This window comes from Diospyros lotus, chromosome 10, assembly GCF_014633365.1.
Source record: "Diospyros lotus cultivar Yz01 chromosome 10, ASM1463336v1, whole genome shotgun sequence".
NCBI lineage: Eukaryota > Viridiplantae > Streptophyta > Magnoliopsida > Ericales > Ebenaceae > Diospyros > Diospyros lotus.
This window is the reverse complement of record NC_068347.1, coordinates 20,439,820-20,511,908: the sequence shown is the minus strand read 5'-3', so window position 1 is coordinate 20,511,908 and position 72,089 is coordinate 20,439,820. Positions and strand designations below refer to the sequence as shown.

The 72,089-nt window shown below is 37.3% G+C and overlaps 1 protein-coding gene across 1 annotated transcript; it reads right to left on the bottom strand.

The window, feature by feature from the left end:
- Positions 1 to 42,839: 42,839 nt before the first annotated feature.
- Positions 42,840 to 66,598, bottom strand: LOC127811627 (universal stress protein PHOS32-like). Its single transcript, XM_052351652.1, has 2 exons — positions 65,730 to 66,598; positions 42,840 to 42,886 (listed from the first exon to the last, which is right to left on the bottom strand). Exons 1-2 carry the CDS (start codon positions 66,436 to 66,438, stop codon positions 42,879 to 42,881), a joined length of 717 nt encoding a protein of 238 aa, XP_052207612.1. The 5' UTR covers positions 66,439 to 66,598; the 3' UTR covers positions 42,840 to 42,878.
- Positions 66,599 to 72,089: the final 5,491 nt, after the last annotated feature.

Here is a 72,089-nt window from a genome sequence, read left to right as displayed (position 1 = left end):
AGAGCACTAAGGTATTTCAATTTCACCTAAATAATCTAATTTAATTTAAATGGTTTACAATTCAAAATTAATTATTTAGGAAAATATAATTAACAATACAAGTCAAATTTTTTACTTTCGTTCCAATTATATTCTTGAGGTGTTTATTATCTAGATCAAGTTATAGATTTTTTCTTTCGGTCTAAATTTATATTAACATATGAATCAAATATTGGTCAAGTATTTGATAGCATTAAGCACAATAATAAACACGTGCATAAATAAAGAAAATCAATCCATGAAAATCAAATTATCATATTTAAGTTACATCAAAACACCCTAGTTATAGACTTTAGTTCATATTACAAATGATAAAATCCATAAAAAAACAAATAAACATAAATATAGAATTTAAAAGAAATGGAAGAAAAGAATAAAAACTCTTTTGATGTGCAGAATTTTCTTCTCTAAAAATGTTGTCACCAATTTTTGAAGAAAATACAAGAAATATGATATTTTTCTCTTGTGTTTAGTTTTGATAATGAAAAACAAATTGATTTATATCCTAAGTCATAAATCAAATTTATGGTTTTCAATAAGAATTAATATTATTTGTTTTCAGTTATTCATCTATTATATGCAAAACTCATTGTCCCACCTTTGGCTCGACAACGAGGTGAACATGAAAGATCTGTTGTCCCACCTTTGGCCCAACAAAAAGTAGAAAACCAAGATCCATTATCCTGCCTTTGGCCCGACAATGAGGTGAATATGAAAGATTCGTTGTCCCACCTTTGGCTCGACAACAAGGTAGAAAATCAAGGCCCCTTGCCCCCCTTGCGAGCTGACAACGAGATGAATATGAAAGATCCGTTGTCCCACCTTTGGCCTGACAATGAGGTGAAAAGTTAAGGTCCTTTGGCTCGGTAATGAGATAGAAAATCAAGGCCCGTTGTCCTGCCTTTGGCCCGGCAATGAGGCAAAAAGTTAAGGTCTGTTATCCTGCTTATGGCTTGACAACAAGGTGAATATGAAAGATCTGTCATGCTACCTATGGCCCACAAATGAGAAGAAGAACGAATTCATTATCCCGCTAATAGTCCGATAGCAATGAGAAGACCATCCTATTACCCCGTCAGAAGCATGATAATAAAAAAAGATAGTTTCGGTGCCCCACGCCTAGCTTGACAATGAATAAAAATCTAACAACCCATTTCAAGTTATTTCCTGCTAATCCTTTATCATGATTCTTGCCACGAAATTTCATATGAAAGAAAAAATATTATAACGTGAACCACAGTGACAAAATTTTAGCTTTTATTCGAAACAAAGAAAGTTACAAACCCAAGTACAACAACAAAAAATAAAGATACGAGTAGTCTAATCCTAAGCGTCAGTGTTCGGGATCTTCTTCTTCTTCAGTAGTAGCATGAGGAGCATGAACGTCATCTCCAGAAACTCCCAGATCCTACAAGGCCTCAATCATGCTATCACCATCAGGCTGAAAATCATATGGCTCCTAGGGACCTATCAAATTCTCCAAGTTATCCTTGAGCTGAGATTCCAGATAAGAATTAGGACTCAATGGAATAAGGTTGTATTGACACTAGTCTGGGGCCTCAAAGTTCTCTGCTTCTTGGGTAAAAACCAATTCTAGAAACATCTCCCCTAGACGCTAAGCTCTCGAACGAGCCAAATAAAATTCGTACCTAGTAAATCCAATAGCATATTGACCTTTCCTATATTGGCAATCCTTAGAAAGGCGATAGGCCTTAACGGCTTCGACACAAGCCGAGGCTTGTTGATCTTTAAGCTCTAGATTCTATTTTCTAATCGCTGCCAATTCCTCTCGACTTCCCTTTCACTCTAAGATTCTTAGAGAATGCTCTTGGAGGTGATTTTCATGGGTAGCTCGTAACTTCTTGTTCTCACGTTCCAATGCAGCTTTCTCCTTGGTAAGTCCTAGACTTCCTCATGAAGGCTAGAGGTGCCGACCTAAGTTTCAGCTAATTGCGCCTGTAGCCCCTCCATATCGTGTTCATAGCATCTCAGTCGTCCTTTTAGCTCTTGGTGCTCACCGTCCCAATTTTCCTTTCTATCCCTCCACCAGGATAGCTCACCTTCCATCCATTCGCTATAAGCTCGACCTTGAGCATTCAAAGCCACGATCCCCTGAACTGCCTAAATGAGAAAGAACACAAATCAGAAATATGGAAAGGACAACCAAGAAAATATGAAACAAAGATTAACTTACATTCACAAGTTATCACTCTAGCTCATCCATTGTTCAGGGAAAATTCAAGCTAAAATGTTGATGTTCATCCCAAGGAAGAATCGTAGAATAGATAAGACGAGCGCCTACCCCTGGATCCATAACTGAATCTGATTCCCAAACCCCTAAGCTCACTTGAAAATCCTAGGGAAAGACCTTCATGCCATTGGCAAGAACAATTGGATCACGCGTGGGATCGTCCATAGGAGGAAAAATAGGAGGGTGTGCCATAGAACACTCTCCTCGTAATCATCGTTTGTCAGTGCGATGGGGGACCACAGGGTGACGACACTCTTCCTTAATTCGCTCCATATCCTGAGAAAAGCGAGATGAAGAACCCAAAGCCCTCCTGGAGCTGGGAGTGGAAGGAGGAAAATCTTGCACAGGGACTTCAACAGCAAGAAAAGGGGTGTCATGTGTTTCATAGGCTGGCTCGACATCCCTACGCCTCTGACGCTTGCAAAAAGAGTCACAACACCTCGATGAAGATCCCCCCCCCCCCCCCCGGTGTCTTTGAGGGCAAAAGGGGCGAGACCTAGAAAATGAGCTAGCTCCCTAAACCAGATGAGAACTTGGTGAAGGATCAAGTTCCTGGGAAGAATGGGAACTCGAGGAAGAGATAGCCATTCGAGAAGGGCGTGAGCCCAAGGATGGACCAGCTCCTCAAGAGGAGCGAGAAAAACCTCTACCCCTAGCGATCAAATTGTCATCCTCATCCTGCTAACGACGAGCAAGTTCCCAGAGTAGAAATTATGGAGTAATAAAGAGCTACCACATACTTAAAAGACAAGGACACATCAAACAAATTCATATTGGCTTGATGGTTTATAACTTAGGTGAAATCCAGGAGAGATGAATGTTTTAGGGTACACACTACTTAACCATAGCTAGTCATTTAAGGGCATTCATGAATGGGGCATAACTGTCCAGACTCTTATTGTCAGATGATTCTAACTATCTAAACAATTACTTTATTGACCTATAAAAGAATAAACAAATAAATAGACTGGGGCACACATAATCATAAACTTGGACTTGTTTTTCTCTTCTTTCCAACTAAAGATTGAACTATTCCAACCTTATCAAATCTTTGATTTAAAGATAGAACTATTCCAATCTTATCAAATCTTTGATTTAAAGATAGAAGAGTCTATTTCCAAGACAACAAGAGGTAACTTTTATTTTTGTTGACAAAAAATATTTTGACTACTAGCGCACCCCGAGATACTTGGTTCCTACCATATATCTCAACTTATTATAGATTTTAGCATCAACATAAATCATTAAACCTAACAATCAAACACAAACCCGAGTCAATAATAAAGGAGTTAAAAAAATATATTCAAAACCAAATATAAAAACAGAAAGAAAAAGAAAATCCAGGCCGGACATGCCCCATCAGGTAAGGCAACCCCACTCCTAACCAAAAATTGAATGCCTCCGACAAGTTCATTAAAATAGAACTATCCAATAACAGTTTGGTGAAAGAGTAGAGTACATTAGTCATTGAAGACGACCACTTTTCTTTTGGTCAATATTCAATAATTCAAGAGAGTAATTTTAGGATCGAGCGTACTTGTTTGGACTGTTCTACCTTAACGCATTTCACAGTTCAGACACAGCAAGAATCTTTTCTGCAGTTCTCACTTTTCAGTTGCTTTCTGCCAAACGCTGCTCAACTATTATATATATTACAGTCCTGAAAATCAATTTTTAAGATTACATTTCAGTAGTTTCAACTTAGCACTTTGCTCTTTTGCTGAATATGTTTAATTAAATTTTGTATTTTAAATAAATTCAATATTCTCGGAGCACAAATTTGGCCCAACCCCCCCGCACAAATATCAATTTTCATATATAGTTCATAGTTCAAAGACTGCATTATACGTACACAAATTGTAGATAGAAGTTTATAACTCAAACTCAAATCCGACAGAAGTAAGTGGGCAATCCAACGTAAAATGATCCGCCCCACAGATTTCACAACGTGTGAACACCATTTCAAGGTACACCATCACTAATCCAATTCACAGCAAGTATGTTCAGGGTGGGGTTGTGAGGGCACGTATGCACTTTTGACTTGGGGTTATAAGTTTTAACACAAACAGTCTAAGCGTCATTGAATTTTTTTGGCGATGGCGATGACAATGACAATGACGACCACCTGTCCTTCCTCTTTCTCCTCCCTGTCCCTCTCTATTTCTCTCTCCCTCCCACCTAGGATGTTGAAAAGCCAAAGCCCAAATTTTGTCTGCTAATGCTACGAGTGGAGCCGAAGTTTGCACGGAAATACGATATTGGGAGCCTATAAAGAGGTTTGATTCCTCACTAACTAAAGAACAGTTCAAAAAAAAAAAAAACGTGACAAAAACTAGAGAAACAAATAATGTTATTTTTCTCAACTCATATCTAGTGCTAAATCAATATTTATACAAGATAGAACAACTTGCACAGTTGTTATAACTTTACAATAACAAATTAACAACAAACTAACAAAATAAAAAAACTAACAGTAAAGAGATTACTTGAGTAATATACTCTCTACTCGACTAACATACTTTCACGCCCCCCCAAGTTGGAGACTGGGGTTCCAACAATCCCACCTTGAAAATGAGGAAATGATGCTTAGAAGAATCCAGTGGTTTTGTGAAAATGTCCGCAAGTTGATTAGTCGAGAAAACATGCTGAATAAAATCACTCTTCAATTGTTCATGAACAAGATGACAATTAATATCCAAGTGCTTGGTACGTTCATGGAAGACTGAATTTGTAGCAATGTGAATAGCAACTTGGCTATCACAATGAAAAGGCATTGGAAGGAAAAGTGAGATCTGAAATGCTCGCAACAAATAAGAAATCCATAGTAATTCACACACCATGACTGCCATACTATGGTATTCTCTTCTGCAAAAGAATGGGAAATTATTTATTGTTTCTTCATTTTCTAGGAGATCAAAGCAGATCCAAAGAAAATACAAAAATTGGTAAGGGATTTTCAAGAAAAGGAACTGTTATTAATGTGCCTTAATGTTAGATTTAGATGATATTGATTGGGATGTAAATCATATGACGTATATTTGTATATTAATAATAATGGCAAGTTTTCATTATTTTTACTCTCAAGTTTTTGTATGAATGATTCCCTAGGTATCTTGTTTGAGATTTCATTCTTAAGGCATTAAAAATATATATGTGATGAGATTCTCTGATAACGGATCTCTTAAATATTCCTAGTTCTTAGATTTTTCATACAGGGACTCTGATTAATCAATTATGCACTAGCACATAAGTTTACTACCTTGATTATTATGAGATACTAATGGATATGGTGTTGAGTCACATACCATAGAGCATGAGATGTTTATAGTAAACTCATGGATGGTTCTTAGAGAACAACGCATCGAACGTGACATTGATGACAAATCACATGGCATGATGGATATTGATCTTGTCATCAATCTGTGATTGTGTAACTAATCATTTGACTTGAAGCGACGCAGTTGTATTGTGTACCAGTGTGAGAGATTTGATGATGCACCAAACCATCCAATTACAAGGTATGTACGTTCATCTTTTGTGGTCTTGTATTACTAGTGCATGGAGGCAAGTGTTTGTGGATAGGATCTGTCACCCTCATTAAGTTGAGGTGAACATCCTATGTGGTCTATTGTTAGTGTGACAAGAAAGTACTTGGCAAAGGCAATATGAATGATCAGAAAAGGAGTTTCTTGATATGTAATTTAGTCACATTAATGAGATTGGACACATAGTTATTGGGTTTGTGAGTTTATCACTCCATGGCCCTCGCTTGATTGGAACGTTAAGTGATGGAAAGATTGTATTACACAATAATCGTTCAACTGTAATAGGTTCACATATGAATAGAGTTCATTGCCTCTTAAATTGCTTTGGGTCATTGCTATGTGCTACTTAGAACTATTAGAACATCTTGAGAAGATGGAAAGATTCTAGGAATGGATCAAATTGTTCAACCTGCATCAAAGGGGTTTGATGTTATTTGTTCGTTACTAGGCGGTGAACCTAGAAAGTCACGCACTAGAAAATGTAGAGTTTGAAACCAGATTTTTGCACTTGTTCTGTTCTTGACACTATTAATTGTTAATGGTGGGTCTTAATATGTCATTAAGTGTTAATGGCGATGTTTGTTAAGTGTTAACAAACTATATGTAGCTAGATGAAGGACCATGAAGCATACATGTCAAAACAGTCAACCTATTTCAGGAGATTATTGACCAATTTTCTATATAGTGAGAAAACAATTGATCATCCATATGAAAATGTCAATTGGTTTTCCAAAGAGTTGGAAAATGGTTGACCGTTTTGTGTCACAAATCGCTTGTGGAAGCTTCAGGAGAAATCATTTCTTCCATGTAAGTAGCTAATACATGGCAGTTTGTAGGGTATGCTTGAGGCCACTCCTTGGTCTTCTATCACTACAAAAAAATGGATTTTTTGCGACAGTTTTCGAAATCGTCGCAAAATATATTTTTTACGGCGGTTTATCCAACATTTTGCGACGGTTTATTTAAAATTATAAAATTAAATTTAGGAGCGATTTTAAACAATCGCCACAAAATTCAGGACAAAAAAAATAAAAAATTAAATTTAGCGACGATTTTGTCAAAACCACCACAAAATTCATTAATAAAAAAATTCAAAAATAAATTTTGTAGCGGTTTTAATCAACCTCTGCAAAACACAGCAATAAAAAAATAAAAAATTAAATTTAGCGGCGATTTTGCCAAACCGCCGCCAAATTCATTAATAAAAAAATTAAATTTAGCGGCGATTTTGTCAAAACTGCCTCAAAATTCATTAATAAAAAAATTCAAAAATAAATTTCACGGCAGTTTTAATCAACCGCTACAAAATTCAGCAATAAAAAAATAAAAAATTAAATTTCAAAAAAAAATTAATAATTTAAAAATTAAATTAAATTAAATTTTACAAAATAATCTAATTTTTTTATTTTTTAATCAATTAATTTATTTATATCAATTAATTTATTTAATTTAATTAATTAGTTTAAAACATTTTATGTTCAATTAATTAATTTAATATGTTAACTCTTTTTTAGGTGTTTTGAGAGTTCAATTAATTAATTTAATTTAATTCAATTCAATAAAAAATAAAATTATTTTTTATTTTATTTAATTTGGGGTTCAGTGTAATTTTCAAAAACTTGAGTTTGTGGGTGCAAAGGAAATTCTTAAAAATAGCGGTTCGGTTGCTTTATAATTAATATGCACGAGTATATTACAAGCTGGCTTCGTGCCTGCACGCGCGTACGGCAGGTCATGGGATCGAAACTTGGGAAAGGCATTTGCTGGAATAAATTCCAGCAGGCACGATGGGCAAGCCTCACGTGCACGAGCTATTTTTGCCCGCGTGCGAGAAACAGCGGCAGTTTCAAAACCACCGAAAAAAATTACCAAAATTGTCGTTAAATTATTTTTTGTAATTCAATTAATTTTAACAGTGGTTTTCAAACCACCACTAAAAATATCACTTAGTGACAGTTATACCAGTAGTTGCTAAAAACTACCGCTAAATGCTGCACGATGGCTGTATTTGCAGCGGTTTTGAAAACTGCCGCTAAATGCAAAAAAAATCGCCGCTAAATGCTAGTTTTTTTTTGTAGTGTATTGGGCCTCCAAATTGGCTGATTAGAGGGAGAGATTTAAAAAAAAAATGGGTTTTGCATCGGTTTGTAGATTATCCTCTTAGTTTCTTCTGCTCGTGCTCTATATCTTTTTCTTCTCTCCTTCTTTTTGCTTCCTATAAGCTTGATTTGACTCAAGCATTAAGCTAGGTCTTGAAAACTTGCTTGGTGTGGGCGATTCAGGGCCTCCACAACTTGAAGATGATTCAGTCTCAATGTTGAAATAGTTTCTACATCGACTTGACATTGGACCTTCAAGTACACATTCATTTAAATACATGTGATATGTTATTGCATTGTTTAAACATCCAAGTTGCATATAGATTGCCTAGAATTCTATTACATATCTTTGATGAGAAAATTTTTAAAATTACAAACACATGCATATGACACTTCCAACAGTGGTATCAAAGCCTCGACTTGGTGTTTAATACATATGCAAGTTTGTTTGTGTCAAGTTTTGCAAGTGTTCAATCTCTCCGTTGTGTGCAAGAAGCAATAATTGTCAACATTTTACAACAATAGTCGATCATTTTTCATGAAAGTTCAAAACCAGTTAACCTGTTTATAAGCAAGTCAATAGTTTTTCTTAAAAGCTTAAAATCGGTCGATAGTTATGATAAACCGGTTCACAGTTCATGTTGTTATGCATTACTAGACACAGAATATACTATTTAATGCTAGATGAGTAATTAGTTTACATTGAACAGTAGTATAAACATATTTGACATGAGATGTAGATGCTCGAAAAATTAATTCTTGACATGAGCATGTTTATTACTCAAACTTGAATGCATAATGGTTTGATATGAGTAAATAGGGCTTCATATTAATTTGATTAATATGTAATTATTCTTTCATTCGGGTCTGTAAATGATGCATATGTCTTAATAGCTTCTTTTTAGTCTTTGTTTTACAAAAGTAAAGTTGTAAATGAAGATGGGCTTCAAAGAGTCAATGTGGAGGAAGACATCAAGAGTTGATGGATTCTATAGATAAAAAGCTGAAAATGTTGAGAGGATTCAAGAAGCATTTGATGTGGTTTATTAATAAAGCGTGGATTAGATCTTGAGGCTTGGGTTTAGTCGTAATTTATTCATTTGTTTTATCTTACATATGATGTATGATTGAATGGATGAATGGAACTACGAGAACTGTATTTAGAAGCTCGAAAATCTTCCCATGTGCAAATTAATATTAGATTTAAACAATGAATCTAATTCATCATAGCCTTCCACTATTGTAGAGGTGCATCAATCTGATTGGGTGCTCTCAATAACTATTAAGGCGCATTTCATGAAAGAATGTTTGTTTCCACCTATTTAAACCATATGATAGAGTGGCGTTAAATGATACACATTTGACCAATAACTATTAGTTGACGTTTGATGTGTTCAAATCATTGCATTTAGCCATGACAATGGGTGGGATCTAATTAGCTTAAGCAACCAATAACTATTAGGTGAGGTTTTTGTTAGCTTAGAGGCTAAGGATCGAGACCCACATCTGATATGGTGGCAAGTTGTTACCTTCTCAATTATGTGGGTGTTTCAATAATTTTTAAGTGAGAGGTGCTCTTATGAAAAAGAATTCGATCATCTGTTATTGAATCCTAACGGGTTCACGTCTTCTGCTTAGGAAGTGCAAAATTTGAAAAATTCAATGGAAATAACCATTTAATTTAAAATCCTTAATTAAATGATATTTTTTTCAAAGATATATTGTAAGCACTCCCGCCTGGATATCCCCAACCACCCGGACTACCCGAACGGGAGCACCTACGGGAGGAGAAAAAGAATGAGACACAAGACAAAAACTACCTTGGCATGCATACGCAAAAATAAGAACAGCGGAAACGAAGCTAAACACATGCATGCACTACGGGTACCCCGTTATTACAGCGGTCACATGATAAATAAATAAATACAGACTCCTGTGCCGACATACACGAGACTCGAGGAAAAACCTAGCACAGTAAGAATAATAGAGTAAATCCTACTCAGACATCAGAGTTGACCGGGACAAACGGGACTGCCTGTACACCATACCAACTCCGCCGCTAGAAGCTGACTCCCTTGCCATGGCCGACGCTGGCACTACCTGGAATGATGGACAGCAAAGTGAGTCAAGAGACTTGGTAAGCATAAAGAAAGAAAGGCTGAAAGATGAACATATCCAGAAAACTCTCCCCAAGATAAACCCCCAGGTACACACAAGCCATGAGACGCTACAACACAATAGGATAGCATAATAAAAGCATATACTGGTCCTTGGGGCCCACACAAGACACCTGGCACCCAAGTCCCATACCAACCTATCGCTGCCTTGAAAGGCAACATGTATCTCCAACAAACCTGCGCACGTTGTTCCGGGTCGGTACTCCCGTCACCCGTCCATGTCAGTACTCTCGACACCCGAGCCAGAGGCTCCCTCGGAACGGTACTCCCGTCCGAGAACTAAATACTACCAGTAACCATGCAATGCATATAAAATGCAATGGCGTAATGAGCATCAACGTGATACAAGGCGCCCATACATCAAGGCATCAGGCCATGCTCCGCCCATATAGTAAACCACACGCGATGCATATGCCCGTGCTAGATGCATCATAACCAAACTAGAATGTCGGTGACTAAGCATAACCAAATCATGATAAACCCAACATGTAGCCCGTACCCATGTGCATATCAAATCATGAACAATAATATAATGAATCTAAACGTGCGATAAATCACATACTGGCAGAGCTAGTCAGTAGTGCCCAGCACCGGTCAGCGGCCAATGACTATGAGTGTCCACCCGACGGTTCACCTCAGGGCCGTACAATAGTCTACCCCAATGTCACCAACAACTGACCCCTGCCCTACTGCTCGATTGCTCTAATCGAACCATAAATAAATTCAAGAAAAACTGTAAATAAACCCGATAAAATCGTAAATAAACCCGCACGTCTAGGAACTTAGTCCCCAAGCTGGTTCAGCATCATTCCCAAAAGGAGTGGGGGTGGTACAAACCCCCATAGGCTCACAACGAATAAAATTCTAGAAGTCTAGGATTTAATTTAAATTAAAACAAATGAATAATAACTCAACAAATAAGGCTAGGTGCTGAATTAAAGTAAGGGAGATGATAAAATACGAGAAACTAAGAAGTCTCTCACAAGAATTAAAGAACACGAGGAGAGGGTTAAGAGCTTGCCTTTACACGGCCGTTTCTTCTCTTCCTTGCACTCTCGCCCAATTCCCATTTCTTTCTAATTTCACTTACACCCTGACATTTCCAAAATTTCACCCATTTAATTTATTTTATTATTTTCCTAAATACTCCCTAATAAACAATTATTTTCCTTAAATTTTCAAATGCTCAAATAAATTACTATTTTCTTTAAACTCACAATTAACCAATAATTTCCATAGATGCAAGAATTAATAATTACCTTATTTACTTATTTTCTCAAAATAACATAAATAAATATTGTCTCTCAATTTCTCAATTACTCGATGATGACGTCAAACACCAAAATTAATAATCATTATTTATTTCTCAAATTTTCGGGATGTTACAATCCTCCCCTCCTTAAAAGAATTTCGTCCTCGAAATTCGCGTTCAGTCCATGTCCTCAAGATACATTTACACCGCTTGTGAATTACCTAACATATTCTCCAGGACCTTCCATATAATCATTTTCCAGTTCCCACAAGTCAAAGTCTACTACACATCCTCCTTGATTTAATATACTAGCACAGCTCCCTAATCTATCACTTCACTTGGAGCACGTTATGACCACTAATACCTTAACCGACTTAACGAACGTCATCCATCATATTACACGCACCGACGTGGTTTGCCTATTACAACATCATAACTCAATCGGTCCCCAAAGCTATCTCGACCACATATCAACCTAAAGGTAAGCTCAAAGTTCAAAGGTATTCAATCCCAATAATAAACCGATTCGCCCCACAAACCTCTATAGGAGTGGGGCCATCCTCTTGCATGTCGAGAAGCTAATACTCGATAACGTGACCTAAACCTGCCACGTACTTACGACGCACAAGAACATGGGAACGATACGACATCCTTAACCAAGAATTCAACAGCAATATCCTTTAGTCTGACTTTTTCAACTGATTCTTAACCAGATACACAGCATTTTCTCAGTAGTACTTACTCCCACAATTTGTCGCGTATGCTTGGGATCTAAAATGTCACCCGATCTCCCCTTCTAGGAATTGACTTACCCAATTGTGGATCCCTACTACGATTCATTCTATAACTACCAACCCTTCACCTTATCCTCCACCTCTGCTCATCAAGCTATGGCGGTGGTTTACAGTTACTCGCTTTGACCTCTTTCTAGTCAGACCGAAAGAAAACGATCATCAGACCAACAACCGTCCCCAATGTCTGCGGACAATTCATCACATATGGCCAGACTGGCCACACAAATAGCAGGCAGATCGATGAAACTGGGACGACCCATAGTGATCCTTTCCCTCACGGTCTACACCTCAGGAGTCCACCCACAACCCCGCCAATAGCTAAACTCGTACAACACCAATGAGACCAAAGCCAAATTTTAACCAAAAATGCTCGGGATGCTCAACCCATATGGTCCATAAGTGTCACCAGTATGTTAGCCACCTCAAACATAATCAGATGGACTATTTTACCCCAAACTTGGTCACAAGGAATACCCTAAGGAACATCCTAAGGAACACCCTTGGTCAAGCTTGATTATTAATGAACCCAAACAATAATCCATTGCTAGTCTCGGTCTCCAGCTTAGAAGGTAACCCTTCCCAGACATACACTTGAGTATACCCTCATGTTCCGACATAAGCTCTACACTCGCTTGAGCCCAACACCTCTAAGTTTCCATTATCAACACAACCATTAATAACTGTCTCGAGTAAACTGCCTACTTCATCCAGTAGGTCTCGATCAATTAATCTACTCATTTTCTTAAAACCCATCCACACGAGTCACCGAGGCGATAACTCCCACTCAAAGTTAGACCAGAAATCTAAATTTTTAACAATTGGAAACCATCATGAACCTAATTCGATTTCATTACTTATACAGTGCCTATTCTACATCCGAAGGAATGTCCAAGTGTCACACGACAGTCATTCTCGAATCACAATTAGGATTTTCAGGTACAAAATTTCCAATTCTAATACCATTATTAACTCGATATCACATTTTATTTACCCAAATCCTCATACGCGTACCAACACACATCTAACATGTAATTCTTCATTACCACCCACAACAGATACCGAGCTCCCAGCAAAGAAATTGACAATTAGGAAGAGAACAGATGACCGTTCGCGATCAGTCAACAACTCTCTCACCCACAGTCAACTACCTGCTGTGACTCGCTACTGCCTCCCTCATTTCCTTCACGATTACCCATAAGCTTAATTACATGCACACCTATCAATAAGAGTGACTTGACAGGTCACAGTAACATCATGCATCACGTCCACTCACACGTGATCATGCACCTTATCTATTCACACCTTACACTTACCGTCATAAAGACTAACACTCTACTGTACCCGAAACCATGCTAGATGAGCATTATGAACCGTAGCTCCACATACACAATTCCTTCAGACAATGATCCCATGTCCTAGTTCACCCTAGGCACGCCTCACGAACAAGCGCCATATATCAGTTCAAAGCTTTATTTCACACTAAAATAACCATATACACATCATGAGGGTTTACACAAAACACTTATTCTTTATGTTACATAGATCCTATATAACAACTATTTACATCCATACTAACAACCAAAAGAAAATGCATACACAAGCCCCCTGATCCGGGTCTGGCATCCTAGAACTTGGTCCACCTAGATCCATATCGGATAACAATATACCCTATAACCTGCATATAAAATCAAATATCAAGCCAAGAAAACATGGATCCATACGGGGGTATCTCAATACAAACCTATACTATACTAAGCATACATCTATCTAGGAACACCTTACCCTCTTCCTAGTCACAACCTAAGAACAAGATTCCTTATAGAAACTTAGATCCAGTTGCTGGAAGGTTATTCGGATTAGGTAGGGGTACACTAGGATCTAGTCCACCGGGTTCCATTGGGAACACTCAAAATCTACATACAACACCAAGTATCAGGCAAATAAATTACGACTAAACCAACCTCTTAGCTAAACACCTAGGGCAAGCACAAGTCCTAAATAAATCTCATTTATACCTCCTCACGGTCCCATCCTAACGTGCACTTATCACCCCTGTACGAACATAAATTGGGACACAGTCTCTCACGCGAATTAGCAAACTCAACTTAACGCAGCCTGACTCTACTTGATCACCTAGACCTTCCTAACTCTACCCGACAATCCTGGTGTACAGGAACTCATCCCACAAATCTGATACCAACATTGTAAGCACCCCCGCCCGGATATCCCCAACTGCCCGGACTACCCGAAAGGGAGCGTCTACGGGAGGAGAAAAAGAATGAGACACAAGACAAAAACTACCCTGGCATGCATACGCAAAAATAAGAACAGCGGAAATGAAGCTAAACACATGCATGCACTACGGGTACCCCGCTATTACAGCGGTCACATGATAAATAAATAAATACAGACTCCTATGTCGACATACACGAGACTCGAGGAAAGACCTAGCACAGTAAAAATAATAGAGTAAATCCTACTCAGACATTAGAGTTGACTGGGACAAATGGGACTGCCTGTACACCATACCGACTCCGCCGCTAGAAGCTGACTCCCTTGCCATGCCAGAGGCTCCCTTGGAACGGTACTTCCGTCCGAGAACTAAATACTACCAGTAACCATGCAATGCATATAAAATGCAATGGCGTAATGAGTATCAACGTGATACAAGGCGCCCATACATCCAGGCATCAGGCCATGCTCCGCCCATATAGTAAACCACACGCGATGCATATGCCCGTGCTGGATGCATCATAACCAAACTAGAATGTCTATGACCAAGCATAACCAAATCATGATAAACCCAACATGCAGCTCGTACCCATGTGCATATCAACTCATGAACAGTAATATAATGAATTTAAACGTGCAATAAATCACATACTGGCAAAGCTAGTCAGCAGTGCCCGGCACTGGTCAGCGGCTAGTGACTAGGAGTGTCCATCTGACGGTCCACCTCAGGGTCGTACAATAGTCTACCCCAATGTCACCAACAACTGACCCCTGCCCTACTGCTCGATAGCTCTAATCGAACCGTAAATAAATTCGAGAAAAACTGTAAATAAACCCGCACGTCTAGGAACCTAGTCCCCAAGCTGGTTCAGCATCATTCCCAAAAGGAGTGGGGGTGGTACAAACCCCCATAGGCTCACAACGAATAAAATTCTAGAAGTCTCGAATTTAATTTAAATTAAAACAAATGAATAATAACTCAACAAATAAGGCTAGGTGTCGAATTAAAGTAAGGGAGATGATAAAATACGAGAAGAGGGTTAAAAGCTTGCCTTTACACGGCCGTTTCTTCTCTTCCTTGCACTCTTGCCCAATTCCCATTTCTTTCTAATTTCACTTACACCCTGACATTTCCAAAATTTCACCCATTTAATTTATTTTATTATTTTCCTAAATACTCCCTAATAAACAATTATTTTCCTTAAATTTTCAAATGCTCAAATAAATTACTATTTTCTTTAAACTCACAATTAACCAATAATTTCCATAGATGCGAGAATTAATAATTACCTTATTTACTTATTTTCTCAAAATAATATAAATAAATATTGTCTCTCAATTTCTCAATTACTCAATGATGACGTCAAACACCAAAATTAATAATCATTATTTATTTCCCAAATTTTCGGGATGTTACATATATCAACTAATAATCTCTTTATTTTCTACAGTATAATTGGTAGGCAATTTGAATCCGCTCACATGTATTTTGGATAGTAATAGGCTTACTGGCCCAAATTTTTCAAACTAGTTCTGAAATTTAAAAATAGTGCTTAGTATGGAAAAGATCGATGATGTCTTATACCTTTGTCTCCCTAAGTCTATATCTGATGATGTGACTAATTAGATGCGGTACACTTGGGAGATTTTAAAGGATCATGACTTACGAGCCCGTAACTATATTCTAGCCTCTATGTCCAATAACTTATAGCGTCAACATGAGAATATGCCTAATGTTGGGAGCATGATTTGGAATCTTAGGGACCTTTATAGCTAGCATAATCGGATAGCTATATGAGATATCGAAGTGGCTATTTCAGGCTAAGATGATGGAAAGGTTCGACGTGGGAGATGATGCTATCAACATGACCAATTGGATTGGTCAACTTGATATGATGAATTTCCCCATGGATCCTTATCTTAGGATTGATCTTAACTTGCAATTGTTGCTAGATTTTTCTACTTGTTTAGAACTTATTTTTATATAAATAAAATTGATTGCTCACTCCTTGAGTTGTTAAACATGTTAACAACAACATAGTCACAAATGTGAGGAAAGGGCAAATAAAGAGTTCTTGTTGTGGCTTTGTCTTCTTCCAAGAAGAAAAATAAATCAAAGAAAACGAAAATAAAGGTTCTTGGGCTACAGAGGGACATTGGTAAGACTAAGTTGAAGGGTAAGAAGGTAGCAGGTAAAGGTAAATGTTACTTTTTGATGTTTTACACTTGTGATTAGTTTTGATGATGAAAAACATCATTTGGTTTTGATCCCCAAGTATCGAGTCAAGTTTATGGTTTTCAACAAAAATCAATTTCAAGTACTTATGTGAAATGAAAACCGAATGATCTATAATTTTTTTTAAGTCTGGAAGATTAGTACATTATAAGGAGACATATATGAAAATGTTTTCATTTTGAAAACTTATTTCCCGGTATTTCAATAGCTAACATTAATTGGTGTTAAAATGATTTTTAACGAATTTTTCAAGAAATAAAAAGTGTATATCTTGGAGGTGATAAAATCGCAAAATCCTAAATTTATACTAAAAACCAAATTCTACTTTTTTATTATTTTGGTTTTTGATTTTTTAGATATTTTTATTGAATCCAAATGGGGAGTACTTTCTTATTTACATTTATGTATTAAAGTAAATAGAAGGTAAAATATAAATAAAATAAAATGAGGACATTTACTTAAATGTAAATATGTTGTGGATTGTATCATCAAAGCAATGAATTTTTATCTTGGAAAACTGTCAATAGTTTGTTTCAAGATGTCGACAGTTTTTATAAAAATATCGACAGTTTAATAGAAACTGTCGATAATTTCAAATATTGCTCTCTGTATCTAAATGTCGACAATTCCTACATCAAAAATGTCGACAGTTCTTCAATATTGTCGACAATTCTTCATCAAATGTTGACAGTTTATGTCACAGACAGCTTCCAACAGCTAGATTCTCCACTTTTCAAGTCTCCAACAATTATATTTTTGAATGGCCTTGAAATGCTCTATAAATAGAGATCAAATGGGTGATTCAAAACAACCAAGAGGATTAATTTCAAGCTTACAAGTGTTCATTCTTTCAAGAGCATAATTGTTTCATTTGTGCTTCATTTTTCTCTCTAAAGGCTTTGATTATCATTTGTATTATTTTGTTCAAGCCTTGTATTTCTATTGAGAGATCTTGTAACTAAGAGTGTCTACTCTTAGATCCTCTCCTTTTGTATTATTCTTGGTTTTCCTAGTTTGTTGTGCTAGAGGACTTGCTTGTTGAAGCAAGGGGTTAAAATACCTAGCTTGGTGCTAGAGGGCTTGCTTGTCTAAGCAAGAGGTTATAATCTCCTAGCTTGTTGCTAGAGGGCCTATCCGGAGAGATAGGAGGTTTTTAGTGGATTGATTGAAAAATCCTTAGTGAGGAGCTAAGGTAGTGGATAAGGCTTGGTTTAAGCCGAACCACTATACATCGGTGTGTCTCTTATTTTCTTGTGCTCTTTGTTTCATTTATTGTTCCAAGCATTTCATTAATCCTCACTTTCACTAAAATCTCATTTTTCATCAAAAGGATTTTCAAGGTTAATCATTTTTTTTAAAAACAACCCAATTAACCCCCCTCTTGGTGTTGGTGCCATTGCTATTCATATCTAACACTTTTGACAAAAGAAGAGGTCAAGGTATTTCTTCTTCCTTATTTGTTATTGAAATCAATCTCACAATTGATCAGTACCCTACTTCATGGATTGTTGATTTTGGTGCTACATCTCATATATATTTATCTTCACAGGATCTCCATCGAAATAAGACACTTGGGAAGTGTGGGGAGTGGTTTTGAGGGTTGGAAATGGAGGAATGCTTACTACAACAACCATAGGAACTACTTTTCTATAGTTTCCCTCAAGTCATGTATTGAATTTAAATGAATGTTTACTTATACCTCATGCTATAAGGAATGTAGTGTCCATTCCTAAGCTTGTATAGGAGAATTATGAATTCTTGTTTGCTAACAATTGTTATTACATTTATTATTGTTATAAATGTGTTAGCAAAGTTGTGATGGTGAACGATCTTTATTTTCTAGAAACACATGAAAGTGGGTAAGTTCAGCAAATAGTTGCTAAGACCATACAAAAAAAGAAATGTTCTAGATAATGAAACTAATCATATGCATTTTTAGCACCTTACACTCGATCATATAAATGAGAATAGAATAGCTAAATTGGCTCAATTTGGCATAATTAAAATTTTCAGTTTTGAACCTAGGCTAACTTGTAAGTCTTGTATTCTTGAGAAAATGACTAAGTCTTCTTTTGTTGGACAAGGGGAAAGGACTACAGAGTTGCTTGGATTAATACATACTGATGTATGTGGGCTAATAAATGTTATAGCTCAAGGTGGTTATGTCTACTTTATGACCTTTACTGATGATTTATCTACGTATGGTTACATGTAATTAATAAAGTATAAGTCTGAAGTCTTTAAAAAGTTCAAATAATTAAAAATTGAATTAGAAAACAAAACAAGAAAAAGTATTAAAAATTTTCGATCAGATCAAGGAGGAGAATACTTTAATATTGAATTTCTCTATTATCTTAAGGAGTGGTATAGCATCACAGTTGGCGCCCCCCTCATACACCACAACTTAATGGTGTGGCAGAATGTAAAAATCATACCCTATTAGACATGGTGCATTCTATGATCAATTACTCAGATTTACCAATTTTGTTGTAGGGATACCCTTCATACTACAACTTATCTTTAAACCAGGTACCAACTAAATCAATTAAGACAACTCCATATGAGATATGCTATGGAAGACGACTGAGTCTTAAGCATGTTAAGATTTGGGGTTACCCGGTGTTTGTCAAGAAACTAAAAATAGAAAAGTTGGAACCCAGATCTAAGAAATGAATATTTGTAGGGTATCCTAAAGATAGTTTAGACTACAATATCTATTTTCCTGATGATCAAAGAATCTTGATCAGCATACATGCCTCTTTTTTGGAAAAACAATTTATCCAAGAAAGGGGTATAAGGAAGAAAATAGAATTGAAAGAAGAGTCTTCCACACCACAAATCCTTAATTAGATGACTAAGCAAGCTATTACCAATCAGGATGTCATTCCATAGGTTCCTTGTAGGTCCAGTAAAGTATCCCATCTTCCATAATGTTGGTATGGACTAACAGTGGAGGCGATACATGAATTGTTCTTGTATAGGGATAGTGATCAATTGGTTGATCTTACTAGCTATGATAAGGCGATATGCGATATCGATTCTTAGAAATGACATAAGGCTATAAAATCAAAAATGGATTCTATGTATTCCAATCATGTCTGAGACTTGGTAGATCTGCCTGAGGGTTGCTCTTATTGGGTGTTGTTGTGGGGTGCCCTAGAAAATTCCAAAAAAAAAAAAATCCTAAGTTCTAAGGAGTATCCCGCTAACTCTAGAGACCTTAGAGAGTCTCCTGGGGCGAGAGTCCCCTGGAGCCTTCGAAGAGTCTCCGAGATGGTCGAGCCTCTTACTTTGCATAGCCCCCAAGACTCCCTCAGAGTCATCTATGCCAAAGTTACTTGGTGGCTCCGAAGACTCTTCGGCTCCACCTGGAGACACTCATCGAGGCACTTTCACCCCCAAGACATCTCCAGGCCCTCTAGCCTTATTTGATGTATCGTCACAAAGAGTCCGAAGACTTTCATCTATGGACCCCAAAAAATTTCTATAAATATATGCCCATTCCATGGAAAAAGGATTTTCGGCAACCTGTCTAGGCTCACACCTTTTCTCTGAGACCTTAGTTATTAGTTGTGAAGACTTAGACTCTAAACTATGTTCTACCCAGCGAGAGGTCACTCCCCCAAAGACCCACAACTAACATATAACTCACATTTCATCTGCATCTTTGCATATTTTCTTCCAAACAACAGTGTCTGACTTAGGCATCGAAGGGCCTGCGCATGGGGCCCCGTGTGCCTTTTGACTGTCTCTTTGATTACAGATCCATTCAAAGCAGTAGCTAAGAAGACTAATCAAGACCCTTCCACAAAGACTCTCCAGGACCATCCTAACCTAAGTCCCCCGAAGACCTTCTAGGGGCAACCGACCCTGAAGGCCCCGGAGACCCATCTGGGTCCTCAAAGCCTCAGCTCTCCTAAACAACAGATCAAGCCCAACCTCTGTTAATCTTCTAAGGGGCACCTTGGAGCTCACTATTCTCTTAGGAAGCTCTGTTTTTCCTATTCCCAAGATAAATAAATTTAATTATTGTAGTTTGGAAATAACAATTTGGCATCATCTATGGAAAAAAAACAAAAAGTCGTTATTCATGACTAAGGTAACGAGATCTACTTGAGCAAGGGGATCTCAACGTGAGGTCGCCACTAGACAGCATTTTTAAACCATCTCTCCAGTACCTATGTCATCCCAAAGAAGACAATGGAGCCGGGTAGCCAGTAATGAACACCTACCGGTGCAAGATTGGTCTATTGAGTAAGTATCTCCAGGCCGACAATTAACCCCCGAACCAACTCAACTAAGGAATACTAAGGGCGACCTAGCACGGGCCGACATACGCAGAACCTCTAGAGACAAAAAATCCTCCATTGTGTCCATTGAAGAATTCCAAAGGTTAGAACAAAGATATGAAGAATTGAGAAAGAGTGATGAGGAGAAGTCCAAAACTCTGGAACATCTATCTGGGTTGCTACGTGTGCCCTTGTTAGTCCTAAGAGAAACTCAAGCCCCTAGAGCACTTGCCTCAAGTTGTAATGACTCTGATGGGTGTCAAATCCAACAAATAATAAATTCTTGCTCTTAAAAATATGAATTGTGATAGTGATGAGCAAGGTCGTATCCACGGGGATTGGTTATATCTATTCCTTTGAAAAATTAGAATAAATAGAAGAAACGATTGGAGGGTTTGTATTTTGAAATTTAAATAATTAAAAATAAAATATTATTCTAAATGAATAAGACAAATCAGAATGTAACAAAATTAAATTAATTAATAGAAACGCTTTCGGTAGAAGGGATTGATCCACCAATGGTTATAACACTGATCATTTATGCCAAAGTCACTAATTTTCCTTGAATACTTGACCTTAGAAAGAACAACAAGCTCTGTTCATTCAATGTTTCCCATACTTCTTAATTAATTAAAACAAACTCTTCAATTAACCCTTACCTTCAAACAACCCTAGAACAAGCTCTCTAGAATTTAATTCAATGGCAGCATTAAACTTTGTGGAAACAAGACCAAATCTGAACAATAAACACACAATCTCGGTTTATTTAATTCAACACATGTACTCCCTAGGAATTGAACGAAAACTTATCCATAATCATCAACCCTAGTTGTTACTTATGAAAGAAAGACCAAACAATTACGGATTTGGTATTCAAGCTAGCAACAGATCATGCATCAAGAATTGAATAGCGGCCGTCTATGCAATCAAAACACACAATCATAAACATTAAAATCAAAAGATACATGAATATTCAAGAGAAAATCATATTGCAAATAAAATCAAAAAGATCTCACAATTTTCTTCACCATGGCTTCAAAATATCCTTCTACCGAAAAACCAAAGTTTAGCCACACATAATGAGAGAAAGAACACAAAAAGAAGAGAAAATATGAAAAGGATGCTTCTTTCCCCTCTTGGATGTGATTCTTTGCCTCTTTTTCTTCCTGGGCGTCCCCCCTCTCGAGCTTGGATCAAGACTTTAAATATCCCCCAACAAAGAATCCAAATAAGCCAAGGAATTAGGGCTCCTAGACTCCCATAACTTGTGAGCCCATTTTGGATCAGATAACGAGTTTTTTGGGCTTTGGAACCTATTAATAATTGTAGTTCAGATTTTTTAGATGAATTTGGGATTTTGAATCACTCGATTTGGACATCAGAAGCTCAAGTTATGGCCTTTTAAAGATTCCATGTTTATGCAGAATTCTAATCCAATTAGGATTTGGCCCAGCTTTTCGGCCCTAACTTGAAGCAATGTTTGGAGGCCCAAACGAACTCTGATTTGAACAAATCATACCATTATGGAAATCCAAAGAAGTCCTCTATAAAATCTCTAAAGACCTTATTCATGTTCTTGAACTCTAACATGTTCGAAAATCTGCAAGAAGCCCAAAAGGTCAAAATATTAAAAAGCTGAAATTTTGTAAGTAAAAGCCCAATTTATTCTAAAATTGCCTTAACCATAAAAATAAGTATAAATCAACACAATAAGGCATAAAGCTCACCCAAGAGACCATATGTAAGGGAAATAAATATATGGAATTATGCACTTATCAGACTCGAATTTAGTTATTCTTGTGTCATGCCTGGAGGATTGGGTTGGTTAGCTTTGATGTTTAATATTTTGTTTTGGTGATAATTTTCTAAGTGTTGAATAAGGGTTAAGTGTGTAAGCTAAGTGACTAAGCTAGATTTTTGGTGTTGTAACTAAATGTATGTGAAATTGTAGCTTAGATATCTGAATGTAAGCTAAGATATTCGAATGAGAGCTTAGGCATTTGGATGTGCGAGTCTTAGGCATTATTTGAATGAGTTTTTTGAATTTTAGTGAAGGGATTCGAATGCTATAGGGAGCCATTCGAATGGGGTGTGGATCATTTGAATGGGGGGCCAAGCAATTCGAATGGCCTATGTTCCTGTGTGCATATTGTCTTTGCAACCCAATTTTGACCATGATTAATTTCGAATATCTCAAAACTCAAAACATTAAAGTTGTATATCTTTCTCTTTTCGTTCTATAGCATCTTGAATCATCTCAATCGAAGTTCGGACAAGAGAGTTATGCCCAAAGTTTGAACAAGTGTCAGAACTATATCCAGAATCCGTTTTTGTAAATTAAACCCTCACATTCAAATGACCACCCTTCCATTCGAATGAGCCAAGCGAAAATTGAGAAATTCATCCGTATGAGGCCACTGTTTCATTCGAATGACCTTCTAATTTCTTCAGCAATTCACCCAACTATTTAAAATTCATTCGAATGTCACTCTCATAACTTGAAATTTCTCTCTAATTCATTCGAATATGAATCATCCCATTCGAATGTCTTTTGCATTCTCTAAATTCCTCTATCAAATGCCTCAGAACTCATTCGAATGTGCCTAATTCATTCAAATGCCTTCTATGCAGCAGCCTATATATATATATATATATCATACGAATGTCTTAAGCTATATTCGAATGTCTCCCTCAATGATTTACAAACATATACATAAATATATATATATCACCGAACCGTAATTAATTCAAGAAACATATAGAAGATTCTATATTGGAAAATAATAAAGGGATTTAAGAAAATAAAAGAATGGATAAACATGATGTATAGAGAAAATATAAAAGAGAAAAATTGTGAGGAAAATATTACAAGAACAGAGATGATAAACTCGAGCTCTCTCTCTTATAAGCTCCTCTGTAACTTTTCAAACCCTTTTCTCATCTCCAACCTCAGGTCAAATATTGTCATCCAAGAGGCTTCTAGCTACTATCGAGCATCACGGGAAGCTTAAGAAGGCAAGTTCTCTTCCTTCCTTCCTATTCATTGAATTATAATTCTCTATAGATGTGGTATTGGGTTCTGGAAACTTTGGATAGAACTTTGATATATACACTTGGGAGTGACGAGAGGAGAACTGTGAGAGTGGTTTAGGAACTTAAGGGTGTTGTTGAGGTTGAATACAGGGGACATAAATAAAAGCTACTACATAAACAAGGGTGTGAGTTTTATGCTGTTAGTTCTTATGGATTACAACTTGGGGAATGTTTTGACAGCTATATGGGGCTTGTTCTTCCCCACTTTCCTTAAGGAATGGTGAATTTGTTTAGATTTTTCATGGGAAGCATGTCCTTTCCCCATGCCTTGCCAACGTCTCAGATATTTAACAATTTACTCTGATTTACTCTTGAAGCCTAAGAGTGAAGCCTTCTATATTCTCAGTATGATTTACTCTCAATAATGGTCACGATATGAAATAGGAATAATTTTTAAAATATTACTCACAACCATGGCATGTATACTTAAAGCCTTATTACTGCTTCACATGCCTAAAGATATTGTCTCTTACTTTTCATGTTCTTGTGAGTTGAGGGTGAAACTTCCCTACTTCTGGTGCTATTAAATCACTGTGATGTCCATGATTATGAGATGAGAATAATTGCAATTGAGAATGCTACTCCCTGTCACAGCATGTTTTGATGGTGTGGTAATTGTGCATCATGGGCATGTTGTTTTGTGTGAACATTTAACTTCCCATTACATGTGTTCTCATGAAGCACTGATAATTACTGCTACATGAGCATTGAGTGTGGACACTAAGTTGTTGCACTGCATTTGTATGAAAGCAATGGACAGTTGATGCGCACTATAGTTGTGTACTGCCGAGATATATATCCCCCAAAACCACTAGCCTGACTATGGTTACTCTCCTACAGTGACGACTGAGGGGCGCACCCAGAGGTGACGACCCTATGCAAGATTATATATATGTATGGCTATGGCCGAGTATATTAGATAGAACTTATGGTCCATAGATTATCATAGTTTCACTGGTTATAGGTATCAGCTACAGGCCGGTATGTATTATGATGCATTTTATATTATTATGTGAGGTCGTTGCCCAATTATGTGTTTACCGGCTTTCTTGTGTGCTATGCATGACATTATTATCATGGGTGGGTTTGTGGTCCATGTGTTGTAATCTACCATCCACATCTAGATGCTTTTCAGATACCACTCACCTTACCTTTGTCACATTACTATATGTCATGTTTTTCCTTCTTGTTTCTTATACTTGCTGAGCTTTGTAGCTCACCTTGTACTCTTCACCATTCCAGGTAAAAGTAAAGAAATAGCTGGCAAGGAGTCGAGCTGGAAAGATAGGTAGTAAGATGTGTGTGTAGGTCTACTCTCAAATCAAAGGTCTTGGGAAAAATGTGTGGCTAAAGATTGCATAGGTTTTATCTTGTAATATGTAACGTAACTTAGAATTGGGTTTGTAAACCCTAGAGTTTCTATTTACATGTTGGGTTTGGTGGCTTACGCTTGATGTATAGATATATTATTTGTTTGTCGATGGTTGTCGGATCTTTTCTTAATTCATAACGCTCTCTCTTCTGAGTTGCTCGGGGATTAGGGTAGCTCGGGAGAGAGGGTTACACAGGCGGTGTTTGCATTAGCTCTTCAACACCCCTCCAACAACCACCGTTAGTTCTCTCAAAATCACAACAACAAATCCATGTCACATAAGTTTTATACACGAAGAAGTGTAAAAACACTGGGAAAAGTGTTATGCGAGAAGAAACAATGGGAAGTACGGCCTTGGATAAAGAAGCACACAAGCCTGAGAAAGACGCTCAACCAAGACCCCTTCCAAATTCTTGGGGCATGGAAATTAAAAAGTTTATTGAAGAGGTTTTTGAGAAGAAAGTGGCAGGACTAATATCTAGGGATGCACAGCCATAGTGGGGCCCATTTTCCAAGGGTGAGCTTAGTCATGCCCTTCCGCCTAAATTCAAACTCCCTCACTTGCCTAAATATAGTGGAATAGAGGATCTTATCCTTTACGCATAACGGTTTGAATCCTTGGCGTATCTATACAAGTGGGGTGATATTACCATGTGCTTGGTTTTCCCACAGTCATTGACAGAGTACGCCCATGCCTAGTTTAGCGAGTTACCTTCCAGTTACATCACTTCCTACGAGCAATTGTAACTGAAGTTTGTTATAGCCTTCGTAGCTCACATCTCGAGAAAGAAGGCCCCCACTTACCTCCTTAGTATTCAACAGGGTCCCAAGGAAACTTTAAGGCATTACATTGATCACTTCCGAAATGCGATGTGGATGTCCAAGATTTATCAATCAGGGTTGCAGTATCAACTTTTTTGTAGGCAACTACCCTGGTACCACTTAGAGAATCCCTCTCTCTCAAATAGCCGACCACATTGGTTAACCTATTTGCCCGCGCCAACAGATATGTGGTACAGCTAGACATTTTATGAACCTACGATTCTCTTGAACAGCCCAAAGAAGGACGAAAAAGAGAGGCCGACCTACCAATAACGAGGGTAGACAATGTTGGTCCCTTGACACATAATGGTCACTCAAGAGCAGAGGTGAATTGAGTGATTAAAACTTATTAAATCGAATTCTTCCCTTTTAAAACTCTTCAGATTTTGATATGCACAAAATACACTTGTTATAAATATATATGTTGTTTGAGAGTGATAGCAATATAGATACACAAACAACCACAATATTAACACAAGATATATAGTGGTTTGGTGTCTCCAACACCTACTCCACTCTCTCAAGGTCAACCCAACACTTAAGGTTCCACTAAAATCACAACACTAGGTTTCCACACAAGATCACCTAGCAAAATTGTACAACACCGAGGTTTTCCCCTTAGCTCACATCGAAAACTATTACAACAAAACACCACACCTAGATTACTTGGGCTCTAGGGGGCCACTCACAATCCACAAATAATACAAATGAACAATCCTATGTCCAACACACTTGGACTAATATGGATATGAATACAAGAACAAATATTACAAGGAAAGTATAAATACAAATACAATTTACCACACTTGGAGAGAATATCCTCTTCTCCTTTGCCTTGGGCTCCAAATGATATATCTTTGAGCTTGAGCCTTGGATTGCTTTATTTGAGTTTCTTGAGAGCTTAGGTGTGCTTTAGGAAGATAGATCTTGATAGAGCATTAGTTTTCTCCAAAAATCTCTTCTTGATATATATAGTGGAGCTTCCAACGGATTTGTAACAGCTAGAAAAAATTCGACCTTTGGATCCGAGAGTCGACTTCTCTAAAACAGGAGTCGACTCCCATTTTAAGTGGGAGTCGACTCTAGTTATACAAGAGTCAACTTCTCTAATGTTAAAGTCGACTCTTCAAAAAACATCAATGCTACCAGGTCGACTCTGCATCAACTGCTCTCGGCTAGGTTGACTCTAGCTTTTCGAAAGTCGACTTCAGCTTAAGTGGAGTCAACTCTAGATATACAAGAGTCAACTTCTGAGGCCAAATTTTACAAAAAAAAATAGATTTTATACATATAGCAATTGTTTGAAGATATAAGGCATATACATTACAAGATATTTACATAAATGTCCTCATTTTATTTTATTTATATTTTACCTTCCATTTATTTTAATACATAAATGTAAATAAGAAAGTACCCCCCATTTAGATTCAATAAAAATATCTAAAAAATCAAAATCCAAATCAATAAAAAAGTAAAATTTTGGTTTTAGAACAAATTCAGGATTTAGCAATTTTACCATCCCAAAATACATATCTTCTATTTCTTGAAAAATTCATTAAAAATCATTTTAACAACAATGAATATTAGCTATCGAAATACCAGAAAATAGCTTTCCGAAATGAAAACATTTTCTTATATGTCCCCTTATAATGCGCTAATATTCCAGACTTAGAGAAATAACATTTCTTGGTTCATTTTGATACACAAAATACTATAATACTTAAGACATATCAAAAAAAATCATTAGGGGTTTTAAATAAACCAAAAATAGTTTTACTAAAATTATGTTTTGTTAAACATCAAAATACACAATATGTTGATTAGAGCAATTTGGCTCAACAGACAACTAGATGAAAAGGTTTCCAAGCTTGACAATTATTTCAGGTATCGCCACCAGGCATATGTGCCACCTCCAACCCTTACATCTCCTCTTACGGGGCTCATCAACTTTCTCTTATCCTCGGATGAGCCAAAAAAGAAGGGACCAAAGCCTTTTTCTTAATTCCATCAACATTCAAGCCATGCAATAGAGAATTGCCACACCTTCCATGAACAAGTTGGAAAGCTAGCTAAGGAAGTTAAGATCAATCAATTTTGGCCTATGATGGCCCGAAATCCTTAGAGAACACCACATTATCCACCACAACAAGATAAATTTCCCAAGGCGAATCATGGCGCGTTGAGGGGACAACCCTTGGGTGGTGGAAATCAGCAATACAAGGCTCCGCCAGAACAGTAGAAGGGACGTCAAAGGAAAGAAACCTCTACGCACCTAACAGATAATGAGCCTACCTGAGAGCACATCCATGTTATTTTGGTAGGTAAAACTTTGGTTGACGACTCTTCAACGGCCTAAAAATTGTATGCACGACTTCATGGCACATGTGGTGCCCAACGATGAGCATATCTCCTTCACTCCTACAAACTAGGGGAATATTCTCTTATGCCCCATGATGACCCTTTGGTCATCTCTTTCGTAATTTCCAAGTACCCAATCAATCATATCCTCGTGGATAGTGGCAGTTCTATCAATTTGATTTACTAAAACTGCTTTGAACCGATGCACATCACTCACGATTACCCCCAACCTGCTTTCTCACCATTGTATAGCTTTATCGAAGAAGCAACACCTATGAAGGATCTGTGTAGCTGCCAATAACTCCGAGATCCATCCTCACAGCATTACTCACCAAGTGAACTTCATGGTGATCAAAACAACATCCATGACCTACAATTTCATTCTCGAGAGGTCGCTCATTAATAACATGAGGATAGTTATACACCCCAGCTACCTCCTAATAAAATTCCCAACTCCTGGTGGAGTAAGCTAAGTTAGGGGCGACCAGAAAAAGGCCCGAGTTTGTTATATGTCATCCACCAAAGCAACAAAGGGCAAAGAGGTTTCCCATGCACTTGAAGAAACCATGTTTATTTAGGAGTAGGCATCATTGAAACCCCAACCTATGGAAGCCCTGGACCCAGTCAAACTTTATGAAAATGAAGAAGAAAAGATAGTCTTTGTGGGAAACCAGTTGCCGCCAAAACAAAAATAGGAAATTGTTCAATGTCTATGAGACAATGCGAACATTTTTGCATGGGCACCAGTTAATAAGCTAGGAATTGACCCTCAGGTAATTTCCCCTCAATTAAATATAAAACTAGAAGCCAAGCCTGTCAAGCAAAAGAAAAGGAACATTTCCCCAGACAAGCTATCAACCCTTGAGGAAGAATTTAACAAGCTCTTGAAAGTAAGGTTCAATCGTGAGGTCCACTACCCTGACTGGCTTGCTAATGTTGTGATGGAAAAAAAGCCCTATGGGAAATTGCAAGTCTGCGTGGACTTCACTGATTTAAATAAGGCATGCTTGAAGGATTCCTACCTATTACCACGAATTAACTACCTAGTGGATGACACTTCAAGGCATCACATGTTAAGATTTTTGGATGACTTTTTGGGGTACCACCAAATAAGCATGTTTCCCCCTGACGCTGAAAATACCTCTTTCATCATAAAAACAGGGACCTACTAATATAAGGTCATGCCTTTTGGGCTAAAAAATGCGGGGGTAACTTATTAATGAATGATTAACAAGGTATTCAAAGAATTGTTAGAAACCATGATGGAGACTTACGTTGATGATTTAGTGGTTAAAAGACATAGCGAGGAGCCTCATGTGGAGAAATTGGCACGAGTTTTTGTAGTGTGTCATTAGTATAGTATGTGACTTAACCCAAAAAAGTGTACCTTTGACATCAGGTCAGGTAAGTTCCTAGGCTATCTCATTACACAGCGCTGGATAGAGGCCAACATAGAGAAAATCCAAGCTACTTTTGATATGCAATCTCCTTCTAGTATAAGGGGAGTTCAGCAATTAACTGGCCGTCTTACAGCCATCAATCACTTTCTCTCTAAATCTGCCAAAAAGAGCCTATCGTTCTTCCAAGTATTAAAAGGGGGAAGGAACTTCCAATGGTATGGTAAATACAAGCAAGCCTTTCAGGCATTAAAGGATTAACTCTGGGAAATAACTCTGCTTACTAGGCTAGAAGCTGGAGAAACAATGTACCTTTACCTTGGAGTTAGCTAAGCAGCCATCAGTGTAGTATTGATAAAAAGAACTGATCAAGTGGATTAACCTATGTACTACATTAGTCGAGTGCTCTGCGGGCTAAAATTTGTTACCCCTACACAGAAAAAGTGGCATTTGCATTAGTCATGGTAGCCAGAAAGCTTAGACACTACTTTCAGGTACATATCATTGTAGTGCTTACTGATCAACCTCTGTGGTAAATTCTTCAAAGGCCTAAGCACTCAAGAAGGCTCACCTAATGGGCCATTGAACTTAGTGAATATGATCTCTAGTATGAGCCTCAGAGAGCCATCAAGGGTCAAGCGTTAGCCGACTTCATAGTGGAATGCACTCACCCACCAGAGCTTGAGAAAGAATCTCCACCTGAATGGAAATTATTTGTGGACAGAGCCTTAAATGTGCAAGGTAGTGGAGCTGATGTTGTACTAATTTCCCCCGAGGATGCAATTTTGGAGTACACTTTATGATTTACCTTTCCTAGTTCAAATAATGTCACAAAAGACGAGGCCCTCATCGCCAACCTAACTATTACTTGAAAATTGGAAGTAAAAAAGGTGATAGCTCACAACGACTCTTAGCTCGTGGTGCAACAGTTTTAAGGTACCTATGAAGCTAGGGATCCCACTCTCACTTGGTGCCTATAGGTTATAAAGCTTATACCCTTTGCGGGTACTCAAGTATCCAATGAACAATGAAGGAATGGCACGATGACTAAATTTGTCCTTATATGAAAGAGAGTTTGTGGCATAATAGAGACAACCATACGTCTTGAGAAATGTGTAATCAAGTACGTTTGGATAAAGAATATGATAGGGGGTTTTCTAGTTAAGAACAGAGTAGGCAATCTGTTTAGGGTATAGGTTGCAACAAGAATGCTTTCGAACCATGATTTAACAAGAAGATGAGATTGAATTGGAAGGGCTCTAGTAAGGTCAAGAAGATGTCTATGTTTCCTTTCCATCACACCATTTTGTTGTGGTGTATAGGAGCATGACTTTTGATGTATAATTCCATTTGAAACCCACAAGGAATGACACTTTGAGTTTAAGAATTCAATGCCATTATCAGTTCAAACAATCTTGACCTTAGCATGAAATTGAGTGGAAATCATGGATAAAATTGAGTGAAATTAAGCGGGGGCATTGGATTCTATGCTACAACATAAAAGTCCATGTAGCTCTAGCATTATCATCCACTATAGTTAAGAAATAATTGGCACCTGTAATATAAGTCACATGGTATGGCCCCCAAATATCAGTGTAACAAATCAAAAGGAAGGTTACAATGTGTTGTGCTGATAGGAAAAGGTAATTGAGGTTGTTTAGACTGAGGACAAATAAAACACTTGTAATTCATATCAATCAAGTGTCTTAAGAAGGGAATGTGTTGCATTTTCAGATAAGACATATGACCAAGCCGAGCATGCCACAATTCATAATCTGAAGGAGTATGAAATAAAAAATGAAAGGATATATTTTCTTTATTCAAACTAGGCAATGTAGAGAATATGTTGTTTACAAAAGGTTTACAAGTCCTAACTTTTTCTAAGAAAGATTGAATAGTGGCTAGAAATAAACCAGTTTTGTCCAACTTGTAAAACCCTCCTTCAAGCCTCCCAACCACTGTAATCTCAGCAGTCTTCAGGTCCTGACTTATACAACCACAAGGAAAAAATATAACAATGAGACTGGTCATGAAGAAGTTTATTGACTGAGAACAAATTAAATTGAAAAGAAGGAATATAGAGTATGTCATGAAGAATAAGATTGGAAGCAAATTTAATGGAACCAATTTGAGTTACAGTACAGATAGTTCTATCTGGTAGAAAAATGGAAATACTATGTGGTTGTTAAGAGTAACAAACAACTTTGGATCAAAACACATATGACTAGTGGCTCCACTATCAATAATCCAAGAATTATCACCTATGAAACCATAAAAGCAATATCTCATAGATTTAATATTACCAGAAAGGTATCAACTGGCGAAGTATTGAAACTGAGAGATGGATAGGTAGTCTTCAAAATTTTTAGGATTGCAGTAGCAAGATTGCCCAACTCCTCTTGATTAACAACATTGTTTTCAAAATGTGTTTGAGTGCTCTCAACCACACTGTTCATCCGAGCTGCTAGAATACGAGTGAAATCTTTGTCACTATTCTTGTTAGTTTTAAACCAATGGGGATATCCAATCAATTTAAAACACTAATCTTTAGTGTGTCCCTCCCATTTACAGTAAACACAATAACCTCTCGGACCCTTAAATTTTTTCTGTTCATTCTTTACATTGGTTGACTTTGCTAAAAAAAGCAGAGCCTTCCAACATATCAGTGAAGGAGGATGAAACCATCCTTTGAGATTCAACCCTCAAAACCATAGAATAGGCTTTACTCACTGATGGAAAGGGATCAAGAAGTAAAATTTGATTTTTGACCCGATCATAGCCATCATTCAATCCCATCAAAAACTGTATCAATTTGTTCCTGTTTGTGATTTCTGACATGAATTTTTCCACACCACAATCACAAGCCGGAATGGGATCAAATGAAGCAAGTTCATCCCATAAATGTTTTAATTGAGTATAGTAAGTGAAATCAAAGCATTTTCTTGTGAAATAGAGGCAATTTGTCTCTGAATTTGGTAAATCAATGGGTCATTACTTTCACCAAATCTTTCAGCAATTTCTATCCATAATTGTCTTACAGTAGTGGTATAGAGGAAAGCCTTCACCAACTCCTTTGATATAGTATTCAAAATCCACAAAGTAACCACATAGTAACATCGTTTCCAAGTTTTAAACTATTTTGACGACTCATCAGGTGGCTGTACTCGTCCATCAATAAATCCTAATTTGTTCTTAGCTCCTAGGGTTATTTTCATAGCTCGACTCCAAGATCTATAATTTGCTCCAGTTAAAGGTGAAGAGACGAGTATCAAACCAAGATGATCTGATCCTTGAAGATGAAGAAGACCTCTCAATTAGAGAGATCAGGAAGATTTCGAATGTTATTAACTTCATGCAAATCCGCAATAATCTCCTCCATTAATTTCCAAGATGAACCAGGTAATCAGGCAAAGAAACCAATCAAAACCAGAGGAAGAACGAGAAGGAAATTACAATCAGAAGTGAGACCAAATCATTGCTCTGATAACCATGTAAAGAGGTATGGTTCCTCTGTAACTAGACAACAACAGTTTAGGAAAATGAAACCAAAAATGGAGAAAGAAAGAATATTATTTTTACTAACTCATATCTAGTGCTAAATTAGTATTTATTTATACAGGCTATATAACTTCACAATAACAAACTAACAAATTAATAAAAAAAACTAACAGAAAAGGGATTAGTTGACTAATATACTCTCTACTAGACTACTCCACTAACATACTTTCACAGGACCCGTTGCTCAGCGTCTGCATGTTTTTTCATCATGGCCATCGAGAGCGGCTATCACACACACTGATGAAGCAGTAGTGGCCTGTGGCCTCCAGTACTAGTTGTGATACGGGACACCACCAATCAGGCATTTTCTCAAGAGGAATAGTATCAATTTAGCGAGAAGAGAAGGCAGCTAGCACCAAAAAGGAGGAAATTAACCAAAACAGCAGATACAGACAGGGGGAATCGATAGGACTTGACGTCGGTATCCATCTGATGTGCCATCCTAGATAAATAAATGGGCGGCCAAATAAATTAATATATCTTGAATTTAAGGTTAATTTTTATTTTATCTAATTTTGACCTCTGTTTTAATTTGATCATCAAATTTTTATTTTTATTTTATTTTATCCTCAATTGACCAAACATATGCCCCAACTTACGTGACGACTGATGTGATGTACTGATGTATTCAATAATAGACACACCAGCAAAACAACGTCGTTTTGCCTTACTCTTGCCACAATGCACAAGGTAAAATGAAGTTATTTTTTCTAAAATTACTTATCAAATGCACAAACTCAATAATCAATAATCAAATACACAAAATTAATAATCAAATATATATATACACAAAATTAATAATCAAATATACAAAATGAAAGTAAAGCATGATCGCTACGGGATAAACAGCGTAGTTCAAAATTTTTTGAACTTATCCCGATCCCGGCGATTGGATCGACGTCGAAATCAAATCATTCACATACAAATAAATAAATCTAACCTTTAGATTATCGAGTCGTTCGCGAATTCAAGCCGTCCAAGCGTCCGGCCTCTAACTCGTGATACGCGGCACGCGTCCGTTGGCAAGGAGAGCGGAATAAGAGTGCTAGCTCCTTCTCCTTTGCGCGGCTTCTGTATGGACGGTAAAAGAACGCCCACGTTTCAAATCGATGCCAAAAAGAAACGAGAAAAGTGAACGGCAATACGTTTTTCAACTTTTAAAAAATGACACCAAAAATCACCTCTATTTTGGGCAACCCATAAAGGGATATTTATAGTGAAATATCCTAGGGTTTCTAAAACCCTAATGGATTGGGCTAGCCCATTAATTCTAATTTAATTAGAATATTAAGTGGGCTTATTCTAGTCCAATTAAAAATATAATTAAATAGCTCAAATCCTTTTATAGGTTTAAATAAAATATTTTGGCCCAAATCTAATTCAAGCCCAAATATAATATTTAATATTTAGCTCAAATCTAATTTGGTCCAAATTTAATATTTGGCCCAAATCTAATTTAGTCCAAATATAATATTTATTTTAATATTTGGCCCAAATCCAATTTAGTCTAAATATAAAATTTAATTTAATATTTGGCCCAAATCTAATTTAGTCCATATATTAACTTAAACCCAAAAATATTTTATTTCCTATTTGTCACTCCAACAAATAGAAAATTATTAAATTAGAAACTCCTTCCTAATTTAATCAATTGCCATTTTTAGGAAACTTTTTTCATTATGACGAGGTCGACGTCATTACATATATTTATTCTTTTTCCGTGAGAACCTACGACGGCAAAACTTCTTGTCGAATTGTCCCACTTAACCATACGTCCACTCTCCTGGTTTAAGCCAGGAACCATGCCTATTGCGTATGACTCATTAAGCTTCCGAATATGTTGGCAATGTGTCGGTACAAACACATAAGACAAGATTGGCCTCTAGCAAGGCATCATGCCTACCCAATTATTCAAAAGGATTCATAATCCGCAAATAACCTTTCACGAGCATGGTTACCATGTAATTCGATCCTCTCGTCAATGTATCTTATGTGATCTCAAGTATGGCGATGTGTTGCTTGATAACAATCACATGAGTTTTCTTCAGTCTTCTAGATATCTTCACTTAATAGAAAGTAAATCAATAACTCCTTATTGATCTATTTTACCATGGTCATGGATTTAGAGTGAATATCCACCGAAGGCGCCTTAGATACATCATCCTCTATCAAGGGATAGACGAGTCTCATCTTGGTTATACACCCATCTCCATAAGCCTCACGATATGCCCAACGATCGCCCACGTGCAGCCTTTATCTAGGCCCATCGAAACGATGTCAAAGCATATCGGTCTTCTTATGAGATGACCGTGACAACCTCAAGTCCAAGGATTAGTTACACCCATCTCGTATGAGAATTCCATCAACATATAATCAAAATGGATTCTCATGGTGAGTCATGTCCAGTGACACGTTCTCCAACATTAGTCACCTATGTACTTGTCTAGGCATCCCCATGCCTATGGGTGTGAGACCCCCGTTGCTATCACATAGCAAAAACATAGCACATACAAGTCTTACCGCAATTGTCAATGTCCATTCTTGACATTGCTACGACTTGGGACGTTTAATGATGTCTAGAAACTGTGATGCATCATCTCACATCTTTACAGATTAATCACAGTATACATCATATGAACTTCTATCTAGTTTCATTCGGTTATTACAATAATAACAAGAAACTAATAGAATGACTTCTTGTGAATTTGAACAACTCTTTATTCAAATAATAAACATGATTACAATTGTCAGTGTACAACATGTCTAATCTGATTGGGTCTAGAGCACCTACACTAACACAAAATAATCCAATATACATACACATAATCAATAATCAAATATACAAATCAATAACCAAAATCATAAACCCAAAATTAATAACCAAATACACAAACCCAAAATCACAAATTATGGTGGGTTGGTTCAACCCAGATCTCATATCTTGGCTGAAGCTTGTTGTTAACAGTGTCGATTAAAGAATATAACCGGAGCAAGTCGACGATGGGCGATGTTCGATGAAGACTAACGATCATGATCGTCGTCAACAAAGACAGATTGAGGAACCCCACTCGATCGACAGTGATGGCAAAGTTATAGTAGGCAATTGTGGGTCAGCCACGAATAAGAAGAAGAAAGCACGAACGACGGTAGAAAACAGCCTGGGGTTGGCCAACAGCGACTCGCGGCCGTGATGGTAGTGGCGCTCACTGTCGACTTGCTCTGGTTGTCTTCTTCGATCGATATTATTACAGTAGTTGCCTTCGTTAACAACCGCTACCTTTGTCCGCCTCACTATCGATCTACCTTCGTGGGGCTTCTTCTCCTCTTGTCGTCAACGCACTCAGCCGCTTTGTCATCGGCCATTGCTACCATCAACAAGCCTCTCAGCCTCCATCAACAGTTAGCCATTGAAGCAGCCAAGCTTCTCAGTTTCAGCTCACCCATATCTGGTTTAACCCATCAGCCCACTCCAAACCTACTTTAGATTTGTTAACCCAATTTCAGATCTATTCATTGTCACCCATTACCCAAAAATAGTGTCGTTTTTGCTTACATGTCTTTTATTAGACATATTAGTCGCCACATAAGTGGGGACACACACTTGCTCAATCGAGAATAAAATTAAAATAAAAGTTAAAGTTTGACAACTAAATTAAAGTAAAAATTAAAACTGGATAAAATTAAAAATTAACCCTAAGTTTAGGATATATTAGTTTATTTGGCCTTTTATCTTTTATTAATAGCATGAGTGGTTATTGCTATTTCTCAAGCATCAATTTTTTTTTTCTTTTTGCAATTTTTCCAAATATTAGGGGTATTTTTTCAACCTAATTTCAAATATATTCATTGTCACCCATTACCCAAAAATAGTGTCATTTTTGCTAACATGCCCGTTATTAGACACATCAGTCATCACGTAAGTTGGAACACATACTTGCTCAATCGAGAATAAAATTAAAATAAAAGTTAAAGTTTGATAACTAAATTAAAACAAAAATCAAAATTGGATAAAATTAAAAATTAACCCTAAATTTAGGATATATTAGTCTATTTGATCTTTTTTTTATCTTTTATTAATAGCATGAGTGGTTATTGCTATTTCTCAAGCATCAATTTTATTTTTATTTTTTTTGGGGGGGGGGGAATTTTTCCAAATATTAGGGGTGTTTTTAGCAATTTCCCGTATGATATATTACTGTTTGTAGCATCGAATCATTGTTGTGGTTAGATGATGTCACTACTCAAAATTGTAATTTGTTGTGTTTGTACTTTGTCTTGACTTTTCACTTCCCTTTCTCAAATAGTCGAAGTTGGTTCGTGTAAGTCTTGAAGGGTTAATTTATTCTTTAGATTAGTGTACTGTTTTAGAATTGTAAATTAGTGGATGAAAATCATTATTTTGAAATTAAAAATATTTCCAATTACAACATCCGGATGTCTTTTAATGTAAAAGGAGATGATACAACAGAACGTCTCTCATGATGTGGTTTTTCACAAAAAGCCAAAAATTTGAGCAGCTTGAGGTGAATATGAACTAATTGAGAAAGCTCCCAAATCGAAAAACCACCCAACTGGAACTCTGAGGTGTTGAGCTTTCAGTTGGGTCAGGTTGATTTGGGTTGGAGGCATTTCAGAAGGCGAACACTTCGGTTCAGTTGGTGTTATTATTCTGGTTTTATAACTGAAACTAGTGGAGCCCTAACTGCTCTTCCATATAATTTTAACTGTCATTGCTGTCTAAAAGCTACACGCGGAGATAGGCCGTCGCCTGGCGATTGCTATAGGGCTAAACTTGCATCTGCCCAAGATAAAATGATAACTTTACAGGAAATTTTCTTTGCTGCCGCCACCACAACCACCTTCCAATATATTTGAAATATTCTCTTTTGAAAACTCATTTTTACCCTCACTATTCTAGCCACTTTTTCCCTCAATCAGCTGTCCACCAACCATATGCGGCCACCTATTCACGCTGAAGACGATGCGGCAAAGAACGCCACATGCAATATGGCAAAACCAAAAAATGAATGAAAATATGAGTAGAAGAACGTATACATAGACACATATATATATACACACACATTGTTGGACCAACCGGGAAGTGCTTTGACACACATCAAGAGGGAGGGTGAATTGAATAATTTAAAAACTTAATTGAACTTAAAATCCTTTTGATGGAAAATTCAATGCAAGTGAGGATTATTGAAATATTTAAAATAATAAATGAAACAAAAGCACAAGCAAGAGATGAACACAAGAATTTATAGTAGGTTCGACTTAATCCAAGCCTAATCAACTACCTTAACTCCTCACTAAAGATTTTTCAAATAATCCACTAAAACCCCTTACTTAAACCAAATAGGTCTTCTAGTCCATGACTAGGAAAATTACAAAACCTCCCACATAAATGGGCCCTCTAACTGTACAAGTTAGGAAATACAAGAAATGTAATAAAGAGAAGATCTAAGAGATAAATCTCTTAATTACAAGATCTCTCAAAAATGATACAAAACTTGAAGTAAATAATTACAAGTGAAGACCAAAACTTGAAAAGAGAAAATAGAAACACACTTAATGTACATACAAATAAGTATACGATGTAAGCTCAAATCAATTTATTTGTCATCTATTAATCTCTTCTTGATTTCCTTGATTTGTATTTATAAATATCCCAGAGCCTTGTCCAAAACTAGCAGTTTTGTGACCGTTGGAGACTGAGAAACTAGCCGTTATATCTTTCTGCGAAAAGAGTTAGTCGACATAAAACAATAGAATAGTCGACAGATTCATAAATAAAACAAGGTATAGTCAACAGAAGAAAAGGGATAGTTGACAGAACAAAAATATGAAGAAAACTTATACATCATACACACACATAGTCAACAGAATAATTTTCATAATTGATAGAACCATGAGAATAGTCGATAGATCAAAAAACATAGTCTAGTATTTAAGGCATAGTCGATAGAGCATAGACACATAGTCGACTATTCACAAACATAGTCGGCAAAGCATAGACACATAGTCGACTATTCACAAACATAGTCGGTAGAGCATAGACACATAATCAACTATACTCTTACAAAAACTTAACCCTTAGTCGACAGATGCTACAAAAAACTTTTAACTTCATTTTTCAATATCCTAAATCATAAATAACATACATATATATATATATATATTGAAAAATACTTTGATCACATACATTTGAGATTACTTAAGGCATCATTTAATTTAGAGCATTAAGATAATAAACATCATCAAAATATAATAGTTTTTCATCATCAAAACTCTAAGAAAGGCAAAACATCACACATATATACATATACAGTCACACAGACACATATATACACATATACACACCCCCACATACACAGACATATATATACATAGACGCTGACACACACACACATATATATATACGCACACACACATTGGGAAACGACCATGACGACAGCTATACTCGCTGGCGATGACCCCCTTCATGGCCCCCCCGAACCTTAGGGTTCGAGGGGTGCATTAAAGGCCCCAAAACCCTAGGGTTCGAGGGGCTATGAAGGGCGGTCGCCGTAGCTGCCTTTCATTCTCTGCTCCGCCCCACAATTGCAAGCAAAGAACCCAAAGAAAAGAAAGGAAAAATGGCACGAAATCCTTGTTATTTTCCAATCAAATTCCCAACGAATTTTCCGTCATTGTTCCACATTTTCCTTCTCTTGCTACTGTGTTTGTTTGCATGCCCGATTTCCGACCAGGACTATGCCAATGCCCTCCAGAAGAGCATTATCTTCTTCAAATGCCAGAGATCTGTGTGTATATATATATATATAAATGTGTGTGTGTATCTACTGTGATGCTGGTGGCCATCGACGGCTGCGATGCCATCTTTGACTTTGCAAAGGCAACCCACACCCATACCCACACAATCGGGTGGCAAACACCGACCGGTGATTCGAGTTGTTGGGGTTTGAGGATATGTTTCAAGGATGATTGTGTGGGGATGGTTGTGATTGTGTGCGATGATGATAGAAAAAGATATTTTTGAAAAAAAAAATGACTGCAAAAAGTAAAAAATGAAAGTGGGTTTCTAATGGTTGCGAAGAGCAAAAAAGCTAGGTACAAATAGAATTTTTTTTTTAAGTTTACCCTTCATTCTCTCTCTTCTCTCCTATAAGTAAAAAATAAATAAATAAAAAAAAAGCGAGAGACTTCATGGCACAACAAGGCAAAAAAATTAACTTTTGCATGCACTATCTATTCTATCTAGAATACTAGGAATCGTCTCATTTTTTAGGGTCAGCGTCCTCTTGTTGATGATATCATTGGAAAGATCAAAACACGTATACATAATTCTTTTTTCTTTATATCCCCATGTTTTGATTATTCCTAATTTACCAAATGCGGATATGTAATTTGCCTTTTTTTTTTTTTGTTCACCTAGGATTGTCCAATGTATTTGTACAGTTCATTTTTTATCAATACATATTCATTTACTGATAAAAAAACAAAAATAAAAAATCAACACTAGCACAAAACCCAATTAGCCGAATGAGTTTTATCAAACATGCATTGAATCCATCTAAATTTATCGTAACAAATTGTAATAAAATTAGATAAGTTCACCACTAGCAAGAAGAACAAAAAGAAAAGAAAAATCTAACACCCATTTAAATTTTATATAGAGAACAAGAAAAAAAAAGAAAACTATAAGTTCGACACAACCTAGATCTAGATTTTCATTAAACCTAAAACAAAGAAAGGGGAAAAGAAAAAAGAAGAATATTTTGAGTTCAAATAAACCCAAATCTGGATTCTAACAAACTCATAACAAAGAGAAGGGCCGAAGAAGAAAAATAATATAAGTTCAATAGAATCCAAATTTATGTTGTCAAGTTTAAGAGAGAGAGAGAGAGAGAGAAATTGGAAAGAAAAACCTTAGCCTTAGCCAGCGACAATGAAGGTAGGCCGGTGGCAGCCAGCTATGAAGGGAAGTGAAGAGAGATCGGCAATAAAGGTAGCATGAAAAAAGAGAGAAGAAAACGATGGAGAGGAGAATAGGGAGAAAAAAGTGTTATATATATATATATAAATAATTTGATCATTTACAATGTTTAACGAGGTTAATTAAGGACAGCAGAAAACTTATAATATAAAATATCAGATATACTTATTGCATTTTTTCAAAAATCAAGAGTAATTTTTGAAATTATCCCAATCGTCGGGGAACCTCGTGTAATTTTTCCTAGTAAAGTATAGCTATTGTATTAGACACTGCGAATAGCAGGGCACCGCATTATTTCAATTATATATATATATATAGTTCAGCACGGAAGATTTCTCAACACTATTAACTGAAACCGAACTGAATATGACCACACAGCTCTCCAAGTTCATTTCGGGTTCTCAATTTGTGCAGGTATCTCCACAGGCCTAATGATAAAGAGTTAATACAAGGGATATACATTTTAAATCCACCAGCAATCTGGGCACCTCTACCCAGAACACAATAATACGCTCAAACCTTTCCTAGTGAGAGACACTCTTGAGAGAACTACTACTATGTTGAAATTGGCAAACCCCAATTTCTACAGAAGCCATGCATATGACTCCTTTTTGGATGCAAACTTGCCTAAGTGACAAAGCCGCCTTCATTAACAGATAGAGGGGAAACATCACTACCATTGCGAAATCATCATGGATGACAACCACCGCCAGAGGCATTTTACGGGTGCAAAAGCAGAATATTATACAACTGAAAGTGCAGACGCATATAAGCTTTCTTGTAATCCTAAAACACACACAGCAAGAACTCATCAAACCATACAACATCATTTTAGTTTCAAGTAAAAGAGTGAATTAGTTGGGGGAGGAGAGATGAGCTTGAACAACCACTGTTCATTTACAAGTCATACTCCACCATCAATATCATCATTTTTAATTAACTCTCAGAGAGATATCTGCTTAAGACTGCGACTTGGAGCGCCTTCTTTCTACAGCACAGAAAAAAAAAATTAAATAAATAAAAGGCCAGAAGAAATACCAGATAAAGAAATATCATATACAACTGCAACTTGGCTAGAATATTATAAATAAAGACAAACAAAGATGGAACGCTATGTGCTATGCAAGTGCATACACAATAAGTTTAATGTGTATGTGCAGAGGAATGAGTGTGTGTATGTCTTAATTATTGAAGTAATCAACCAGAAGGGATGAAAGAGTGAAAAAGCCACCAGAAAAGTAAATTTCTAGCCAAGCAAAGACATGAAAGAAAATTTCTACGATCAAATACTTGTGGTAAACAAAAAATACGGACAAGGAATAAAACCTGCAATTAAGGCAGTACAGCACTGGCCCTGAGTTCGAGCTAAGTATCTGTCATTACAACGCAGCAGACAATATTAGTTAAACTTTTATCCCTTCAAATTTGCAATCAGGTGCATGGTGGTATTGATATTGGAAAGACTTAAAGTTCCGTCCCTCACTGGGAAGGCACAACATATCAACCTACCAAAGAAACCTCAAAACTATGTTCTCAAACTAAGGAGAATAAAATCTAGAAAAACCTACATAAGAAAGCAATATGTCTGAATAAATAGATTATGCATAATAAATACATAAAATTAATTCAACATCAGTTGGCATTAGAAAGCTCCATCAAATATATGTACTAAAAAAGAACCCTTATCCCTCAGAACCTTAGGTGAAGATTGCTAATGAGGGCTCTCCAAGCCAGGACAACCAAGCAACCTTCCATTTCAGAATTCAGTTGCCAAATCGGTAACCATTTAGAAACGGTCATTAAACTAATAAGGAAAAGCAAACCACAAAAAATAATAGTAATCTGCACGTCCAGCATCAATTATCCATCAGCTGCAATTACCTTCAACCTACAAGTAGAATGCTCTCATGCATGTTCTTTATTTGTCATCCAGACAAAAATAGATCAGCTAAGAAAAAGGGACACTTTCAAAGGCACCGCCACATCTATGTTGTGTCTATGCCAACACCCATATGGATGCAAGGATGCTGAACGCTTCAAGCACACAAAACATTGTAATTACATTTTAATTGATGGATTAGTGGAACAATCTGTTGTAAGTGATGATTGATGTATTGATTCTTAACTAATAAGCTATGAAATATGTAGGCTTTAACTCCAAGAATAATGATTTTGTACTCTTTGCTGGACCAAACAGGTGGGCTGACTGCACAAATGCCCAATCTGCCCTTGGTGATTATTAAAACCAAAGCATGGACAGATTGGACATTTGCCCAGTCAGTCCATCAATTTGGCACACCAAAGAGGACTACCGATGGTGAACAGTCACCAGAAGGATCCCCAACGGGCCTTCACTGTGAGTTCCTGATGTGTGATGCCTTAGTCTAACATCTGGCTACAGCTCTTGAAGTCACCTCCCTCAAATCTATGTGTAATTCTTTGATTAAAGCTACTGAAAATCAACAAAAATGGAGGAACTCAGACTGTCAGTTTAGATCAGTTAGGCAGACAACAGAGAAGCCAGGTGCATTTGCTTTTCTTCTTTTGTTTTTTAATTTTCCTTTTCTTTTTACTCTTTCTATTACATTGAGAGACCTTTTGCATGCCTTCTGCAGACGGCCCTTCACTTTCCATCAATTTTTCTTTTGATTTTGATTCATTACAGCCTAGGCAAGTGCTTGTGGTGCTTGACACCTCAGCAGAGGTGGCCCCCTAGCAGTAGGCAAGGTGCTTCCCCAGCGCCTTTTGTCACCTAAAGCTCCTAGGCAAGCCAGGCACTTGTCATTGACTACACTGTTCTAACCATGAATACAATCTCCCCCCCCCCCCCCCCCCCCAAAAAAAAAAAAAAAATCACCATTTGAAACTACTGTTGTTCTGAACTTCTGAATAGGATGACCACTTATAAAAAAAATTCTTACAAACACCATGCTATACCTAGAGTATAAAGATTATTTCACAACACGATTTTCAAGAAAAGCAATTGTGCTAAAAACTCTTTTTCCAATACCCTAAAACAAAAGCAGCCAACATCTTACAGAAATTTTCTTTAGTATTAATTTCATTTCCTGTAATAAGTATATTCTTCATCGTGAATGATCATCCACCATGTAAATTGGGAAATTTGAAAGCATTTTGGCCAAGGGTTCAAAATTTTGAGATTTCCTTCCAAATCATCTGAACATCCAAGGGGTAAGTAGGAACATTCCCAAGAGTCCTTTTTCTTTTTGAAACATAACATTCCTAAAACTGGTTTCTATTCGTAGTGTCTGCACTGAGACAGCTATGATGCCTCAGGCATTCACAAATTGGAATCACTAAAGATTCAAAAATACACACCCCAACAACCGGATTCATACTTCTTTTATCCATTGCCAACCAACAATAACAGAAGCTCAAAATGTCAAAATGCTACCAGCCTCCAATGGAAATATCCCCATTAAATTTCCTAACTTGTATCTATTTCTAGAAATGAGGTTATCTGCAATCCTGTCAAAGTAGCTCCTCCTGAAGATCAGAGGTGAGACACACAACATTGTTCATGTAAGAAGAGGACCAATAGAAGCTCCTGGAAGGAGAGTTGGAGGACTGGAACAAGTAGTTACTAAAAGAGATAGAAGATGACCCAAAATAAAAAATAAATAAATAAAGAAAACTTGATGGAAGAATTTAGGTTTGATATTAAGTATGTGGGTCTTACAACATATTAACGCAATGGATAAAAATGAATGGAAAGCTAGAATTCATATAAATAATCCTCCAAAGAAGGGTAAAGGCTTGGACCACTTGGTATGTTGTTACTGAATAACCTAGAAGAAGCACCAAAAACTCAAGGTTTAACATCTCCATGATGTTTTACCACTTGGGCTAGCCATACATTGGCCCAAACATGGACAATGTACTGAATAAGTAAAATGGCATAGCATGCGCGGTTCTTCAAATGTTTCAAAATGTAGACAGTCTTTATATAGATTACTGTTTAAAGTAATTTTCTTTTAAGAGGTCAAACAAATAGCATAAATATAGATTATTTTTTTCGTCAAACTAATGATGCAAAAAGAACATTTCCCAGACCATAACCATCATTTTATTATATGTATGTTATGAGTCTAAAATCCCACTCCCTTAGATTTCAATTCCCATATTAGATTTATTTTCCCTCTTAAAAGAAAAAATTGAAGAAATAATTTCAGAAAAGAACTTTGAAACTGACATATGCTTAAAATTGGTTTAGAAACAAAATTGAATCTTGTTTTATAACTTCTGTAATCACCAGGATGTTAGTGTTTTGTAGGTACATGGGTAATTTTTCTCGTTGATGCTTCACAAATTAAGCTCAAAACTTGACAAACATGCTCATTCTCAATTTACTGCAAGAGAAAAAATGAACACTCACAACACTGAAGGTATTGGTTTATGTTCTAAGAGAACTTCTTCAGTAACAAGATGGAATGCATCTAAGAGCTTCAGACCAAAGGACCAATAAGAGTTCTAAAAGTTTCTGGAAGAAATAGCGTCTGTCCCAACTACATTAAAATCAACATTCAGATCCACATTATTCACAAGGTTTCTTGCATGAAAAGGTGAAGACGATGAGAAATTGAATCAGACTTTTATTCAATTAGTCTTACAATCCTTCACATACTTGGTCCCTATTTAACATGTACATAGAGAACAAAAATGGAAACATAAAATTAAACCCAAGTAATCAGCCCCAAAAAAATCAGCCTAAACCTTCCAAATATTGTGACCTCAATCTCAATCTCTTACCACAATCTCCTCCAAATCCTCTTCAAATCATTCAGGATTTCAACACTCCCCCTCAAATTGGATCATAGATGTTGATCATGTCCAACTTACAGATAAACTCTTCAAGGCTAGATTTCTGTAACCCCTTAGTGAATATATTTGCCAATTGTTCTCTAGTAGGAATATAGGTCATACAGATTGTCCATTTCTCAATTTTCTCCTTTATAAAATGTCTATCAACTTCTATATGTTTAGTCCTGTCGTACTGAACAGGATTATGGAAAATACTGATAGCAGCTTTGTTGTTGCAGTAGAGTTTGATGGGGAACTCTACTATGATATGTAGTTCCTCCAAAAGCTTTTGTAACCATAACCCTTCACACATCCCTTGTGCGACAACTCTGAATTCAGCTTCAACACTACTTCTGGCTACCACATTCTATTTCTTACTTCTCCATGTTACTAGATTTCCCCAAACGTAGGTACAGTAGCTGGTAGTAGATCTTTTGTCTTCTGCTGAGCCTGCCCAATCTGCATCTGTATAGATCTCTATCTTCTTACTGTCTCCTTTCTTAAAGAATAGATCTCGCCCTGGTGAGTCTTTCAGATATCTAAGAATCTTATACACTGCTTCTAGGTGACTCTCCTTTGGTGAATGCATATGCTGACTGACAACACTTATAGCAAAAGCAATGTCAAGTCTAGTATGAGATAGGTAGATCAATCTCTTTCTCTATCCACAGGTTTTCCAATGTCTTCCATGCTTTTCCCAGCCTCAATCAGGGTATTGCTTGGCTTGCAACCAAGCATACCAGTCTCACTCAAAAGGACAAGAACGTATTTTCTTTGAGACACTAATTCCCTTTTTTGATCTAGTGACTTCCATTCCCAGAAAATATCGCATTTGACCTAGGTTTTTTGCCTCAAACTCTGTGGCTAAGACCTTCTTCAACCTCTCCACCTCTCCTATGTTATCTCCAGTGAGTATGATGTCATCGACATACACAGTCAAAATGGTTTTCCTTCCATCATTGGATAGTTTGAAGAACATAGTATGATTTGACTGCCCCTATTGATATCCTTGATTCTTAATTACTTTCGCAAATCTACCAAACCACGCTCTTGGTGATTGCTTGAGCCCATATAGAGATTTCTTCAACCTACATACTCTAGTTTCTTTTCCCTCCTTGTAAAATCCTAGTGGTAGAGTGTCATGAATAGTTCTTCCTCTAGCTCACCATTCAGAAAAGCATTCTTGATGTCAAACTGATGGAGTGGCCAGTCCAAGTTTGCTGCCAAGGACAAGAGAACTCGTATAGTATTCAGCTTGGCTACTGGTGCAAATGTTTCGATGTAGTCAATACCATATGTTTGAGTGAACCCCTTTGCAACTAGGCGGGCTTTGTACTGCTCTACTGTGCCATCCGCCTTGTACTTTACCGTGAACACCCACTTACAGCCCACTAGTTTCTTCCCCCGTGGCAACATCATCACCTCCCAAGTTCCATTTTTTTCTAATGCCCTTATTTCTTCCATCACTGCTTCTCTCCATTTTGGAATCTCCAAGGCTTCTTGAATATTCTTAGGAATCTGGAATCTGTCAAGGTTAGACGTAAAAGCACGACACTTGGCAGAAAGGGCATTGTAAGATACAAATTTTGAGATAGGATGGAGATACATAAACGAGGTTGTTTTCTAAGAGCATGGGTAAGTCATCAAGATTTTTTACCTGATAAGGATTGGGTTTTGGCTCATGAGTGGTCGGAGCTATCACCGGTTCAAACTCTTTTGGTGCTTCAGATGCGAGTCTCATCGGGCTTTGATTTAGGTCTCCTTGAGTAGACAAGTAGCTCCCTGTCTATTTGTTTTCCCACATCTCCCCCTGAGTTCAAGATCCCTTCTACGTTGGACAAAGAAGGAGATGGTACATTATAAGGGGCAGGCTCAAAGATCGCAACATCAAAGTCGGTGTCTGAGGGTTGAGCTTCACTCAAGGACTCCCCCTGAAGCGAGTAGTAGGGAGTATGCTCAAAAACTGTAACATCCAGGCTAACATGTAATTTCTGTGAAATCAAATCAAGAGGGTATCGTGCAGACCTACCAACTCAAATTCGAAAAATTGAAATCACTCATGTTGAACCTCAAGCCCCACCTAACCGAGGCCTACTTCGTCTCAAGCTTCATTAGTGGCTTGAGTTAAGAACTAAGGTCCATGGTAAAGATGTTGCAGCCTAGGACCATTAAACAAGAAGTTGAGAGTGCTAAGCTGCAAGAGTTATCCGTGGAGACTCTAATGAGGAAGCAGAGGCCACAAGCAAGAGGGGTAAGCTTTAGTACATTGCAGCAAGGGAGTAAATGGTACATTAAGGAGGCAATTAAAGTCAACCAGGGCTTCAAGAGTTTGGCAGTCCCAACCTCTGTCACTCCTATGCAATCACGAGGAGGAAGGATTATGGAAGAGAGGAGGCAAGCCAGGCTATGCTTCCGATGTGGGGATTAGTGCAAGAGGCAATTGCTCTTGTTGGAAGGGGAAGAAGAAGTGGAAACAGGAGAGGAGGTGCTAGCAGATCCAAATGGAATTGAAGGAGAGGATAATGGAAAAATCTCCCCACACCCTATGGGGATTGACCGACAGCAAGATAGTCAAAGTGGAAGGAAAAGTGCAGGACTGTATGTTGATGATCCTGATTGACAATGGGAGTACCCACAGCTTCCTAGATGAGGGCACAACCATGAAGTTAAATTGCAAACTCATTGGCACACAACCCTTGTCGGTGATTGTAGCAAATAGCAACAAGGTCATGAGTAAATCAGCATGTGCTGGCTTTTGTTGGGAGATGCATGGAAAGGAGTTTGAAGCTAATTTAAGGTTGTTGAAACTAGGAGGCTATGACATGGTTTCGGGGGTGGACTGGATGAATAACGTGATCATTATTAGCTTTGACGTCAACAAGGTGGAGGTGAGATTTCAAAAGGAGGGTAGGAAAATGACCCTCACTGACAATAAGGAGACAGGGGCATGAAAGATGATCACGGGAAAAAAGCTTTAGAAAATATTCACGTTGGAAACATCACAAAGATATTCTGAAAATAAAATAACAATTTACACAAAGGAGGACTCAAGTAATATGGCTTGAAAAATAGGAGATGAAAAGATAAAATGATAAGGTGATTTGGAGTTTGAAAAAATAGGAAATGAAATGATAAAGTGATGAGGTGATTTAGAGATTAAAAAATTCCAAGAGTAAAGGGATAAAGACAGCAACAAATAAGGCAACAAAATAATCCAAAATATCTTAGCAATTTTTTAAATTCTTCTTGTTGTATTTTATCTTCAAAACATATTCAAATATGTTCCTAGAATATAGAAGATAACCTAGTTGTTGTGTATAAATACCATTTACTACTCGAGAATCAATCAAGTAAGCATTTACAATTTTCTCAACTTGTTTCATTTTTTCCTACATGATATCAAAGCCTCATTTCTTGAACCTTAATTTTTTTTTCCTGTTGCCATTTTTAGGATTTTTTTTTTTGTCATTACAACCTTCTTTGTTATTCAACGACTACCCTCAACTCTCTCCCTTTTCCCAGTCTTCATAGCTACATCTATTTGGCAGATATTGCCACTACCATGTCTACAGTTTCTAATGCAGTTATCCCAAATCCTTCAATCTTTCATTAGGTGATCAACCCACTAATTTCTCGAGTGATCTTCAATCTACTGAACATACACCTAGCTCTTATAGTGATCTTCATCCAATCAATTTAGCTTATCGACTCCATGGAAGGAATTATCTCCAATGGTCCCAAGTAGTCTCTACCTATCTAAAAGGGCGTGAAAAACTGTCTCACCTAACCAATAAGGATCCTAGTTCTACCAATCCAAGGTTTGGGGGATGGAAATGAAGAAGATGCCAAGATTATGTCATGGCTTTAGAACTCCATGTCACCAAAAATAAGTAAAAACTACATGTTTCTATCTTTTGCTCGTGACATTTGGGGAACACTCCACAAAAGCTATTCCATGAAGCAAGATGTAGCAATTTTCTATGAGCTTTAGACCGAGGCTGCTGCCATGAAGCAAGAAGGGATGAAAATGACTAATTATTACAATACACTTACAGGTATTTGATCTGAGATCGATCATTACCAAAATATGACAATGATCTGAAGATACTACAACACACCATGCATTTGTGGAGAGAGATCGAATCCTTAATTTTCTTGCTAGTCTTAACCTAGAGTATGACCAAGAGTGCAGATTTTGGGAAAGGATCCTATGCCTCCTATTGCAGAAGTATCAAAAACGCGCTAGGCGCTAGTCGGGCGCCTAGGCGGGGCTTAGGTGGCGACTAGGAAAAATGGTTGTTATGGTTGTTTTTTTTTTTTCCTAATGAACTATCTAATGAACTGGTATTAATGTATTATAGATAACAGCAAGCTTTCTGCCACCGCAAGCAGCAACAACTCAAGCTTGCTGCTTGTTGCAGCAGCAAACTTGCGTTGGCAACAAGCAGCAAGCTTGTTGCGCCTAGGCTCAAGCTTGCGTTGGCAGCAACGCAAGCTTGCTGCTGCAACAAGCAGCAAGTGTAGCGAGCAACATGCATAGAGGAGGAAGACGAGATCGAAGGTAGAGGAAGATGGATACATACCGGCCAAGAGACGAGATCGACGGCAGCGGCAGCGAACGATCAAGAGACGAGATCGGCGGCGAGAGAGAGAGAGAGACGACCCACAATGAACGACCAGAGAGAGGAAGGGAAAGAGGAAATAGAGAAAGGGAAGGGGGAAATAGATCGCCCCAAGCCGCACGCGACCCAGGCGGTTAGGCGCCGCCTCGACCGTCTAGGCGACGCCGTGGCCCGATTAATCGGACCCGGCGCCTAAGGTGCCGACCAACCTTTCTTCGCCGTGGTTAGTGGCCGCCTAACGCCTAGGTGGCTGCCTAGGCCGAATTTTCGAACACTGCTTGGGGTAAAATGGGCAGCAAGAAGGTGGAGAGAACTGAGGAGTACATGGAAAAAGAGAGTGAGGAAGTGGAGGATGGCACTCAATCAGTTGGTAGCTTCTCAAGTACTGCCATTGGTGCTGAGACTCCTGATGCCATTGATCTCCTAAAATAGCAGAATAAGGAATCTAAAGAGAAGGAACAAAGGATTGCATCGGGCACCTTGGCTTGGAACATCTCACATGTATGTCATTGGCACGGGCACACAAGACAAAGCAAAGGTAACATTCCAGCAAGAAGAGTTGGAGGATGGGGTTGTAAGGCTGACAGCACATCTGGAACCATTCTTAACGGCACTAAGGAAGAGGCGAATGGCTGAAATTAGTGTTGCAGCAAATCATATTGATGTTATCGTTGAGGAAAAAGAAAAGAGGAAGTGAGAGACAAGGGAAATAAAAGATAAGAACAAGAAAAGGCGCAGAAGAAACCAATGGGTGAAGATGGGTATTGGATAAAGAAACTATAGCTAGGAGATAATAAGTTTCTTGGGGACAAGAAACATTTCAAGGAGGGGAAATTGACATGTCCCTAGTAGGATTAGAAGGGTAATATTGTGATAGGGATATAATGAAGGGGTAATATTATAACAGGCTTATATTAGTTTGGTAGGAGCACATGAGTACTGGTAGAAATTAGTTAAGGAGCTAGCTATGCCTATAAAAAGTCCCATTGTAAGAGGAGATGGATATGCTTGAATTGATTAAATGAATTTCTAATTCTCTTTCTACAATTCTCTACAATCTCCCCCTCATTTTCTCTCTATTTCTCTCCCTCATTTCTCTCTACATTCTTTCCCCATTTATGTCCATTTCTTCCTCTCCAGCATTCTGTTCTTGATTCTATTCAACAGCTCCTTCCGATTGTCATTCCAATCCTAGGCTAAACCCTATGTTCATGACACGGGCTCAACTTGTGCGGACGTTTTTGAAGGGGCAAGGAAAGATAGCCCATTTAACTGTGAGCCGGTTCCCAAGGTCATAGATCCAAGATTTTCTACATGGGATGTCAAGGACTCTATGATAATGTCTTGGCTTTGGAGTTTAATGTAGCCTAAGGTGAGCAAAAATTATGTCTTTATCTACTGCCAAAGAGATTTGAGATACTATAAAGCATACTTACTCTAAGGTACAAGATGCTTTTGTAATTTTTGACATTAAGACAAAGAATTATAGTACAATGCAAGGATCTTTGACAGTCACTGAATATTACAATAAGATGACTGAATATTACAATAAGATGAATGGATATTGACTTGAATTGAATAATTATCAAGATATTAAAATGGTATGTAGTGAGGATGCAGTCACCCTTATTTCTATATTTGAGAGGGACAGAGTTGTGGAGTTTTTGGCTTATCTTAATGCTAAATATGACCAAGTGAGAGTGTAGGTCCTTGGAAGGGAAAAACTTCCCCTACTTAATGAGGTGTTTTCTATTATTCTTAGTGAGGAATTTAGAAAAATAGCTATGCTCAATGAGGTCAATCCTGAGGGATCTACTGTAATTTGAATAGAAAAGGACGAAGATGAAAATCAGACAGATAGAAATAGAGAGAGAGAAGGGAAGAAAAAATCAAGAGAGTGTCTGAAAAAAACCTCGATCAATACTCATTAATGATAGGACAACCACCTATTTATACAACTGAAACATCTTTCTAATAACCATTTAAGCATTACACATAACAACTAAAAGTAGCATCTATTTACTAAGCAAAGACAACAAAACTAATCAGTAACTCAAGGCTTCAACCGACTATAATTCCTTCAACATTCCCCCTCAATGTAGACTTCCTGATAGCAATAGAATTCAACTGCTTAGCCTCTTTTGAACTTGGTTCTGCTATTATAGGAGCATGGTTCTGCTATTATAGGAGCATGAACAGGAGACCATTGAAGCCCAAGCTTATTACACAGAAAAGAAAATCTGTCTCTTGGCAACTCTTTTGTGAAAATATCTGCTACTTGATACAAAGTAGGAACATACCTAATCTCAATATCTCCGTTTTCCACCTTCTCTCGAACAAAATGAACATCTATCGCAATATACTTTGTTCGAGAGTGAAATACTGGATTTTCTGCTATGCTCTTAGCTGCTAGGTTACCACACCACAAGACTGGAACATGGGACAAGGAATACCCCAACTCAGTGAAGAGAGATTTTAACCACATAATTTCTGTTACACCTTGTGCCATAGCTCGATACTCAGCTTCTCCTATTAAGCGAGCAACAACTGACTGCTTTCTTAAGCTCCATACCAACAAGTTTGAACCAAGAAACACACGAATACCACTTGTAGACTTTCTTGTTACCTTGCAGCCAGCATAGTCTGCATCGGTGTAAACTATCAAAGTTAAATCAGCTATATTAGGTATAAACAATAGTCCCAAGCCAATAGTACCTTTCAAATACCTAAGTAACCGTTTACAGGCTGTCCAATGTTGTATTTTAGGAGTAGATAGGAATTGACTCAGCTTATTCACCACAAATGAAATATCCGACTAAGTGTAGGTCAAGTATTGAAGTGAACCGATAATGGTTCTATATAGTGATGGGTTGGAGAAATTCTCACCTTTATCAGTAAAGGACATCCCCAAATTTATTGGTGTATCACATGGTTTGCAATCCTGCATATCAACCTTGTGCAACAAATCAATTGTATACTTAGATTGAGTAAGATACATTCCAGTCTTGTCCCTAAATGCCTCAAGCCCTAGGAAGTAATTAACCGAACCTAAGGTTTTGAGTGCAAAATAGGTGTCCAAATCATGTATGCAAGTCTTAAGAGCAGAAGGATCAGAACCGATGATTAGAATATCGTCCACATACACCAAAAGAAATAACACAGCCTTAAGAGTTCGTTTAATAAACAAGGATGCATCTGAAACTGATCGAATAAAACCCTAACTTTGTAAGGCTTGGCATAGCTTGGTGTACCAAGCTCTTGGAGCTTGCTTTAGTCCATAAAGGGACTTTTTAAGTTTGCAAACATAAGATGGAAACTGAGAATCAGTAAAACCTTCCGTCTGTGCCATATATACATCTTCGGTTAAATCTCCATTCAAGAAGGCATTGTTAATATCAACCTGTTGTATATCCCAACCAAATTTTACAGCTAAAGAAAAGAGAACTCTTATTGTTGGAGCCTTTACAACAAGGCTGAAAGTCTCTCCATAGTCTATACTGGGTGTTTGTAAGAAACCCTTAGCCACCAAACGAGCTTTGTATTTGAGAATAGACCCATCAGATTTGTACTTGACACGAAACACCCATTTACACCCAATAAGATTCATATCTGATGAGAAGGGAACCAAGTCCCAAGTGTAAATAGACTGTAAAACAGAAAATTCCTCCTACATAGCCTTAGCCCAGTGAGGATCTAAGAGAGCATCATGGACTAAGCTAGGTTCTAGGGTAGTTAACAGGACATGAGGAGAAGTAGCCAAAGACAGTTTAACTTGAGATCGAGTAAGCATAGGATGAACTGAAAGTGCTGGTGGAAGTTTATACTTAGGTACACAAGAAGATGGAGAAAGTGGAAAAGATGGAGATAGAGAAAACGATGAACAATGTCTAGAAGAGGATGAAGAAGAATGCTGAGGCACGGCTGGATTCTCCAAAGGCACTGGAGAAGTGTTAACTAAGCTACCATTACTAGTGTCAGATAAGGAAGAAACTAAGGGTTGTTGTACCCGAGGAACACTTCAAGAAAAAGAGGGAAGATAATGAAAAACTTCAGTTGAAGAAGGCCTGGCAAAGTTAGCCATAGATACTGAATTTCCAAACAACTGAAACAGATTAGGATAGAGATATTCATTGGGGTTAAATTGAACATGCCTTGAAACATACACTCTCCCCGAAAGATGTAAGCATTTATACCTTGCTTGATCATAGCTATACCCAATGAAAACACACTTAGCAGAATGGAAATCAAACATATGCTGATTATAAGGTCTAAGATAGGGAAAACAAGTGCATCCAAAAGGTTGAAGAGCAAAATAATTAGGCCGTTTATGATAGAGCTGCTCAAATGGACTTGAAAAATTAAGAACGGATGAAGGTAGAATATTAATGAGATAAACAACTGTGTGAAAAGCTACAACCAAAAAGGATAATGTCATTCGAGCATGAGCTAGCAAGGTTAATCCCATTTCAGCAATATGACGATATTTTCTCTCAGCTACACCATTTTGTTGGTGTGTATAAGGACATGAGAAACGAGGTTGAATACCACAAGTACAAAGATAGGATAAAAAGGCTTTAAACTCACCCCCATTGTCAATTTGTAAGACTTTCAACTTTGAGTTATACTGTAATTCAGCTAGCTTATGAAAGTTTACAAAGGTTTGGTTGGAGGGCATCAGATTTCAGTTTTAAAGGATAAAGCCATGAGTATCGTGTGTAAGCATCAACAAAGACAATATAGTAGCGATAACCCTCAACAAAAGTAACAGGTGCTGGACCCCAAACATCGGAATAAACTAATTCCAAAGGGTTTTTAAGTGTAATTGAACAACTAGAAAAAAAAAAAAGTTGATGTGATTTGCCAATCTTATAGGAATCACAAAAAGAAATAGCAGACTTTGGGCAAGAAACTTGAATTTTATTCAACACATGTTTTAGTACATGATAAGCAGGGTGCCCTAATTTGGCATGCCACTACTGTCCTACACAATCTGCTTGAGCTACATTTACACTCAAGGATAGATCTAGAGAAATTAGATTCTATCGACTTTTATTAGAAACAAAAGGAACAATGCCTGAGGTCTTGAAACAATGCTTGGCAGCAAGTCCTAAAGTCTCAAAAGAAATGATGGTTTGAGATGATTTGGGACAACAGAGTCAAAAGTTGACACCAACTGATAAAGACCATCTCTAAGGGTTCCTCGGAGTAACACCAGCTCGGAGTCCTTGTCCTTAATCAAACAAGAAGTAGAGTTAAACGCAGCAACTACATTATTATCTCTTGTAAGTTGTGAAACACTAAGAAGACTCTTTTTCATATGAGGAACGTGTAGAACATTAGGCAATGAAAGAACAAATTTAGGAGAAGCTTGTGTATGCAAATGAACAACACCAACATGAGAAATATGTAAGGCCTTACCATCACCAACAGTGTCCTTGATAAGGAGATGATAGAGATAAGTTGTTGAGATTAGTGGTAATATGATTGGTTGCACCAGAATCAACAAATCAAGGAGAATCAGCACGAGAGGAAAACTGAGAATAGTTATCAGTTGGTTGAGGCAGATAATTGTAAGAGGAGGTAGAACCTAGATCAGCCACAAAAACTTCATTAGACTCACTAGGACTAGCAAAATATGCATGTGGTTCTGTTTGAACCTGAAAACCACCTCCTCAGCCAAACTGATTATAGCCTTGAAATTGACCAGAACCTCGCTGAAAATTTCTATCAAAGCAGTGGTAACACTTGTCCATAAAATGACCAGGTTTGCCACATAACTGACAATAGATTCTCCTGCCACCAGATCAACCTCTACCTCAACCACCTTTATTCACATATCCTCCTCCACGAGACATATTTCCTCCTCTAGTTCCTCCTCTATTGTTATTAATTGAATCATTACCAGATCTAGAACCATAGGTTGCAACATTGGCATTAACAACAGAATCAAAATTCACAAACGAAGAATCAACTAAATTCTTAGAGGCTAAGCGTTGTTCATGCATAAGGAGAAGATATTGCACCTTTTCTAGATTGATCTCATCCATCTGATAAGTAATCAAACTTACTACTATGTCATATTCATGATCCAGACCATTCAAGATAGACAACAGTAAATCCTTGTCACCTAGAAGTTCACCAATTGCAGCTAATGCATGTGCAATGGTCTTAATTCGTAGAATATAATCATTAACAGAAAGAGAATTTATTTTAACTGACCGCAATTGTTGTTTCAATTGAAACGACTTTGCAACGGTCTGCTACGAATACAAAGCTTCAAGTGAAGACCATATCTCCTTCGAAGTCTCACAATGTATCACCTAAGTGAGAACTTCCTTGTCCATCGTCAAGAATAACCAGCCAAGAAACAGTTGGTCAGAACGAATCCATGTCATGTGTGTAGGATTCAAAGTTTCTGGATCTGAACCTTTTGCATTAGAATTTGGATTCAGAATGTACTATGAAGGAGTCTAAGACTCATTCATGAACAAAAGAAGATCGAAGGCTCGAATAGTAGCTAGAACTTGTGCTTTCCAAAACAAGTAATTATCAGTGTTGAGTTTAATCGGAACGAAACTTAAAGATTTCGCAACCGATGGAAAATCAATTTCCGAATCGGAGGAACAATTTGATCGAGGCAAAGATGAGGCACTAGAATCACGAACAACAGCCATTGACGTTGGTCGTGCCTCTGATACCATGTAATTTGAATAGAAAATGACGAAAATGAAAATCAGACAAAGAGAGAGAGAGAGAAAGAACAAATCAAGAAACTGTCTGAAAAATACCTCGATCAATACTCATTAATGATAAGAGAACCACCTATTTATACAACTGAAACATCTTTCTAATAACCATTTAAGCATAACACATAATAGCTAAAAGTAGCAGCTATTTACTAAACAGCGACAACAAAACTAATCAATAACTCAAGGCTTCAACCGGGTTTAATTCCTTCAACATCTACAATGGTGACTAATAAGATGGATGGCTCTCGATTCAAGTCACAGTAGGGCAGGAATGATTCTAATTCTAGACCACAAAATTGGGAAAATTTGTGGTGTTCTTTTCGCAAAAAACCCAGGCATACCGAGGAAACTTATTTTAAGTTGCATGGAAAAGAGGTAGTGCTGAACAAGATGGGAGGTTTGAGGAATATACAGTCTAGGAATCAAGCACAAGCTTATAATGCAACTAAGGAGGAAGAAACCATTACTAAGAAGGCAGATCCAGTTAACATGGCTGACCAACTGAACGCTGATGAAATCAATAAGCTGAAAAGCTTTTTGAGAACCATTCAAGATGGCACTTGCTCCATGGCTCAAGCAAGTATTTATTTTCATTCTAAATCCCTTACTGCCTCACATACTATTAGGAATAATTTATAGATTCTAGACTCAGAAGCTACTAACTATATGACCTATGATTTAAATGTGTTTGAATCCTATAAACCAATGAGCAGTTCCAACAAGATAACAAAAGCCAATGGTGATGCAATCCCTATAACCGATTTGGTGAGAGTTCCATATCAAATTCTAGAATCTGACAAAAAATTAACAAAAATATATAAATAAAAAAGATAACCAAACAATGTATATAAGAAGTCTGGAAAAATCTCAAAGATAATTTTTTTTTTAATTATGTTCAAACAAAGAACTTTGGGATATATGTCACGGTGACCTTTCCAACTACAAAGAGGAGAGAAATTGAGAAGGGAGAGAAATTTAGAAGGCAGCTTATAGCAATAGCCTGAACAAAGAACAATAGCAACGACTCAATGGTGATATTTCTCTTTTCTTCCCTATTTTGCTTCTATTTGACTCTTTGTTTTTGACTTGTAAGTGCTTTTTGTGTGCCTCTTTTGATTTTGTCTCAATTCTTCTTTTTCTTTTTTACACCTAGGTGAGTGCCTTCAATACCTGTCACGTTATCTGAGGCTCTTGTCTAGGCACCACCTGATTGAAGTCACCTCACCTGGAGGAGACAAGGCATTTTCGTGGTTCCTCTAGGAGCCCAAGCACGAAGCACCTAGCAAGCTTTGACTACACTGGGTCTACTGCCCATGTACAAATCAAAGTCAAGCATACAGCAATGTATTTAAACATATTAAGGATATTTTTCAAGCTTAATAACGTCAGACAGACTCTTAGAGGTGGAACCCCTATTTCTATCATAAAAGAATTGGCTTGTATGGACTTTAATAAAAACTGGTCCAATTACAACTCTAATAGATGTTCTGGTTATAATTATGAATGCTGTATCATACAAACTATTATTGGCTAATGTTTATGTTGGACGGAATTAAGAAGCCGAAGACAAGAAGACTTTCAGCTAAAGAAGGAGTCTAGTAGATATAGATAAATTAGAGTAGATAATGTTAAATTTATATAGTGTAAATCTTGTTGCAAAGCTAGATTTAATTCCTAAGTTTTAGGAGATAGCTTTCCTATTTTTTACGAGATAGATATTCTAAATCTTCTCCTATTTTCTAGGAGGAAGAATAGGATCCTAAGCTGTATATAAACACCTCTCGTGAGTTTAATCAAATTATTCAAGTCTTTAATCTTTCTAAGACTTGCTTCATGGTATCAAAGCATTGTTCCGATTTTCTATAACCAGCATTTCATTAGCTGCAATCGAGAACATGGCAAATCATCATCAGAATCCTACTCTAACTGAGGCATCGGCCACAAGCTCTCCGAGTGTTCTTCCTCATCTTCCTTCTGCAGCGAGTTATTCCAACAGTCCGATTGATCACCATCCACTACAAATCACTCACCATAAACTAAATGGGAGTAAGTGGTCTCAATCTGTGATGTTGGTTATCAAAGGGAAAGGAAAATCTTAACCACTTAACTGGGTCTATTCCTTCTCCATCAACAACAGCAGCTACACATGGTGTTTGGGAGGCTGAAAATTCCACCATAAAATGCCTGGTTAATAAACTCAATGGAGCCTAAGATTGGTAGGGCTTATCTATTTTATAAAACTGCAAAAGAGGTGTGGGATTCGGTCCAAGAGATGTACTCGGACTTGGAGAATTCATCCCAATGCTTTGAGATCCGATCTACCATCAGAACAACTCGCCAAGGTATTTTAACTGTTATCGATTATTTTAATCTTCTGATTGAGCTATGGAATGAGATAGATCTTTTCTACACTGTTAATTTGAAGTGTTCAAAAGATAGTGATCTATACAATAAAATGATTGAAAAGGATAGGGTGTTTGATTTTCTCCATGGGTTGAATCCAGAGTTGGATGAAGTTAGAGGAAGAATATTGGGGACAAAGCCCTTGCCCTCCCTCAAGGAGACTTTTTCGAAAGTAAGAAAGGAAGAGAACAGGCGCAGGGTGATGTTAAATTAGCAAAGTGAAGTTGCTATGACCAACCAAAACTCAGCTCTTGCTACATTTACACGAGAGGAATCTCTACCAAAGAATCCAGGAAGGGACAAACAATGGTGTGACCACTGCAAGAAGCCTTACCATACCAAGGAGACTTGCTGGAAACTCTATGGCAAACCAGCCAACTGGAAACCACGAAATAAGAAGGAATCTGCACGATCAACTTATGTAGCAGAAGTCCCAACAGAAGCTAGAAAAAATACCAATTTAAATCTGACCGAGGATCAGATTCAAGCCTTGTATAGGCTCTTTAACCAAGGTACAACATCCTCAGCCCTCCTAAGGCATCTACTGCAATTCAAGGTAATTTTTCCTACTCTTTAGTTTCAAAAAGGCTTCCTAAGAATGTTTGGATAGTAGACACCGGTGCATCCGATCATATGGCTAGTTCAGCTTCTTACATGACAGAATATATACCATGTACTACCTCTATTGAGATCTCTATAGCCAATGGAACTACTTCTCCTGTTATGGGGTTTGGGACTATTTGTATTTCTGGACTAAAATTGAAATCAGTCCTGCATGTGCCTGGTTTACAATGCAATTTATTATCAGTCCATGAGATTACCCGAGATATGAATTGTTATGTCACTTTCTTCCCTTCATATTACTTGTTTCAGGACCAAACCTCGGGGAGAATGAATGGCAATGCTAGGACAAGAGACGGCTTATACTACTTCATAGAGGATACCTCAATTTCTGTAGCAAATAAGGCTGGTTTAACAGCCACTACTAATGCCAAAATTCTTTTATGGCATAAAAGATTAGGACATCCAAGTTTTCCCTACTTACAGTTTTTGTACCCTCAGTTTTTCATCAATAAAAATCAGAATTTTGCATGTGAGCAGTGTACTCTTGCTAAACAAACCCGAGCCTCCCATCCTATTCAATCTTATAAGCCATCTACTCCTTTTCATTTAATTCACAGCGATATTTGGGGACCATCTAAACACCTAAATATTTCCATTTCTCGATGGTTTATTACGTTCATTGATGATCACACTAGGGCTTGTTGGGTCTACCTAATGCAAAAAAAATCAAAAGTCAATTTTATCTTCAAGAAATTTCATAAACTGATCTTGAATATGTTTCAAACCTCCATTCATATCCTTCGAACCAATAATGGTCAAGAATATTTCTCTCATGACCTTCCAAACTATCTCTCAAAACATGGTATTTATCATCAAAGTTCATGCCCTTATACGCCACAACAAAATGGCATTGCAGAAAGAAAAAATAGGCACATCTTAGAGGTGGCCCGAGCAATGATGTTTACTACAAATGTTCCCTATTTTTACTAGGGAGAAGCTGTGCTTATAGCAGCTTATTTAATTAACCGCCTCCCCTCCAAACCCTTGGGTTTTAAAACTCCTCTTGATCTTCTTTGTCAGTACTTCTCAAATATTGTGTTCCCTAATTCTATTTCTCCTAAGATCTTTGGCTGTGTTGTGTACATGCACAACCACAGTCCTTCCCGTACCAAACTTGACCCAAAGGCCATCAAATGCATTTTTATTAGGTATTCTCCTTCCCAAAAAGGTTATAAGTGTTATTGTCCTAACACTCAGAAGACCTTTGTGACCACCGATGCTACATTTTATGAAGATCTCTCCTTTTACCAATCATCTGGTATTCCTACTGTCAATCAGCCCTCTCCTTCCCACTTACTCTCCATTGATCATCTGCTGTCAGTATGCTCTCAAGGGGGAGAATTACCACCTAAGAACATACTAGCAGAACAATCTCAGTCATCACCTATGCCGAATGCAGCCATCTTTCCTAAACCGATGTCCTATTCTGATGCTGATAATCCACCGCCTAGCTTAAGGGCTGATAATCCTTTATTGGTGTACTCAAGATGTCCTCAGCCTAAACATTGCCAATCATCACTTCCAGAAGATGGTCAACAAACTGGTTCATCAGAGGACAACTTACAAAGGGATGAGACAGAAATTGACCAGCCGCGCAGTGACCAGCTTGCCAGTGGCCAAGATGATCTTGATTGGGATATGTCAATTGCTCTAAGGAAGGGGGTAAGATCATGTGTAAAGTACCCCATGATTAATCATCTGTCTTATTCTAAATTGTCTCCCCAGTTCAAAGGTTTTGTGGCACAAATTGACAGCATCCGAGTACCAAAAAATGTTCAAGAAGCTATGAGTGATCCTAAATGGAAGAATGTTGTTATGGAGGAAAAGAATGCTCTTATAAAAAACAATACTTCGGACGTTGTTACATTACCTGCTAACCAGAAAATAGTAGGATGCAGATGGGTTTTTTCAGTGAAACACAATGCTGATGGAAGTGTGGAACGATACAAGGCCAGGCTGGTAGCCCAAGGTTTCACACAAACCTATGGGATTAACTATGAAGAAACCTTTGCTCTAGTGGCAAAGCTTAATTCTATTCGGGTACTAATCTCTCTTGCTGTTAATTTGGACTGGTCCCTGTTTCAATTTGACATTAAAAATATTTTTTTAAATGGTGAGTTGGATGAGGATATTTACATGAAGATGCCTCTTGATTTTGAACAAGGTGCTGGTTATGATACAATGTGCAAGCTGAAGAAATCTTTATATGGACTTAAACAATCCCCACGAGCATGGTTCAAGAAGTTTAGTATGACTCTAAACCTGGTAGGATATAAGCAAGGGCAAGCTAATCATACCTTGTTTATAAAACACACGGCAAGAGGAAAGAAAGTTATATTAATTGTGTATGTTGATGATATTATTGTGATAGGAGATGTTTTGCAAGAAATTGAGAGCTTAAAACAGCAATTAAGGGCAGAATTTGAGGTAAAAGATCTAGGAATCATGAGGTATTTCCTAGGAATGGAGGTTGCTAGGAGCAAGGAAAGTCTTTTCATCTCACAACGAAAGTATACTTTAGATTTACTGAAGGATATAGGTATGATGGGATGCAGGCCAGCTGGAACTCCCTTGGAGAAGGGCTGGAAAAATGATGAGGAAGGAAAGGATATTCCGATAGACAAGGAAAGGTACCAACGATTGGTTGGAAGGCTCATATATTTGTCACTAACAAGACCCAACATAGCCTATGCAGTCAGTGTGGTAAGTCAGTATATGCACTCTCCTACTCAAAAACATTTACAAGTAATGTTTCATGTTCTTAGGTATTTAAAATGAACACCTAGAAAAAGCCTATTATTCCGAAAGACCAATGAAAGAGGGATAGAAGGCTTTGTGGGTGCTGACTAGGCAGGATCTCGTGAGGATAGTAGGTCAACCTCAGGCTATTGTACTAAGCTATGGGGGAATGTGGTGACGTGGAAAAGCAGAAAACAATCAGTGGTGGCTCGCAATAGTGCTGAAGCTGAATTCAGAGCCATAGCCCGTGGAATTTGTGAAATAATTTGGTTGAAAAGATTGATGGGAGATTTAGGGATACCCTTAACTCAACCAACCAAGGTTTATAGTGATAGCAAATCAGCTATCAGCATTTGTAAAGAATCCAGTACAGCATGACTGAATGAAGCACGTGAGAATAGACCGAAGTTTCATAAAGAGAGAGATAGAAGAAGGGATCAATTTGTTCTATATTCCTACAAAAAACCAGATACCTGATGTTCTCACAAAGGTTGTTGCAAGACCGAGCATTGAAGAATTAATTGGCAAGCTGAGAATGACGTGCATCTATTTACCAACTTGAGGGGAAGTGTTGGACAGAATTAAGAAATCGAAGACAAGAAGACTTTCAGCTAAAGAAGGAATCTAGTAGATATAGATAAATTAGAGTAAATAATTTTAAATTTATATAGTGTAAATCTTGTTGCAAAGCTAGATTTAATTCCTAAGTTTTAGGAGATAGCTTTCCTATTTTTTAGGAGATAGATATTCTAAATCTTCTCCTATTTTCTAGGAGGAAGAATAGGATCCTAAGCTGTATATAAACACCTCTCGTGAGTTTAATCAAATTATTCAAGTCTTTAATCTTTCTAAGACTTGCTTCAGTTTATACTTTATAGTATGGTAGATTAGTAATAGAAAAAAGGGTACAAACTTAAGTATATTATGTACCAATTTGCACACTAGTTTGCATCAGCCAATGAAAATTTTGAGAAGATATATGCTTGATGAAATTTTTGAGATTGAACATATTTGTACCAGATATTTTTATGATTTTTTAAAATTAGATTTAGAACATGTCAACTAAAAATTTCACAAATGTTTAATATTATTATCTCTATTATATGTATGTGTGTGTATGCTTTATTTTTGACAAAATTAATCTTTTAAATTTAATTTTTAATAGTTGAAAATATTAAAATTTCTTTACCAATGTTAAGAAAGGGCCAGATTTTAATAAAAACCTCTAAATCATAAGCTAAAGTGGATCAAGATTAATTAATGAGTACAAAGAAAGGCATTCAAAATATCTGTATTCATATTCTGGAAATGAATAATTAACGCTTCAACATTTAAATCATATAATCAAAAAGCATATGTTCAATCAAAAGGGCACCCCTAATACATGAGAGTCGAGGAAGGTTGTTCCTGTATGCAACCTTATCCTTACTTTGCAAATAGGTTGTTATTACCGCTTGAACTTGTGACCTTCCCAAAATTCAATAGCATTGTTAAATCAAGCAAAAGAGAAATAGTATTCTTAAATCATTATAAAATAATTTAATATTGTAACAATAGTAAAAATAAATAGTATTATTTTAAGTAGGTTAATTTTATAAATATATATATGTTTCAAAAACAAAGTAGATATAAAGATAAAATCAAAACTGCACGTCAAAAATTGCCAGTATTGGTACATTCCACATTAATAAGAAAAACGATAAGCTGTCAACTGCAAAATGGACAACTATGATTCTGATCAGGTAAAAATGAGGTGTGTTTCTTAACTGCAAATTCAAATTCTAGACATTATGAAAACAACAAGCTACAGGTAGAAAATGTGTACCATTTGCACTAGTCTTCATTAATACTAAACCCAGCCAACTTTGAACCATTCAAAGAATTTCTTCCCCTCTAGCTTGTTTGATTTCTATGTGTCAGTTTAAGCAACAATTAATATAAAGTTTCTTACTAATCAATATAGAAAATTCATGAATACCGTCACAAACCACTTATGTGACAATTCATAACTATATTCTTAAGTTGATTATGTGGTATCTATCATCAATCACTATTCCAGTAAAATCTTATATGATGTATTAGAAAGTCCTGAATAGGCAAGACCATACAATCTGTTTCAATGTACTGTTGAGATAACACATTGCATAAGTACCAATCTCAATTAGCAATTATAGCGTTCAAAGTGAGCAATAAACAGAACAGAGCCACACACATAACGAGCAAGTTCAATCAAATCTAGAAAGAAGGGAAACTTAAACCTTTCCGGTCATCCGTCGCATCATGGTACTCGGGCTCCTCCTCATCCTCCGCTGCAGATGCCACAGAAACTACAGGCTCAGCACCACCATTTCCACCATCTTTCTCATCAGGATATCTCACGACCACCACAGGACAAACGCAGTGGCGGACGCAGTAATCGCTCACGCTGCCGAGGCGACCGTTGTTCCCTCGCTTCGTGGCACCAAACCCTCGGCTCCCCATAATCACTGCACTCAACCCTAGCCTCTCGACCTCCAAGCACAGCCTCTCCTTCATGTCGTGGTCCTTCACGATATGAATCTTGAACGGAATCTGAGCCTCGACTAGCGGCTGCGCGACGTCCGAGGCCTTGGTGGTGGTGAAGGTATCAAAATCGTCCTCGAGCTTCTGCTGAGACTCCTCGTCAGTGTCGTCGACGATGGAGAGATCGACGGAGCCCCAGTCAGCGCCGTAGAGGACAGAGGTAGGACGGACGTGGACGAGGATCACGGCGTCCCCGGGGCGGAGATAGTGGTGGACCGCCCATTTGACGGCGAATGCACTCTCGTCGCTGAGGTCGACGGCAATTCCGATCCGGCGCTGGGCGGCGGCGGTGGGGGTGGCGCCAGCGGTGGGGGTGGAAGGCGTGAAGCGAGGGGGAGAGGACTTGACTTTGATGGCGGCGAGAGGCGGGAGGTCAGTTTCCGGCGGGTTTTGCTGCGGCTGCATAGCGGCGAGCGAGAATTAAGGGTTTCCTGTTCACCGTCGGGATCGTTGACTGTGCTGTGTTGAGGATTTTGCGTAGCTGTCGTAATTGATAATTCTCTCCGATGGTCTATGGGACTGCGAAAACGAGGACTTCGATTCTCTTTGGCGGCGACTGGCGACAACCCAGCGCATGGGTTTGGCATATTCCCTTTCGGAGCAAATGGGCCAAGGTATTCGTGGGTTGGGCCGAAGTGTAAACTGTTAATCAAGCCCATCTCTAACCTCGCCGCTGGGCTGATCCATAATTCCAATTATAGCCCACATCAACTCGCACCAGAGATTTTGAAATTTTTTATAGCTTTATGTATATATTATTTAATTTTATAAAATTAAAATTATAGACCACTGTCTCACAGTTGAAATGAAAATAAAGTCGCCTTAATTTTTTGTATAAATTTTAAATTTATTATTATAACCCAAAAAAGCTGTAAGGAACATCTTTAGAATAAAAAATTTGGATAGTGATAATTTTTTAATTGAAAATAAATAATGGTTTAGAGAACCTAAATAAAATAATAATTAATATAAACTTTAAAAAAATGACAATATTTCATAATTAAGCAATTAACAAAAACGTACATAACATTTGTATTTTTGCACAATTTTGGGGCGGTGACAGGTTTTGGGATTTTGACTTCTGTTTTTGTTAGGAGACAACAAGAGGTAAGTTATGAGAAATAAAATAGAAAATTGAACTACCTAAAGATCCCAAAAAAAAAAAGAAATCAGATTTGGGAGTGTTATTTTAGGGGTTGATATAGAAGGTACAAATTGATATTTAGTGATACTTAAACTAAAATAACTTCATCCATATTTAGTATCATTTTGTAACTCGCCCACTAATACAATATGATATTAAAACTATGGTTACAATGGTCACTAAAGAATTAAATATCACTTGAAAACATCTCGAGTATATATTCAAATTTTATAAGATTTTAGATCCCATGTCTACTCTAATCCAATTTTAATCCTCATGATATTGAATTTAATCGATATATTTTCAATCTCAAATAAATTGACCTTTCGTCATTAATCATTATCTAACATTGGGTGAATTTTTTAAGGTAAAATCATGCCGCGGTCCCCTTAAAAACTCCAATCTAACCCAACCCAAATCAAATATATAAAATTTACTAAATCTTTAATGGGTTTGAGAATCAGTTGAATTCTCCAAGCTTTGTTCCTGTTGGGTACTATAGCTGCATTTTTTAGGTCATGCTTAATTTCCAAAGCAATCTCAATTATCTTCACTAAGGACATTATTTTATGAGAAATTTTAAAAATATTATAAAATTTTAAATTATTTAACATGATAATACATTTTTCAAACAATTTAACAAAGGAAAAGGCATAAATATGCCCTCCAACGATTCCCTTATAGCCATTTACCCCCCTCAACTTTAAAGTGGACATATCATGCTCCTAAACTTTTAATTTTGGTACAATCATACACCTCGTCTCTCAATTGGGTGCGTGTGAAATACACAACACTCTATAAAACCCTAAAACTTAACTTCTTAAATCTGATTTTCTCCTCCAAACCCTTGTTGTTTACGTATGTCTATAAGTTTGCCCACTCCGAACCCTTGTCATCACATTTGTTTGCCCGTCTAATTGCTTATTATAGGTACTCTTGATGCTTAGTTTCAAAATCGATTCACAACTCCAATTGGTCTAACAGGTAAACCACAAAGTTATTCGGTCATCAATGGTCGGTAGCCAGTGCTTGATGCTCGGTGTTTGGTGCTCGATGCTCAATGTCGTCGTCGATTGAAAAGTTTGATTGCTCACTATCATCGTCGAATCATCACAACCTTGCTGCCATTGATTCCCAATTTCTCAATGTCACCATTGATTTAGCATAAAAATGTATGATTTATCTTAAATCTCTTTAATTTTTTTTCTTATTTCTTAGTCTTATGTCTAATGAATCTCATATTACTTCATTTTGAGTTGTTCACCAGCACTAGTGAAGAGAAAACCGGCACCGATGAATTAATTAAATGATACAAATTTGTCCAATCTCTCTCTATGTGTATCTCTCTATTTGATGATCTCTATGTTTCAAAAAGGGGAAATCAAGTTCTTCTTTATTCATTGCAGTTTTGAGTTTTTGTTGGGTTTTTAGTGTATATTGACAGTTTTGGGTAATAATTTATTAGATTTTGTTGAATTCGTTATTGGTCCTTAATTGAATTTATTTTTATTGATTGTATTATTTAAATATTATGGAATGTGATTGCACATGGCTAAAAAGGTTGTGAGGTTAAGGTGGAACCATGGGGGAACTTTTGTAATTGATTATGGGGTAAAGAGGTATGTTGGGGGTTTTCAAAATGTAAACATTGTAGACCCAGATAAGCTATCATTTTTTGAATAGCAAACATGTGTCAGAGAGTTGGATTACACTAACCACTTGGACATTTACTATGAGTAGGTTATAGGTGGTGATGTCCAACATTACACTTTAATTGAGGGAGATCGTGATGTGATAAATTTATGTACAGCAACTGTAGATGGTGATATTGTGGATGTATTTGTTGAGCATATAGACAATAAGGTTAACCCTTCAAGAACTGAGGGAAGTAGAGTGTAAGAATCTGGTTTTGAGGGGTTAGGGCGAAAGCACTGAGAAAAGTAGTAAGACGGTAATAAAGAGCAGTAGTGAAGAAATGATTGACCTATCAAAAGAAGATACTGGTGGACTTCAAGATGATGATGTGGCGAGTGGATAGCTTAATAGTAAGGTTGATAATGAATTAAGAATAGCTAGAGAGAGGGTGAGGAGTTACAAAAGGAGTAATAGATCTACAAAAGAAGGGGATGTATCATTAGGGTAAGTAGGTATTGATGCGGGGTTCCAAGGGAAACTTTTTTTAAACACTACATCTAGGGGGTGTAATTGGGGGTGGTGAGTTTTATGAGAATAATTTTGATCATGACAGTAAAGGGTATAGAGGGAGACTCTGAAGATAAGGTTGAGGCTAAAGAAGGAAGAGGATACAAAAAGAGAAATACTCGCTATAATTCAAACACTGAAATTCCATACTAGAGTTGGGTACGATTTTTTAGATATGAATGAGTTTAGAAAAGTTGTGTCTAAGTATGTTGTTGCAAGGGGCAATAAACCTTACCATTAGACCTAATGAGCCTATATGGGTCAGTGTTAAGTGCAAGGAAAGGTGCCTATGGCTGTTGTTTGCTAGTGTAGACAGAAATCAAACAACTTTATTATCAAAACTCATAACCCTATACACAATTGTTATAGAACCAATAGAAATAAGTTATGCAATTCAAAATTCATTATTATACATTTTAGGGAGAGGATATTGTTTCAACATAGGATCAAGGTCAGAGAAATTCAAAAACTTTGTAGATAGTCATTGAATATGTTTGTTGGAAAAACGGTGCGCAGGAGAGTAAAGAATAAGTTTCTTGGAAGTATGACAGGTGACTACAAGGTTGTGTTAGAAAACTTAGATTTGATCATATGCAGTAGAATGAATTTTATTTTTAGGCATCACGTGGCTTCTACCGGTCACTCGTTCCGTGTGGTCTGTCAATCGATCAGAGGGGGAAAGGAGGAAACTATTGATCAATGGTGTTGAGTTTGTCGAACAATCATGAAGCCTGGCCTCTGGCTATTGACAAATGCCTTCAAGTTGTCAACCAATTTCTGTTGAGGCATGATTTTCCAAGCCATCCACCATATAAATCAGTGGGAGAGGAAACTTGGAAAAGTTTGTAGAAACTAGTGGAATGAGAGTGCCTTGTGAGGCAGTGGCTTTTTCTTCCTTTTTCCTTTTCTTCTTCTCTCTTTCTCCTTTGGTCATTGGTGTTTCAAGAAGGAATTTTGGAGATCAGTTGTTGATCTTCCATCATCTTCTCCCTTCCCTTGGGTGGCTTCTTCTAGTTTAGTGGAGGTTGGTGAATATATATATAATGTGATATGAACGTTATGTTTTTGTATGATATTTGTGTGTCAAGGCTTTGAGTTGAGCTAATAGCCTCAAGGTTCATATGTTGTATATGGGTATAGTCCTTGAGTTGAGCTAATAGGTCCCAAAGACCTCATGGCATCTGGTATGATAAAACCTTGGGTTGAGCTAATGAGCCCCAAGGATCATATGTTATTTATGGGCACAGACCTTAGGTTGAGCTAAAAATCCCCAAAAGTCACTTAATATGTATGTATGAGTTTATGTGATTTTCAAGATTTGCAAACCTCATTCATTGAGCATATGAGGATGACGCACGACATAGGTGCATGTGATGATGTTAATGGAGTTGTGTTGCATTGCTCCTCATTGATGGGTTTACTCATTACTGACTCGAGCTATGGCGTCTCCATTCATTGTTGACTTATGCCATTGTGTTTTACATCTATTGTGGACTCATGCTATTATGTATTCCTATCTTTTAATGGCATTTGCTGCCTCATGTCACTGATGGTTTGGTATTTCATGAGTCTACCTAGTGGTGGAATCTATATTCTCATGCCCTTTTCTTTTAGTATCATACTTGTTGGGCCTTGTGGTTCATTCTTGTTTTACATCATTCCAAGTAAAGGCGAGGCTAAGGTGAAGGGTGATTCTGGTGGAACATGTTTCTTTTAGGTTAGATGTGTACAGAGCTCTCTTAACTAAAAAGTCTTGGGGATAGTTTGGGTGCAAAGGAAGGTAGTCTAAATTTGTTGTAATTCTATTGAGAGGTGTGGGCGAGTGAGCCCTAATGTGTGTGTTAAATGAATGATGTTGTAAGTGAAGGCTTATGGCTTCCACTATCATATGGGAAAGCTTAGTGGGATGTAAAGATTGATGCTTATCTTATTTGAATGGAAAAATGGTTGTAGTATGTATTATTTTGTGTAATGGTGTGGATGTTCCTAATTGAATTTTATTTTATACCCATTCTTTTAAGGTGTCTTCTCAATTTCCTTAGTCATGGGGACTCCAGGAGTGGGGTCGTTACAATATGGGCATAATGTGGCCTTAAAGAACATGACATGTACTTATAGGAGTTGGAACTTGAAAGGGATACCTTGCCAACATGTTGTATGTGCTTTGTTTTATAAACAACTAAATCATGAGAACTACATTGCAAAGCGGTATAGGAAAAAGACTTACTTGAAGTCATACAGTTTTTGTTTGGAACTAGTGAGAGGTATGAAATTGTGGTCAGATTTAGAGTATCCAACTATTTAACCACCTGAACTTAAGAAACGACTAGGCAGACCAAAGCTAAAGAGAAAGAAGGACAGAGACGAACCAAAAAATAATATTAGTAAATATTTTAGGACAAGTTTAACAATTAGGTGCTCTAAATGCAAGGAATTTAGCCACAATAAAGAAGGGGTGCAAGTCAACTTCGAGGCATGATGAGGTAAAGTCTTGATTAATAGAACTTAACAAAATCAAATTATATTTAACTATCATTTAATCTTTGTATTTGATTTTTATTTTTCCTGCATTTAAGAAACATGAGTAAACGAAATGAGTGCAATACAAGTGCCACTGTGATGAGACATGGAGTCAATATTGGTAACAAATGCTCATTTAATATTTTTCCTTTGATCAATTCCTTTTTCCTTATATCAAATTCTCAAATAT

Excerpts from the sequence above, each read along its gene's own strand:
- LOC127811627 (XM_052351652.1), bottom strand. The coding sequence starts at position 66,438 with ATGCAGCCGCAGCAAAACCCGCCGGAAACTGACCTCCCGCCTCTCGCC.